We start from the raw sequence: 57680 nt of genomic DNA, 5'->3' as shown, positions 1-57680 counted from the left end.
AAAATTTTCGGTTCCTTTTTTGTTGTGTGATTTTATGCGTTGAATTAATTATAATTGTTTTTTTTTTTTCATATTAAATGTATTTTTTGTCTCGACTTTGTGTTTTGCAGAAATACCGTGTATTTTTTCTATACTCCCACACGCAACGTACATTACGTCACTATCATTCTGTATTAGTTTAATTCCATTGAATAAAAGTTTATTAAAATATAAATTTACTAATGTTTCGTGTACTCTGTTTCACAGTAAACGAGATTTATCCTATTAAAGAAATTAAATATGCGAGCATTATTAATAAAATGTTAGCAGTAAATATAATGTTAAAATATTAAAAAATATATAAAGGTAAATGAGTTTTTTCATTACGTTTTGATTAATTTGATTTCGTATCTTTACATAAATTTAACGTAGTTACGCAAAAACAAACGAAAAATTCAACACTCAAGCATTCTACTCGCATATATCATTTGCTTTAAAATTGTCACAAAACTTTATGTTAACGCATGAAAACTTTACGTAAAGGTTTATAAATTTGTAATCATTGTTATTATAATATTGTTTTAGTTAATTCAATGTTAATTGAATATACCCAATTAAACCAAAAATATATATGAAAAACTTAGATATTTCAATGTCCATATATTTAACTACTTAATATTTAAAATTAATTATTCTCCCGTAAAAGTGGTTAGTGAATGTTGTGAATTAACTATCGTGAACATGGTCTTTGAATAATTTATATTGTATACACCTGTCTACAATGTTTTACATTAATAATGAGAAAATAATCCCAGCTCCTCTTTAGAATAAATTTCACAATATCGTGCAAGTTTATATTAATATAACTTATTGTGAATTTATCATTAATTACATTCCTCGCCAGTGTAATATTTATATTAGGTATAACTTAAGTCGAGAAAGCTGAAATTTGTTGGTACGTATAATTCATCTCATGCTCGACGGTGAATAATAATAGAGGAGGCTGCATGGATAGGATGGATTCATCTACATGACGTGTGTCCAGAAATTCCCATTGGAGCATCGTGGCGCCATAAGCTCTATACCATCCCAAAAGAAAAGCAGCCCAGTCGCGAGACATTTACTCTATATTTACTTTTATTATACTTTCTCATAAGTAAATAATTAAATTTAATTTGTTTTTGTAAAAGTAACTGACAAAAACCTTGACTTTTAGACATTACCAGTACTTTGTATCAAAGTTATTAATAAATATCCTCAGGCAATTTATTGTTGTGAATTGTACTTTTGGTACCTTTCTAGATAATTATCTTAAGCTAAATTTAAATAAATTATTTGTATTAAGAATAAGTTTAACACGGCGACATTTAATATCCTTTTTTGTTACGGTAGTCTAAGCTTAAAAAAAATTATGTTTAAATAAATGGTTAAGATAAAAATCACGGAATATACACTGGCCAAATGAGAGTAAAATTTAAAAACTCAACAGCTTTAGGCACGTACTTTATATAGCACGGGAGTTTAACATAAGCATCTTCGCAACTTCGACCTGATAGTGCAGTCTTTGACGCAAATTACTTAGCAAAGACTTTTAAATTATTATTATTTTAGTTTCTTGGTGTAAATACAATAAAATCATTTTATAGTAATTATTTTATTTTTATTGATTTAACACTAAAATATTAAGTGCTGAGTTTTTTTTAATTTAATCATATTGAGACACAATTACAATATTATATCTGTGAGCTTAAAATATAATCTACTTTTATCAATTTCAATCACTATTGGTCTACATTTTTGAAAGGACCGGCTACATCATAATATTTCATAATCATTACCAGGATGTCTGTATCACGCTTAAGGTCATTGACCAAATGTTAGAAACAAATGAACGTGCAGACGTGCAAAATGTAGATGCATACTTGTACAGTACAACGCTTGTTGGTCATTTGTTTTCTTGAAGTTTTATTGTCTTTATATAAGTATAACAGTTCTCGAAATACCTATACTATATAGAAGTCAGTGGAAGTTATGTTATAATAGGAAGTTAAGAATTTTGATGTTAGGTACTTTTTGATAAAACCCGGAGATTTACTTACTAATAAATTTTTCTACCATAAACTCCAAAATTCGGTTATATGTATTACTATATTAAGGGCGAATGAGTCAATGTAATTGTACCAATTGTCCGTTACTAAAGGAACCACACCACTCAATTGATCATGTGGTCTTCTGCAAAAAAAAGCTAAACTTACTATCATCATTTAGTAACAATAAAGTTAGTTAGTGGATTTAGTTTATATGAGGAATATAGATGATGCAATAAAATTCAATTAAATGAATCGTTAACCGGTAAGTAAAGGTGATCTAAAACTTATTAAAGCACTTATCCAAAACTAGGTCGAACCGGTTGTAAATATCAGTTGTTTTTGTATCCTAACATCTCATTGAGACAGTTTTTAAGATATGTTTTAATATTCGACTTATATATTTAATTCGTAATTAATATACATAAATATAAAGACATTCTGTCGGTTGTGTTTTTACGGAAGATTTTAGTATGGGGAAACAAAAAGGTAACTTATTTAATGTTCCCCCTAAATGTTTGAAAGTGAGGATGCAAAATATTTATAATAAAATTAATAATTAGCCATAGAGGAAGGTACTAAGATTCATGTAACAAGTAATTAGATATAGGTAAGCCGTAGTATCTAAATCGTGGGTGACTCGCAAAATGGAATTAAAATGACGATAAATGATAATTTACCAAAAAACTTGATACTTTTGCATCATGCAACATTAAAGGTACAAAATGTCTTTAAAATTTCGTCTATGATCATGTCAAACTAATGTTAAAATGTGTCATGTATATATTTGAATCAAGACGATATTTTGTTTTCCTCGAATTAATACTTCTTGTTTTTACTCCACGCAAAGATTGGATCACAATTTTGCCGACTAGGAAGTAGCAATGTGGTCAGAGCTTTAGCACTGTTGATTGATAAAGTAAACGAAATGTTATATCAGAAATTCGACACGTCTCTTGAAAAGGTTGGCCACCCATGATCTAAATGGTGAATTTTTTACAATTTTGTTACTAAGATAAATGTATTATTATGTCATTACTCTAATATAATTAAGTACTATTGTTGATTACACACCGAAAATAGCTTTAGATTGGTACATATAAGCCGATCAAATTTATATCATTATAATTTCAATATCATGTAATCTATATCCTAATAGGTAACAAATTTTTATCTTTAGACAATGTTTCTTATATATATTGTAATAACATATTTTCAACAATTTTACTTTATTCTATTTGTTTAAAGATCTCTATTTATTTTGACAAAAATCTCAACATATAAAAAGAAATAATTCTGATATATACAAGTATAGTTAAGTACAATATAAGAAAAAAAAAAACAAATGTTAATACATTGTATTTACACGTATTCACAATACTCGGGTATGTACACATGACTGTTTATCTTGTATGGATGTGTAGATGTATACATGAGTGTGATATGAAATCACTTATTACTTTTTTATATTCACCTATTCCAAATGGGTTTTATGATAAATGGAATGTAATCCAGGGTGGAAAAGTAATTAAGTTCTAGCTTAGCGTGGTATTCAAGTTTAGCTTTTTTGTATAAAGTATTATTTTATAGTGCGTATAAATATCTATACTAATATTTTTAATACGAAAGTAACTCTGTCTGTCTGTTACGCTTTCACGGCCAGTTCGAAATCGAATTTGATAGAATTTGGTATGAAGCAAGCTTGAACCTCGAGGAAAGAAATAGGCTACTTTATCTCTACCTACCGCCTGACGACCAACCACTATAACGCGAGCAAAACCACGAGGCATTGTGATATATGTACAATTATATATAGAATATCTTATTATTTTACCTGTAGCAATTAATTTGAAGTTAAAACTTATATACAAATGAATATTAGAGCAAAAATTTACCTGGTCACATTGCTCACATTTGAGTTCATTTGAGTGATTCAATTACCTACCCGAAGTACAAAACTTGTAATATAAAATCATGCGGGTTCCATTACACAATTTAATTGAAATATTTTTTCATAAAAACATTAAAATATAGGTAGACGTCTTATAATTTTAAAATGCGAAGCAAGTTAACATTCCATTCGGCAAGAGTATCTCATCATTATCAATCATAGTGTAACAACATTTTTAAATAATGAATTAATCGTAATTTATTTTTTCTTATTTAATATCGAATCAATTGTATGTTAAATTACCTATAGGTTTCCAAATCTCAAGTCATGTTTAAAAACGAGATTTTTATAAAATATTCGCAGCCACATTGGACTAAATAATATTGTCAAGATTAAACCATGTTTTACCTATGATCGTTGTCAGAAAATATCAGCTCCGGTTACTTTATAAAAGACCTGCAAAAACTAACGAAGCCAGAAACATTTGCAATTAAAATACATTTTATAAATCAAAGCAATCGAAACAACATAAAACGTAATCAAATAAAGATTCTATTCTTGTTGAAAGTATTAGAGGAGCTTTATTTGATACGAAGATGTTTCATGCACAGCCAGTGAGTAGGCGTTTGGCTCCTTTAGACGCGTTCGGATTAACGGATTGTTGTATCTAGACTACTTAAAATCTGTAATCGTTTGCGTAGCAGCCTTTTAAGCTAATTACAGGCTGCAGATCCTAAGACCATCATTTGAGACCCGCGTCGCGTTTTAGTTAAAAAAAAATTAAGTAGCAGCGCCGAGCTTAGAAGTGGGCAGTACTTAAATATATGAAACATGTAGGTGGACAGATCAGGATTTGAAATATACCTATGTAGTATGACATTAACATCATAATCATTGAAACCATTCTTCATTAGCAATTTGGAAAGGCCAAGCACTTAACTCAGCTTTGTGTATAAAATTTCGGTGGTACTTCTGGAGCTAGAGGGTGAACTTTGAAGGATCGTCCTTATACTAAAAATTAAAGAATTATTTGATGTGTAATTTTCAAGCTACGCCATATAAATTAGGCCGTTATATTCCTTATAAGAAAAGCAGTAACTAAAAGAACCATATATAAAAATCCATCTATAAGTAGGCTGGTCTTCCGATATTCTACCGTACTAACGAAGAATAAAAATTTTGTAATATCAATGACCTCTACCTTCGAATCTTCAATATGCTTTCCTGACATTTTTTAAGGGTAATTAGTACAATAATGTGCAATAAATTATAAAGGTAAGATATACAATATTACGAAAATCTCATTAGTAGGTAACTGCGAAAATATTGTATTCACATAGTTTTAGAAGACTCCACAGACCTTCGTTTCATCCTTCCGTTCGTTAGACATTGCATTTCATCTGAACTTGGTTGTCCACGTTTAACGAATTACCACGTGTAATTCGTTAAACGGCTCTTTTTGTTACTCGTAATCACGCCCATTATCTAACACGATATTTATTCTTGATTGGTTCTTCTGATCTTGACTTGATTAATTGCCGCATCCCAAATTAATGTTTGTTATAATAGTTTCACTTACGAAAACATAGGGCATCTTTTATTGTATTAAATACATCTCATAAGTATGCGTGAAAAAGCGTAGGACGTTCGATATTATGTATTAGCAATTGATATAAGGCTAACTTCATATGGGCGGAGTCGCTTGTCAAGATATGATGTATATATAAACAAATAAATCTATACTTCTATACTTAAAAGTTTAGGACCTACCTGTCCGATTTAATTATTTTTTTTACATTACTTTACTAATTTCTTGAGAAAGATTATATATTCTACAAAAATATGCTACGCCTCCACGGGGAACCGCGTCGAGGAGCTAGTGAATCCATAAAGCTGAAAGTTTCAATGGTTGAACACGTTAGTATTCAGTATGCCCAAATCTGCTAGTATTCACATTACAAACCAAATAAAAAATTCTTAATCACCTATGCGAAATCAATATCGTTTTTTGAAACAAAGAGAGGGAGAATATAATATACGAACATATTACTCTTAAGCCCACTATATAATAGTGATCTAAGAGTAACATGTGCCTCATATTTAAAATACATTTAAAAAAAAAACAAGATTTACACAGTATCACAACATCTATTTTATTTGTCTTTTAATTGACAATACTTATACATTACACATTGAATTAATGAGACCACGCTTGAAATTCGTAACAAACAAAAAAAAATTTTTATAAACACATATACGTCGAATTATGCAAATCCAACTAAACAAAAAACGTTTCTCAGAATTAAATGTTCGATAAATTTTAACCTGACCACAATTTTAGTAACTATGCTCCACTCAAAACAGTATCATTACATCGTACGAATAGGACAAATTATATCTTTTTTTTAAATAGAGCACATATATTAAATAGATATAGCACTCATTTGCACTGCTTTGGTATTAGGTCGATATATTATAGTATTATTCATCTTCGTTCAATATATTTCACACGTTATTCGACTAAATACTAAAATAGTCGGAATAAGATGTACAGATTACTTGAAATTGCGACTATCACATTTGGGGAAGTCCTTTTATGTCATAATTTTATTTTTAAATAAACAGTTCTGTTAATGATGTCTGTTCAGTGTGTTTTTCTGTTGTATAGGGAAAAAGTTTTTAAATTGTTTTTGCAAAATCTACTAGAAATATCGTGTCCGATTTTGTTTTATTCACTTTCAGAATGTGACTATTGTGATTACAAGTGGCTTCCGTAACCGTAGCACCAACAAAGTCGAATATTAAGTATTATAAAATATAAATTAAATGTTATAATAAAAAAAGTGCCAAGACATTTCCTTAATTTTGCCATAAATGTGTATTTTTAACTAAGACCATATATTTCCGAGTGTGACTTCCCCAAATCGGTTTTAATTTGATCAATTGTGACTAAACAAATTGTTCGGAGGAATAATTTATAATTATACATTTACGGTCTTACTTATTAACTTTGTTTAGCGGTCCTTTAGTGAAACATTGTTTTGTCTCTTTCTTTCATCATAGATTCGACATTTGCAAGAAAAAGATAGTATTGTTCAACTAATCAACCCCTAAACAATACAAAAATTTAACGTAATACGTCATTTAAATAAAAATAATACCAAATACAAACAAAAAACATAAACAAAAGTATCCTTACATTTCAACTTTTCCAAATCCTCTTCAAAATTTCTCAATTCTTAAACAAATATTACAAGTAAATCTTAATACAAAGCTTTGATGTGTCACACACAATTTATACTTAGTAAAAAATAAACTCTTAAAATTATAAAGCACCAACATTTCGTGCAATATTGTGCATCACATTTTAATATGCAAAATAAACGATACTCAAGTCTTAAGCTAATTAAAGATATTTTTTAAAATAGTAATCTATGTCAGGTGGTTCAAAATGTGCACGCTAGGTGCACCACGTCACTAGTATTTTTTTTTTTAAATACTTAGGAGGCTAATGTCATATTATAGTGAGCTAATCAAACACATTTTGCAGCATTCACTTAGGCGTCTCCACAGAGGGAACATTAGCAACTTATGTGTTGTCAACACACTTTGCATCAAGTTATTGCAATGAAATTATCAACATTATTTGATACAATGTCGTAAAATTCTTCACGAATCTGCAATGAAGTTGTAAAAACAGAAATTGCCAACTATACCCAGTGGAGACGCGGCACAATGAGCAACTAATAAACTAACTCGTATATTATAATAAAAAGGGGTTTTACTTTTCCGTACTCCCTGTTTCCGTCTAATATTATCCATACCTTATACCACATACCGAGAAAAAATACGTTACACGTGAAAAAAAAATTAATTATTAATTAGTACAACGAATCGTAAAACACATTGAATTGCTTAATTACCGTTTCCTACTACACACGACATTTAAAAACTAACCTACCCATATTTGTTCATACTTTTTGGCACATGATATAAAAATCTCATATTATCATAGATATGTCGTTATACTGATTTGATCATGTATTTCAATTTCATAATCATATTTAATTTAAATATGAAATATTGGCATGCCAAGAAATATCAACAAGTCTAAAAATCTTCAGAATATATTCTAATTTACAACATTTAAACAACGTTCAAGCAGTGGGGACAGCGGCTACATGATATATAGCTTAACTAGGAAACATTCAAAAATATCCATTCAAGAGTCCCGCTTCATGTTGCAATTTTTTTAAATACCAATTCCCAAATTCGTATAACCATTTAGGGAAACATCGCGCGACCTCGCTCCTCACAGAAACGTAACTGACAATGATTACTATTGACATGAGACAATTATAAGTCACTATATCTCTTCCGTGTTCGCTGCTTATCGGAGAACGACATTAATTTTAAACGTGACCTCGATAAACAGCCAAAACGCGAAACCAGTCAGCGACGTCCGCCCTCCCAATAGTTATATCTATAGGGAAGATTTATTCATAGTTATAAAAATGATTTTGATATATCGAATAAGTTTTGTTAGTAACAATGTTGAGATGAAAATAATATTCTTATAAATTAACTGAATCATATAATGAGACAGCGTTTTAATTTAATAATTTACCCTGAATCCTAATTAAATATACCAATTTTTTTTAAAAATTGTATAAAATTAATGTCTTTGTATATAAACCCGTATAAATTGTCAATAATCAAGTAGTATAGTTGGCCGAATAAGCCATCTTTGCCAAAAATCTAAAAAAATATCAAACATTTCTTTTGGACCGCTCTTTAAATCAAAACCTTTTAGTCAGCTGTTAACATTTTGATACCAGCAACGAACATTACGCTAACTTGAATCTTGATCTATTAAAAACTTTTTTTATTATTTCTCAAAATTAAGCGACGTATTATTTTCAACCACGATTTAAATATAACAAATGTATTTATCAAGTTACAAAAACCTATTTAATATCCTCTAGAGTAAATATTGTTTGGTGTATTCAAAAACAACAATAATATTTACTCATATCAATACATAAGGTAATATTCATTACTTGTATCGATTTATAGATAATGTAAAGAACCTAGGTGCACGAGGGAACCAATTGCATTCCATTTTTTAAATTTGCCATACCCTTTACAATTCACTTTTACTTTCGTCCATAACACTAAAGATTGTCACTTAACTATAGAAGGACACTTCGCAAAATCAACTACGAAACACGTAAGACCGGTTTCTGAAAGACTTAGGCTATGTTTACGCATAAAATTCACGTTAAGTCGAATACAATACGACGGATCGCGTATATCGATCGACACGTAATTAACTCAGATTCGAGTTAAAATCCACGTGTAACTTTTCGAATAAAGTTAGTGGTGTAAGAGATTGCTGGAAACATTAGAAGTGAGAATTTAGACTTAAGGTTTGAAAACCCATAAATGTGAAAATAAAAAAAAAAAATTCAATATTAATATTATTAAATATCCCGATTTCACTTTTAGTACTATTGAGGAATACTGTACATATGTCCGAAAAACTAAAGACGCAACCACCATGCCGAGAATTCTTCGACAAATAACGTGACGGAATACGGAAATAGTTTATAAAAAGGGAATATTTAATAATTAGAATATTATAAAAATTTACAGTTAATTTAGTAGCAAAATTACAAGATAATTAAAATTTAATTAATTATTAGTCCTGTGTGGACATTTGCGTACATATATATGAGCCAATAAAAACCTCTTAATGGTCTGTTATATGGTATATGGTAACAACACAAGCTCAAATTACATTACGGAGTTTTAAGAACGGTTTATGAGAACAAAATATTGTTCGAAGACAGGAATTTTTACCATAAACGCGTAAACAACTTTACAATACTGACAATGGTTTTATTTAAAATTCCTAATAGATGATCATGTATTTAGCTGACATTTATAAAGATTAATAGATAGTTCATATGAAGAATAGTTCAAGAAAGGTAGAAAATTAGAGACAGACCTGTGGAAGTAACACGTGGAATATTCAAATCTTTAAATCCGAGCACGCATCACTCAAATATACAAACCGATGTATATTTAATCAGCGATTAATCGGTACGAATTTTATACTTCAGTCTTTCAAAAATCGGCCGATCTATATCTAATCTACGACATCAATCATATTGAATTCAAGATTTAATTATAACTAGAAAGCACATAAAAGCAATGTTACCATTGAAGCCTTATTCTAATTGACAATAGAGTCGAAACAATGTACGCATGTAATGTACGCATTACTATTTTACCGTGTCACGTTCTTCTGTATAACTTTCGCAATTGATATAAATCGCATGGTTATTTTCCTGAACACACGTATCGTCCATTAAATTTAATGCGTCAAGTAAACTTGCCTATTGACATTTTTCAATTGACACAAATGTATATTTATTCATTTTAATATCGTCTTTAGATTCGAGTTCATAATATATATTCCATTCCACGTGGTTTATCGTAGCGAATAACCACCTGTTCAGAAGATATTAGTGTCTGGACATTATGAAGTCCCTTTTTCAATTATATCAGCAATTTCATTAAAAGCGATACTAAATCCATGGACAATATATTTTCTTAAGTAAAGTTTTCATTTTAAATATATTATCAGTAGTAATATATTATCGATAGACACTGTATCGTCCATAAGTATAGGAATTCTTAATGTAGAAATACTTTTAGTAATGAAATCTATCTACAAAAGTTATAAATATATTTATTTTTAATAGTGTAAGAGAGAAAAAAATTACGTGGATCTTTTTATCTGCTAAACTTATATAAGAAATAGAAAAAATGTGAATTTATTTGAATATAGGACGAACCTAAAATATCACTTATTATAGAATCTATTTACAGAATAAGGACGTAAGTTTAAAGGCTGATATTATTTGAGGTATGTTAATTGTAAATAAAAATAATTAATATTCTCTACAGTGGGTATATGACCGAAAATATAATTTTCATAAAATATTGTAAGCGTGTACTGTAGTTTGTATGCGAAACTTTGTACTTATGTTTCTCAAAGTATCAATTAAATTGAAAATGTATTGAGATATTTGTCTATTTATTATACATAAATATATGACGAAAATTAGACAAAACCGTGTTTTAATTGAGCGTATGCAAGCTAAAATTAACTTCAAACTTCCTGATAAGTAAATTAAGACCCTGTTTGAATTACATACTAATTAAGCTTTAAACGCGAATCAATAAAATTAACAAAATAGAAACTTGCGCTATATAAAAAAACGAAATCGGACTTGTACATTTTTAATGAGCATTCTAAAATGCATTAAATATGCACTGCAACTCGATACAGTTCCGCTTCACCGTGAACCCAGGGCTACGAACCTGAAGTCCCTGCCTAATGGGAGCCTAGAAATTCTGAAAACTAATGTCATTTGCTTTTATTAACTTTCAAAACTGGACGCCCCAATGACACTGAACCGAGGAACACGAACACGAGTATGGCTACTTATCGTTTCGACAATTATTTTGCAAAAACGCTCGCAACAAAAATATTTCTAAGAAAAATTATATTTAAAGACAATTTAGTATCTAACCTATGTTATGTATTACCATGACGTTTAAAACAAACTAACTGCGCAGTAAGCAAATTTTAGTACTACATCCACCAATAGAATCGCTTCACACTTACATTAGAGCAATTTCATTGGTTGAAATTTCTCACGTCAAAACTTACATTGAAACATTATTATTGGTTGATGTTCGTGTCCTATACGTTCAAGACTTTATTATCTCATTGGTTGATATATTTAACGCCATCTTTGTGCGAGAATCTAGTGAGAAACGTTAGCGAGATTTTTTAGAAAAGTTAGTTTTTGTCTATATACATAAAGTTTAAATCAACTTGTAGTTGGCAAGTTCAACGTTTGTATGCATTGCTGTGCGTATACGAAAACATTAGATATATTGAATCGATCGTGTAACTTAACTTATAATTATTTATTATTATTATATTATTACGATAAATATTGAAAAAAATTATACATCTCATTTACATTCAATTGATATGATATCTTCTTGTTGGAATTCGTAGAATGTATGGTTAATTTACAAAACATACGTTATGTACTTATTCGTATAAATTCGTTAAATAGTTATTAGTTTGTTTTTTAAAATAAATTTAACCGGTAAATAAATTGAGCAAAATAATTATTTATATATTATATACAGAAGATGTACCGAACCTTGTTACGATTTTGCATCTGTGACAAAGTATTAATAGTGAATATCTATAAGAAATGTGAATATTTTAATTTAACTTACACAGTAAAAATATTTCTAATTTATTATTTACAATACTACGTTATAATGAATGAAATATTAAATTAATTTTAATTCTAAAATTTTTAATCTTCAAGGTTATTAATTTTTCGACTCGTTTACTAAAATGATCATTTTATTTTAAGAATACTGCGTTTAAGTTCGTATAATTTAATTTAAAACATTAATATTTCTGTTATTCAAAATGAAGATCAATCGTAATAACTTCGCTTAGTCAGTCTCAAGATTTGTTTATCTCTAGGACCTTGTCCGTGACGATCGTAATAAATTTCCAAAAATAGATTGTGCTAATTATAGCAAATCCGTATACCATTTACTTTTGTTCAAGTAAAGGGTAATATTGAACGTTTATAACAATTTTTAATCACATATCGTGTACAATCACATCGTCCTATTAAAGATTAAATATAAGATTTCCAATCCTGGCGAAAACACCTTGTAACGTTGAAAAACGTAAGTGTAAATTGTTAAAAATTTTACAATAATTATTAATAAATGGTATGGCATTTATATACAATGATCTATTCATAAAACATTATATAACAAAATAATAAAAATAGTAGCGATTCAACGAAACATTTTAAGGTTTCCTTAAATATAATCTTATAAAGAAATTAACAATTTTAAATCGAATTCAATTAAACTTAATAAAAACAAATGAAATCCACATGAAGATCCTTATAGACTAACTCCTAGCAACACTTAGACTTGAAATTATAACTAAAGTCACATCAATAGTTCCGTAACAGCAGAATTTGAACGCGACACCAAACGTAACCCGCACAATTGCCGTAGATAAGTTTTTGGAAGGACTGCTTCGTTCTTTGGACGTTACCTTAAATCCACAGTATAATTTGAACATCCACACTATCCTAAATATATAAAATGACTGTAAAAAAACATGGTCGCCCGCGGCCCCGAGTACGAGTCAATATAGACCGCTTTGTAGGCCGGGAACACGGGCCATGGGTACATGGGATAGTGTATATAAACTGGATTGTACGGGTAATATTGGACTTGAGGAGGCGTCTCGTATTGTCAAATATCTTGTTGAAATCGTCCGTCTCTAGACGATTTCAACTGATCCTAAGCTATTTGGTAGGATAGCTTGTCTTCCGCGCAGACCTTGGCAGTGAGCAACCCGGGATTGCGTTCGTAAAAGCTGCAAATAAAAAAAAGCAAATATAATAAGCTGACATTTTCGTACTACGGTTAGTTTTATTATAATTCATTCGCGATCGATTTGTTAAACAACATTTGATTAAAATGTCACTGATTGTGTTTAATCAATATATTTATACACCAACTAACACTGATACGGTGGAATAAATTCTAAAACATTTTCCTTAAAAGTGATCTTTGCCCAGCCATGGGAGTTGGGAGATTTAACTTTTATATTCAAATGCTTGAGAGTCGATCACAACTGTAATAGATTCGTGATATTTTATAAAATCGAAACGACTGACAAGGTGACTTGAAATTAAAATATAATATTTTTCAATGCTATATGAAATCAATGGTAAATGAAAATTTATATTACATTATTATTTATGAACATACAATCTCTTTTATTTAGCATTTTCATATTCTATTATTATAACTTTTGAAAATATTCAATTGATTTTACCATTACCATATATGTATGTATGTACCAGTAAAAACATAAATACCTAAATACGTCATCAATAAGTTTACAGGTATATTTGGTAACAAATCTTGGGTATAACCCTGTGGCATGCATGAGTGACTTTATAATCGTCGTAACATATAAATGTATAATTTAAAATATCGTTGTTGCCGTTTAAATCACCGAAGCAAAGCTGTTTTGAAAGAAAGATCGATAGAACACTACTAACACTTAAGTTCAGCAAACAGCGCCTAGAAACTTCTTAATATATTCATAGCTACTGCTCAAGGTTAAGTTGGATTGTCTACTTTATATCGATTTTTTACACAAAAACTAAAAAAAAATATTCGCCACAGCTAATAATATTAGTTACACTTATAAGTTATAAAAATAAGAATTTATATATAATCTGTTACTGCTAAAGACTGGGCCGACTAACATTACAAGTACACAAGTATATGTTTGTTATTACTAACCGATTGAACATATCTTAATAATATTAAAAATAGACGTAACCTGGAACTTATACACGATGCAATAAAATAGCATATAATTTGCACGATTCCCTAGAAAATTAATATGACAAGGAGATGTGCGCACGGGGAAAGGGCTTTATAGATTAACGCTACGACTCTTAGAAGCAGAGCAGTAACGACAAACGTAATTCAATATCGCAAAGTGTATAAATATAATTAAAATTTAACGCAAGCGAAATAGGAGAGCACAACCGGTTTATTTATAAAATGTTAAGTAATCAAATTTCATACATAAATTAATAAAATCCAAATTAGCATTTATTACTAAATAAAAAACATATAAAAGAAGTTTTGTGTGCAAAATACATAAAATTAGTGAGTTCATCGAACATCACACTTTTGGAATGAAACGATGGTCTGGCTATTTCTTTTTTATGTTGAAAATCGTAAGCAATTAAAGAAAAATACAAAAAACCCGCTGAGATTTTGTTGCCGACTTTTCTCAGGTTAATTTATTTGTCAAGCCGGTCCTAGTAAATGACTTGGACCAGAAATAGGTAAATGTAATTATTTAAATCAATACTGCACTGAATGATTTGAAGTTTATAATAATAATATCTTAAATACAATAGTTCCTTACAAAAAAATCAGTTGTAAATAATATTAAATTATATTACCTGACGTGAATGTGTAATAAGAGGCTACTTGAATAAAAAATATTGTTATCATATGATAAAAATCAACAGTTGATAATAACTCAATAAGCTGCTGTTTCACACAATTACTTATTATATAAATAAATAAAGCTATGAGTCATGATATAGACTAAAAAGAATGAATATCATCCATGTCATATAAATTTGATTATTTGTCATATTTGGCAAATATGATTAAATTCTGATAAATAGTGTTCAATGGTTGATATTGGTTAAGGCAATAAAATAATATATAGGTCGGTTGTTTTTTCAACAGTTTCGGTTATCGGCTAGAATTTTTATCGAAAATTACCTGAGACTCCTTTGAGCATAGTTCGCTTTCTCAATAAATAGAGAATAATCCAATAATTACGAAATGTTATTGTATTATGTTGATTCATTCGTTACCAAGTCACAGTGATGCTTATATAGATATATATATTTTTTATAACATATAAGGTAATACGATGGTAAGTGGTCGCCACCGACCGTTGAAGTTCGCGCTGTAACCTCATTCCTTTTCAGATTCCTTACATTTTTACTCAGTGGCGTTAATTTAAATTGATAAAAAACCAAAGACTTGTATATATATTTTTTTGTTAGATTGGAGATTTGGCATTAAGTAGAATTGTTTATTTTTTCGTGACTCTTTGATTCTACACTTTTGGATTTTAATTTTTTTGTACGGTTAACTGCTTATATCAACTTTAATTTTACTCCCAATGTGTCCGTTAGGATGACTATTCCGCCGACTTTGAAAACGCCATTTTATCACGAATCCATAATCAATACCACAGATTATTCAATATACCGAAGAATAATATCGCGTCAATCAATGTCAAAGTTGTTTATTTCTATTTAATCTTGCTGTGATTGGAATAGGCTATAGATTTGTACATAAAAGCTGTAGCATTATGTTACAAGTTTATATTTAGCATATAAAGCATAGTAGCACACGTGCAAGTAAAAGCTAGCTTATCTAGATATTAATAAATGTACATATAAATTAATTTTAAAGAAATTCTGATTATATACAATGTATTATTGATAATAAATAAAAAAAAAAACACTTTAAATTTTAACTGTCAAAATAGTTGGTCACAAAGGTTTCTGTGTTGTCAACAGAAATTTAGTGACTTCAGAAAAAGTAACAAACACGCGATCTTTAAAATTAAAAAGGGTCTTAAACTTTTCGGTAAAGATTTCGGATGATTATTAATAATATAAATAATTAAAAAAGTTCGTTTTATTTATAAAGAAATCTTAAACATTCTAAACTTACCTCAATCCTCGTTCTTGAAGCCTCTTCATGACAGCTGGCTTAACTCGGGGTTTCCCGTTGCTGTGCAGTCCACGTCCGGTTATGAAGAACAGGGTGTGCGACCTAATGCCAGTTCTGGCTTGCGTTTCTCTCAGTTTCTGGATATGTGTGTCAAGGAACAAATCGAGGGATTCCTTTGCTTCCCCAACTCTAAGGTAATGTAGGTCGATCGTGGCATTATCGGCGCAGTTTAATGCGTTCAACTAGAAAATAAAAATAAAATGTCAAAATAACGTTTTAATAAGTTTCAAGGCAAATAAATACTATCATTCTTCCCATAGTTTAATATACAGGGAATCTATACAGAGTTGCAACACTTCAATCAAAGGCCAAAAATAAATAATTTCGTAAAAAACCTAATAACGTCATACTGGACATAAAATATTTTCCTTGTTAGGTTATGGATTTTAACAGAGTTTTATGCGCTCACGAAAAAAAACATATTTTTAATAATACTACTGGTATGGTATATAATCCATATAATATCCAATAGATATATAATATATCTATTATATATCTATTGGATTTATTAATCTAACGTTAATAATTTTTACTTTGACTATCGATCTGTAAGTATATAATTACTATTATTATGTGTGTGAAGATCTATACTCTATTCCAAGGGGAATAGGAAAGAACCAAAACAAACCGTACTTTTCAATATCACGAGTGTTTTGTTGATAAGTCCTCTTTATGTTTAACTACAAACAGTTCTTGATTAATATAACAATGTTTCACTTAACTACGTACATCCACTTAAATTTGACTTTCAAAGTAACGAAAACAGTTTTGCCTACATTCAAAACGCCATTTTTCGATGAACGAACAATTAAAATGGAGGCCTCATTAAGGATGTTCGCTAACCGAATGGAGAATGAATAAATTTATACAGATAAAAAATATATTATTTTAGTTTTAACATACAGTTTAGATTTTTTGTAAATATATATTTATTTAATTGGTTATAATATGCATTATAATATAATAAAAAAAGTTACATATTGTTCGATAAAAATGTTATTATTTTATATAGTAAGGTATAGACAAAAAATTTAAAAGAATTAATTTATTTTACAGAAATAAAAAATCTTGAAATATAGATCAGTTTTATGCAAAGCAACACTTAATTTATAGTTTTGAAAATAATACAAAAGTAAGATATTATTCGGAATTATCAAAAGTTTTTTTCTTACGCCCTGGCTTTGTTTAAGCGAACTGTAATTGTAACCGATTTAGTATTTACGACCTTTTGCTTTTGCCTACTGACTTTTGATTTGCCATCAACACGGCCTACGCTGATTGAACATTACTTTTTCGGTTTGAAGATTAAGATAAGATGTTATTTTTAATTTTTTTTTTTTTTTTTTCAAATAATTTAATGCTTATTTCACGGTCAAAGTCGTTTTAGATATAAGATGAAGTAAGAGTTTCTTTGAAAGATATATAAAATTTTATTTATTCAAAACCTTAGTATTATACAATACGTCATGTCTTGAAAATGCCACTTCATTATTGAAACATACAATATTTCTTTTTATTAATGATGGAATAAAAATCTATTCATATAAATGAAATTGTGAGTGTGTTTCTATGACTTATCACTGAAAATAGCTACGTCTTATAAGTTAATAAGGCTGTTTGCGAAATACCACGATCCAAATCAAAACTAACGACCTAATTTTTATTTAAGCCTAAAAATGCTGCTATCTAAAAATTTTAATATGTACCTTTCTTGCAATTTATATAAAATTTATTTAAAAAAATACGTAAAACCAATAAAATATATCGTTCCTTAGCATTCTTTACCCATTCACTCAATAATTTTCTCCTCACTAGTGTAACTAAAATGTCATGTCAATTCAAGGTCAAAGTTGTTTATTTATCTTTTCTCCTATTCCCATTGGAATAGAGTACACGTATATGAATGTTAAAGAGTTCTTTTTTTCTTTTTGTTATCTCGCACAAAAAAAGTACCTTGATATGGAAAAATCATACAATAATATATTTTTAAAACATAGGCTATATAGTATGTACATATATCGTAAATATATTTAGAAATATAGTTTACTACGTCAATGTAGCCGGTAAATAAATTTTCCGGACAATTTATAAGCAAAAGTATAAGTATAGTATAATAATAAAAATATTATGAATAAAGATTTGTTTGTTTGCAATACACAAATTCTGAATCCGTTGAACCGATTATCCAGCAACAACATTTTTTTTTTTTCAGTAACAATAAGTCTCTTACAGTTGCAAACTGAAATAACTGCGGATAAATCCGCAGACACAGCTAGTTATAATATATTTATAGTGAGTATTATGTTTGTATGTACATTTAAAAAAATATATAAATGAGCTAAACCTTTATTGTAAAACACGAGTAAAACTAGACGGTTTTCTAGTATAACATACCTGCATAAGTGTGGCAGCTGCCAAACTGTTGGCTTGTTCATATTTCTTAGTGTGATAAGACGCGTAGTCTGAGTAAAATGTCGCTACTTGAGTCATTCCTCTTCGTATGTAATCTTGAGCCTTTTGAGAGTTTCTAGAAATTAAATGATATGATAATAAATCGACACGTATTGTTATCTAACTTATATTATACATGCGGAAGTTATCCATTGATCTTTTTGAGTGTTACCAGTAAAAAAGACTACACATTTCCCACAACTATGTAACAAAAAAAAAAACAACCATATGTTTTTTAAATAAGAAAGCTGATAATTTAGCCGCCTGGTGATAAGTGGTTACAAACAACCATAGATATTTAATTGTAAGAAATATTAACCATCCTCTTCCCTCCCTTCCATCGTAAATGTGCCATCAACCTTGAGAACTAAGATGTTATTTGACCTTGTCTATAGTTACACTGGCTCACTAGCTGATCAATTCTAATAATTATTGTTTAGCGGTTCAGTATATGAGTGGACGATACTTACCCTGATGGGTTTGATAAAATGCCCCGCTACCAAGTAAATTATACAATATTATAATTAACAAGAAATGTACGAGAAAACCACTTACAAGTTTCGTCTTGACAAATGATTTTCAGCCTGGTCGCGATACATCTGCACCGTTTCCATATCAACCTTCTCCGGAGTCGGTAGCAATGGCCATTCGACTTTTGAAAGTTCCTGAAATATAAGAAGAATCTAGAAAACGGTCGTGAAGTACCAAATATGATAGAAGAACGGTTATGGGATACACGCATCAAGTTTGCAAGTCTCTAAGCAATCTCTTCGATACTAAGAATATAAATATAGAAAATTCAAATCGACTTTTTTACGATCGATTTAACGCTCTCATGTAACACTTAATCGCAGATAACTTTAGACATAGTTATAAAGACAATTCGCAGAAAACTCTTAATGATACTGAGGCGTGAAACACAATACTATTTAATTAGACGATCGTAAACTGACTTTGAGCCGAGATGGCCCAGTGGTTAGAACGCGTGCATCTTAACCGATGATTTCGGGTTCAAACCCAGGCAGGCACCACTGAATTTACATGTGCTTAATTTGTTTATAATTCATCTCGTGCTCGGCGGTGAAGGAAAACATCGTGAGGAAACCTGCATGTGTCTAATTTCAACGAAATTCTGCCACATGTGTATTCCACCAACCCGCATTGGAGCAGCGTGGTGGAATTTGCTCCATACCTTCTCCTCAACGGGAGAGGAGGCCTTAGCCCAGCAGTGGGAAATTTACAGGCTGATTATGTTTATTATTATGTAAACTGACTTTGTATGCTTGATTTTTTAAGTGTCATTGTTAAAAATTGTGATTTGTTTTTCCAAATTAATTCATTTCGGTTGCAGATGGATAAAATGAAATATAACTGTAATTTTTAAGTTGCATTTTTAGTTATAATAGTTATCATTCGAAGAGTGAAAATATTTCACTAGTATAGACGAAACCATAGAAATATATTCTACGATAGACAAGAACGTTAATGTAAACACAATGTGTTCAAATACTGGTAAGAATAAGTAGAGCGATGAATCTTCATGATGTTATATAATTAAACTATTAAAATATACTATATCGCTCGAATAGGTTTCTCACTACCAGAACGCCGGGAATTTCATGGAGCTTACGCTTTTCCTTGACAGTATGTCCCTATAGATTTGACAGAACGTAGAATGACGTCGCCTTTAAAAAAAATGTATCCTATATTTAATCACTACAATAAGAAGTAGTTTAACTTACTTGACTACTGAATTTTTATTTAAAACCAGGTTTATACTTTAAATCAGATTTTTGAATAAATGGCAAATTCATACTAATATGAGCTGAACAGTCTGCAATTATTTCAAACATTGAATTCAATAAGCAATAAATTAAATTAAATCCGATACATGATTAACAAAATAGAAATAAGTTCTTTTATATTTCGTTTAAAATAAGTCTATAATAAGAAGTCCTTACCTTTTTCTCTTTATCGAGAATTTTCTCTTGCCTCTCTATTTCCTTCTCCATGACAAATTTGCTGACGCCATTTTTATCGTCAAGTATATTAGCCCGACCCGTTGAAATCAAGAGTACCTGAAGTATGACAGTATTGTAAAATAATATGGTTAAATTATTTTTATTATTTAAATTTAAATAGCTTATGCTTTTACTAATAAAATATCAATTTATATATTAAATAGATAATAAATAGGAAATACCTCAACAGTTGCTTGAAAATTGTTGTCATGTGCCATGAGCAACTCAGACAAGATATCTTTGGAAATCTCCGGAAACAAGTTATACAACTTATCTCTTGAAAGTTTGGCTGCTAAATCAGCAGGTTCCCGGTTACGCCATTCTTCTACATCTTTATAATACAACGTAAGTGCTAAATCCATGTCCATAATTTCTTTAAAATCCGGGAAATCAGGTTCTCTTCCGTCTCTTAATAATTCCTCTTCTTTTAATAATAATAATCTAAAATGTAAAAATTAAAACCATTAATTTTACCTATTGAATATGTAAAAAGCAATTTCTTTTTAAATTATAAATGACACACTAAATTAAAACAAATATAAAACCTCGCAGTTTCTTCATCCTGTTTAATCATTAAATTTGTTTGTTTATAACATTGTTCCAATTGATACATTAGGGACTCCATCCATAAAGCGTTGATCTCATTCAAGAGCGACGTACGTATACTAATCCTAGGCTCTATTGAAGGTGGATATTGCATATCAGCCCGCCCAAAAATCGCATCTATCTGTTTAACGAACAAATGTCCGATGTTGATATTTACTATCTTATCAAGTTCATCTTCAGTTGTCGAATCGCCGTCGCTTGCTTCGCTATCATCATTTTTAGAAGTACAAACAATATTGTCATTGTTTACATTTTCTTCTGATAGTCCCGATGTACCCGGAATATTACTTTCGTCAACGAGATCCTCCGTATTATCCGAAGCACTTACATTTTCTTCTTTATTTTCCTCTGTAATACATTCACCCCGCCGAATTTTCCTGATTTTTAAACATTGTTGTGAGTAATGATTGTCTGGTATTACAACGTTTTCTTCTATTTGTCGTTTCAATTGTATATATGCCTCTGACATTGCAATTTCTCTTTTACCTTTTTTTGTATAAATAGGTGACAAAGCCTGAACTACATTTTGCTCTGGTTCAATTGGTGATGAGGGCTCATTCTGATCGGGTAAAATATCGTATGCGGCTAAACATGTGCAGAGATCTTCATTTTCTTCTTCTACTTCTGTGTCAGAAACGTCGTTTGTATCACGTGTACCTAATTTTTGATTATCCACACCATCAAGAACAATATCGACTGCCCAATTAACATCACCGTTACAATTATCAAAAATATGTCTTAAATCGGATCTTGGAATATTTTTAAACAATTTCCGAAACAAATTAAAATGTTTCTCTTCATTTCCGCACCGTGGCATATAATTTAAAATTTGATTATTAGTGGTAGAAGTGCTTTTATGTAGCATCCATTTATCAGGAATCTTAGTGTTTTTCAATTCCACGTAAGATTCATTGATATCTCTCGATGTGGCTGTTATTATTTTAAGAGGATTTTTTAAAACTGAAATTTCAGTATCGCCTAATTCAATGCACGTTGAACTTGACTTTTTCTCTACAATTACCTTTGGCACTTCTGGTAAACGGCTACTTTCACCCCAAGATGGTAAAAACATCGACATTTTACTCCAATCCTGACATTCTCCCACCGATGCTAACAAGTTCTCTTTTTTCGATGATTTTGGTAACTCTTTTCTTTGAGGTCTCGCTTCAGCCGATTGAAGACATTCACTTTCTTTTACTATATTATTTGAGTTGTCGTTCCAGTCTTCGCCATTCTCCCATTCTTCTTCTATTTTTTCTATTTCTTCTAGCGATATTTTCATTTCAGTCAAATTCGTATTTTCCAACGAATTTTTTGCATCTTTAATCTCACTACTTTGAAAATTTGACTCCTTAAACAAGTTTTCATCAGACATTTTAGAAGATGAAGGTTGTCCAATAAAATCTTGATTATCTGAAATTTGATCAGATTCCTGGCTTTTATTATCCATATTTTTTGTAGGGATATTTTTATCATTTTCAACAGGAACAGTCGTTTCGTTTTCTCGAACAATAGGAGGTACAAGTCTTAAAACGGGAGGTCTCATAGTAGATTCATAATAATATCCAAAATATCTTATTAAAAAGGCACCAGTCACACCATTTTGGTAGGTGTCAAGTTTTCTTTGGATAGTATGAATTGGAACATTATGAAGTGTATGTCTCAGAAGTTGCTTTGGATTTCTTGCCCAGGGTGTATTTGGTTCAACTACTTCAACTATATAACCATTCTTAATGCCTTCATATACATAAGCTTTCATTTCCCAGAGTTCCACATTAGTATTATCAATAATTACTGGACTGACTCCTTGAATCATACTATTTCTTGCCATTCTTTCGTTTCGTTCATGAAATTCTGAAAGCCTGCTTTTGTCAAACACATACAAATTATTCTGCATAAAATAATCATCTGTACTGAAAATGTGAGTGGAATAGTTTCGTTCACTCGGAACCGGGTAAATAGCATCAATAAGTTTCTTTGCAAGGTATGTCTTTCCACTACCCGATAATCCACGCATAACAATCAAAACACGTACACCGTCTTTGTGGTATGATAAAATTTGTTTCAACTGTTCTGTCCAAAAATTTTGAGAAGTTGTAATTTTTCTTTTTGGATCTCGTTGCGAAGATTGGGCTGGCTGTTGAGGCTGAACTTGTTGGCATTGTTTTCTTGATGCACCAGCATAGGAGGTCACACATTTTGTTTCTTTTGGAATATCCACTGTAGAACTTGTACTTGGAGTCTTGGGTATAGTTTCAGAACCCATGTTGTATGAATTAACATTTTGTTGACTTGTATTAATTTGATTTGCACAAACATTTTCTGTTAAAACATGTTCTTTTGTGTCTGTCCAACTCGATGACTCCAAATTACTATCCATCATATTTATAATAGCATTTGCAGACTGTTCAACTGTTGAAAAATAAAATTATTTTTATTGAAGTTTTATTTTAATTGTTTTATGGTTATATTGGTTATCTGAAATTGAATATTAAAAATAGTTAATAAAATAAAAAGTTAAGGAATAAAAAATATATTTTCAAGGGAATAATAAATGGGATAGGCCATTGTTTTGAATACTTATTATAGGGAAAGTGAAGTATACAACAACAACCAATAATTACAAATATTTATCTAATTAATAATGAAGGTATTGCACAGAATTACAGGAGTCTACTTGAATTATATGAATAAATATAAATATTATGATGTATGAATACTACTTAGGAACATATTAAATATTCAATAATTAATGATTTTAATACACCACAACATTCTATAATAGATACAATAAATTAATAGATATTCAGTTTGTATATTCAATTATAAAACTAGTGCTTATAGTGTTCGCCTTACTCGTATTTAGCCATAATTGGCTCCAATTTATTTCTATTTATCACAAGAATGGATAACAAAAAAAAGGAATGTTCATTTTTTAATTATTCATTTAATACTGGCTATACAACTACAAAATAATTCTACAGAGAATTGACAATTAAAAACACAAAATTAGAGTAATTTCATTATTTATCACAAAAACTAACAACTTAGTGTATAATAAATAATTGTAAACTAATTTTGTACAACAAAAATAAAGATATGTCTCAAACCTGTTTTAAATCAGAAAGGATTGAACATTCCTTCTTTTAAAGTTTAAATAAGCTATCATCTTGTTAAAACATTTAAATTTAAACTCTGTTCACACAGTTATCTTAAAAGTGATCAGTCTCAATGACACTTCAATTAAGATTGTAATTGAATTATTAATAATTTAAAAAAAACTATTGTTTTTTTAAAATTATTCTATTATAAAAAACTAAATGATTTATCAAGTACTATAAAAAACTCAATAAAAGATAAGTATACTTCATATGTTTCACATTTGAACTTAAATAAAACACAAACTTATATCCCATGAGTGTAGTATAGACTACATGCACACAAAAAACAAACTGAAAGTCAGCTTGCAATCGATGCAACGCACCCCCAAATCAATCAATACAGCCTTCATCCGGAACAAAATGTTATTAAAGGATTATGAACCTTCCTATCAAAGGTATTCAGTCTTTTACAGACAGAGCATAGAGTTTAATTTGTTGTACCTAGATAATATTACTATACATAGCATACTATAGACATCTACAAACTCTAGGAAATAATGGCGCGCAATACATATTGTGTACATGAATATAGACATGCATGTGTGGAAAATCAATAAACAAGATGCATTGAATGAATAAGTATACTTTACACGAAATATTTATACTTACGATCGCCTCCGCAATCTTCAACAATCGCAAACAGACAATCTCTGCTAAACGCATTACCAAATGTGTTCAAAAGAGTCTCAATAATATTATCATAATTTATGTCTTGATCTTGGTATTCCATGATTTTAGAGTACACTGCATGAAATTTACTATTTAACTGACTTTTACCAATGAACACATTCAACTAAATAGTTATTGATGATCCAAACAATACAAACAACACTAATTAGTATATTACGAATATCATAATCTTGTTGTTTTTATTTTAAAAGGTTGTTAATTGATATCATAATATAAAAACAGGGAAAGCACAGACTGGGAACCGAAATGAGTGAAGACAGTGTTACCGTTCTATATAACATTTCTCAGTTTCCGATTTTTTTATTATATAATATTTACATTAACAAGTAACTTAATACCGAAACATAATTTTATATGCATGGGGGAAATATATAATTATGTTTTGATTTTGAGCTACAAATAATATATGTAATTATAGTTCAGGCAGTGTATTTTTTATGACATCATTAATTGAAAGAAATATAACATAAATATAACAATGAAAGATTTTATTAGATTTTTTAAAACTTAAGCAACGTATCATTTAGTAATACGAACAGTGTACCAAGTGTTGGAGTAATCATTGGTTGACAGGTTGAGGCGGCAGGCTAGGCTCAAGCCTAGTTTTGAAGTTTGACGTTTCTTCAGACTCCAACTCCTGTCGGCAACTCGACAGTCTCTAAAGTTTAAGAGCCAAGACTTCAAGTACAAAGATATAAGATTCAAAAAGAAAGAGTTGGGATTTTAGGAGATAATTTTAATTAGTCTACTATTACCCTAATGACTTGTCATCCTTAATGCAGTGCAACTAAAAATGATTTTATGATTTTCTTTAAAATCACTTAATAATATCTAGCACAAAAATAAATATTCTAAGTATTTTGCTTTACAAATAAAAAATGGGTGATAACTTTCAAAACAATAAAACAATGGCTCCGGTAATGATGGATTACGAGTTTAAAATAAAAACACAAAATGAACGATCGAAAGTGGAAGATTTGTTTGACTACGAAGGGTGTAAGGTTGGACGAGGCACTTACGGCCATGTATATAAAGCCAGAAGGAAAGACGGTTCTGATACTAAAGATTACGCGTTAAAGCAGATAGAAGGAACAGGACTTTCAATGTCGGCTTGTAGGGAAATTGCGGTATATAGGTTCTGTTATATTTATTAATTTTAAGTAAAAACTATTTTTGATATAACGGCTAACATACTCATATTAAATTGTTAATACATTCAATAATATATATATATATATATATATAAATGTACAGTAGATCAAAATCAAATTCAATTAAAATGTCTCATAAATATTTATATTTACAGCTTCTCCGTGAATTGAAACATCCAAATGTAATTAATCTTATAAGAGTATTCCTTTCCCACACTGATCGTAAGGTTTGGTTATTATTTGATTATGCTGAGCATGACCTGTGGCATATAATAAAGTTCCATAGAGCAGCCAAAGCTAATAAAAAATCTGTAATGGTTCCTAAAGGGATGGTAAAAAGTTTGTTATATCAAATATTAGATGGAATACATTATTTACATTCAAACTGGGTTTTACATAGAGATTTGGTAAGTAATCTTATTTATATTTATTATTTTAAATTACAGTGCTGTAAAAAAATTTAAGTACAAGAACAATGTAATAATTGAAAAAACTAAAACACATTAGTATGTTTGCCAATTTTCATGTTCATTTTTTATTTTATCTTAGAAACATGTCACAACACAAACAAATAAACACATGTACACTGTGTCTTATTTTGTTCTTTTTCTATACAAATTCATCTTTACATTGCCATACAAATGAGAATTTGCCCATCCTAAATAAAATATTTTATAAAGTATAGAAAACATAAATATATAGTTAATATAAAAAAGTAATTAATTATTATTGTAATTACACAAAATGATGTTAAATGACTAATCAATGTCTTAGTAATGTAGTTTGATTTTATTTATAATGTAATCAGTTTTAAAATAGAAATATTTACAATCAAGAATAAAATATCAATTTCCAGAAACCAGCCAACATACTTGTAATGGGCGAAGGGCCGGAAAGAGGTAGAGTGAAGATTGCTGATATGGGTTTTGCAAGGCTGTTCAATGCCCCATTGAAACCTTTAGCTGATTTGGATCCAGTAGTAGTCACATTTTGGTATAGAGCTCCGGAATTGTTATTAGGAGCAAGACATTACACAAAAGCTATTGGTATTCATTTTTATCATTCAATATATTAATTATTATATACTATATTCCAAAATCAATAAATAGAGACCTTAGGTTTACATATTCCATATGATTTGCTAGAATATACACTATGAACAGTTCTTAATGAATATATATTTATTTATAATACAATTCTGTTCCACTTAACTACTTATATTTACTTTTATTTTACTTTCAAGGTTCCAATAACAAATATTCCAATAGCAGATATTCAAAGTGTCATTTCTTCCTCAATTCTAAATGTTCCACAGATCATTTATATCTCAACCAAATATGACATGTTAATTGAACAAAAAAGTTGTTTTCAACATTTATGCCTGCCATTGGATTCAACTTAACATATGAAATTATCCCTATTATAAGGCTAAGCACAAAATGAGGTTGATTAAGTACATATCATAATGATTTTCCATTAAATAATGACATTTTTATAGGTTTTTAATGGATATTATTATTTACTTTTTTATGAAGTTCTATTTCATAATTATGCATATGAATTAAGTATTGTGTTTAATTCTATGACTAAAGTTATTATATACACTTTGGTAGCAGTGATAAGGGAACTAATAGATAGCTTAAAGCTAAGCTCCTTATTTTTTGCTATTATGTGTTCATTTTGAGTGTTATTTAAGCTTTTCTATCCCTTGTTCCTAGTACATTTTTAACATATACAAATAACATAATACATTAATTATTGTAGATATTTGGGCAATTGGGTGTATATTTGCTGAATTATTAACATCTGAACCAATATTCCATTGTCGTCAAGAGGATATAAAAACCAGTAATCCTTATCATCACGATCAGCTTGACAGAATTTTCAATGTAATGGGTTTCCCTCAAGAGAAAGATTGGGAGGATATAAGAAAAATGCCTGAGCATGCAACACTGGTAAAGGATTTCAAAAGATCTAAGTAAGTTAGTAAATTTAAAAAATTCAATGTCATGTCAAAAAACACGAAATAATGGTGTTACTAATCTTCTTTATATTCTTCCTAGTAAAGTGAGAGTGTTAGCACCACCAATTCCTATACTTTGGGCTGTTATTGCTTTGAACTCTCTATACTTATAATACAAAAATTTACATCTTCAATATTATTATAACCTATAATTTTTTAAATGCAGTTTTACGCTAAAATTTAAGTTTATCCAATATGTTTTTATTACTAATGTATTTTAAGCTATATTCATTTAACACACATATTCAAACTAAGTATATTTTACATAATATAATATTAATTTCTTAATTGTGTGAAAATGAATATATTACCAACTTTACCATTAACAAACTTTATATATGGGTTACAGTTATCAAAATTGTTCATTAAGTAAATACATGGATCGACACAAAATAAAGCCAGACAGTAAAGCATTCAGTCTTTTGCAAAGACTCCTACTTATGGATCCTAATAGAAGAATAACTTCGGAACAAGCAATGCAAGATCCTTACTTTTCTGAAGATCCTTTACCAACACAGGTATAATTGTTTAGTAAAAGTAATCACTATGAAGTAATGGTCTCCTTTCATGATGAGGAAAAGTTTTGCTTTTAAATTGTGCTTTATTAGATCTTGCAGAATTGTATATGACATTTGTAGTTTTCCCCACAATGTTTTTTCTTAACTGTTGAGCACAAAATAAATTATATGAATATAAATAAAGAGCATGAATGTTTATTAGTGCATAAACAAGCAAAAATAAACAAATACCTTCTTTACTTCAAAATGTAATTATAATCATTGATCATGACAATTTTAAAATAACATTTTTTTTTTTTTTAATTTTAGGATGTTTTTGCTGGCTGTCCTATACCATACCCAAAGCGAGAGTTCTTGACTGACGATGACCAAGAAGACAAGGGAGAGTCGAAAGCACGACAGAATCAACAACAACAACAGCCTAATGTGAGAAACAAACAATGTTATTTTATTTTTTCAATGGAGTGTATTATGCATATTATTTTAAAACATTTCAGAATTTTATGTAACTAATCTACTGACACTAAAAAATGATATTAATTTTAAATCATAAATCTGTAGGTGACTAACTTGCCGATGTGGTTCTTTATGCAACAATTTAAATAAAAAAGTCACAGCTTTAGATCTGAGAAACAGACAAAGATTAAGGTCTATAATAAACAACGTATTTTAAGATAAGATAAGATTAAGATATATGAGAATTATAAAAAAATCAGCTCAGACAAGAGTAGGGATCGGTGGCTAGAAGAGGCATGAAGGCACAAAAGAGTCGCTCTTAAGGCGCGACAATTGATGTGTATCACTTTAATATATTTCAAAAACAAATAAACAAAACTTATTCTATTAATAATAATTATTATATTATTAATAGAATAAGAAAAATATGTCTTCAGTTACTCATTATCAATTCTTGATCTAAATTTCCGCCCTCTCAAGGTTTTAAATTCAAAAAAACAATTAGTTAATATAATTAATTCAAGGAAAAAGTGCAGTATTCACATATTGACTACAGATAGTATCAACTAATAAACTAGTTTTATATAACGAGTTGCATTGTAACGGCTGTTCAAATATAGATTGCTTAACTTTGTCCCAAAAGTCAAATATTAATTTTATAATCGAATCTTTATAAATTTTATAATATATTAAACAAGCATTAAATAGAATAAGAACGTTAACGCTGGTATAGTGATGAAATATAAAGTGTCAATAAATTATATATAACTGTGCTTAGTAAAATAGCCCACGAAAACAACGTCACATCTACTTATCGGCGGTGAAATAGGGATGTAATTAATGTATAATATTTCTTACAGAGTTAATAAACATTTACCACCAGGTGGCCGAGGTGCATGTCCCCCTACCAATTTCATAAAAAAATGCACAACAGAATTAACGTTGCTATATATACTGTATAACAGTTTATAGAATTTTAGTCCAATTCCAATTTAATTTTGGAAGTCTGTTATAATTAAATAATTTAAATATGTGTGTTAAAAATCTCTTCTAAGACATATTGTGCTCAGTTTGTTATGCTATTTTGTATTTTTAATAAAATAATAATAATATTATTTTCAGACCCAACAGAACCAAGTTCAAGCGAACAATCATGACCATGCAGCTAATAACGCTAAAAGAATGAGGATGTCAGGTAGGTAGTCTTATTGAGTAATACATATTGAGATAAAAAAGGATTGAATAAATACTCATTGGTTTATTTCTCAAAGGTCAAAACCAAGGAAATACTGGAGGTGGTGGAGGACAACAGGAGTTCCATCAACAACAACAAATGATGTTTGGTGGGCAACAACAAGGCGGTGGTTCGCAACAACAGAACAATTTTCAACAAAGATTTTAATTTTTTCGGTTGATTTTTTTCTCTCAGTGATAGTTCAAAGTTAGCTAAAATTTTTCATTTCATTTTAAATGCTGTATGTTAAAAAATTCACCTTTTACGTTTACAATGGAATTATCCAAGAAAGACAAGGTAACCCAATACAATAAGTCGGTCTTAATCGAAGATTTCATAGTACATTTTTGGTTCAAATCAGGAAGACATCATACAAACTCTACTGAGTTTTCACTCGAGCTAATGAAAATTTGCCACAGAGTGAAGTAGCGTGGTCTAAAAAGTTCCCAAACTTTTTGAGAAGCGAGGAGGCTTTTGCCTAGCAGTGGCAAATTGACGCCCGTTTACTTCAAAATATCATTGTTAATTTTTAATCTAAAGATACGTACGATATTATACACGAATTTTGAACAGTATTATTTTATTTTATAAAGACAGAAAAATAAATTTGTAAGCTTCATATAATGTTTGTAGTTTATGATTGTGATGTTCTCCTGACCGATTTCATCCACAATGGCCAATCTCAAAAGGGAGACTAAACTGTGAGTGATATCATGATGCTCAATACAAATGTGCGCCAACACAAGTATATTCTTCATTCCCTCCTAACTAGATGGATCGGGAATTCGCCACGGCCGGAAATAGTTCAGAAGCAGGACCAATTGCTTACCGTGCATTCCAAGGCACGGAAGACAAATTCCAAACTCTTAGCTTCTACTGAGAATTTCTCACCAGAATGACACAATAATCTTTTAAAAGATCGTGATCTACTGCCTTATAAAATAACCACATTTTCGTTTTCCTTTTTACCGCCCGGGTAACTGGGTTAAGGGGGGGTTTCTTATTCACTAAAACCACTGCGATGGCCGGCTTCGGCACGGATCAGAGACGCTGTTGAATTGAGACGATATAACACATACGCGGTCCCCTCCCCGGATAAACTAGCCGCAAGTTCAACTAGTCAGACAAAGATGTTAATAACATGCCATGGCCTTAATGATCATTGAAAACGGTGAAATATTTTTTTAATATATGGAAATCTCATTAATGCTTGAATCAGACTGAAATGTGTTATGTAAGATTTGTAAATACTATGTTTACATATAGGCTACATATAGAAGAAAAAAAACAATCAATAAACAATATTTTTTTAATTTGAATAGTTTTTCATTTTCTCTGTCACACGTTAATTAAAAAGTTATCATAGAAAATATAACTTAATATTAATAAAACCAATAACTTACTATATGGACGGATAGTTTAAGTACTTTTAAGTTGTAACATATTGATGTTAGTAATACTATAGAATTCTTAACAAATAATTAAAATTCATAAATTGATTGATCAGTCAAAAGTAGCACGAACGCTTATAAGCATAATATTATAATAAAAAAATAATTTGTGCAGAATAAACTTCAATTTTTCTTCTTGATTCTTTATAAAGTACAGTTAACACAAACATTTATAAAATGAGAATATAACATAGTATATTGTTTTATATTTAACCCATTCAATGCAATAACATCATTCACGTTCCAAGTACGCTGTGTTTTAAACGCAGACGCTAATAAGCGTCAGCCGGATTGAATGGGTTAACGTATACATGCTGTCTATAAACACGACTAGTTTATGTGTGATGTTTGACTAATCTCAGTAATTACTTAAGATATAATGTGTCTTATTTTAACGCGTTAAAGGCGAAAATTCCATAATAGTTTCTGGAGCATTATGTTGTATTGTGTATTGGGCTTTGTTTAACTCTTCTCTGTTTAATTTGTTCTTGTCCACGGGTCGTATACGGGTACGCAACCTCCCACATCGGCCTTCAGTCACTTTTTCGTAGACTTCTGAAATATTTATAATAGATATATTAATTTTATAAGCAGTCAGAGAGAGCAGACTAGAACCACCTCAGGTCAGGTGGCCATGCGATGGATACCTATAAGAATATATATTAAGATTTTTTTTGTTGGTGGTAAGCCAACAGCAACATCCCCAAAGAAGATTGATAATTTTGACATAAAATTAGGCGATCAGTAGCAAGACTGGCAAAACATATAATGTAGAGTCAATAAATCCTATAAGAACTACTTAGTAAGTATCGTCTGGTGTCAAAATACGCGTTTTATATGAACCGAGATATGGCGACCTTGGCCACATGACCGAGATTGTAGGTTCACACCCAGGAAAAAACCATTAAGTGTTCATGAGTTTAATTCTTACTTATCATCTTGGCAGTGCGGGAAAACATCGTGGGGAAAAGTTAATGCTTAGGATGAAAATCAGTTACATATGTATTCATCGAACCGCATTGAAGTGGTTTGATGGAATAAAGTTAAAAACTTTCTCATCGAGAGGCGATTGATAACTTTCCTAAGCAGTGGTTCATCCGCAGGCTGTTACTACTTCTACCGAAAATCGACTAATTTTTTTTCGTACGTGGGTACCTATCAAAAATTATATTAAAATATTATAAAAAGGACACCTTTCGATGCTGACGTACGTAGATTACATTAAACAAGTACAAGTATACTCCATTTCCTTCAATCTCATTTTGTCTTCTCTACCTAACATGAAATTGGCGAAATAATCTGTGCCCTATCGGCACAACTAAAAGTCATTAAACTAAGAATTTAATTGATTATACTCCATTTCCACCATTGTCTATATTATTGTTTTAATTCCTTACTAATAAATGGGTTAAATTTTTTATGTAATGCTTAACTGAAAAAAAAACTACTGAACCAATATTTATAAAATTTATACCAGAAGATGCAGCGCGTTTCGGAGAAGGTTTTAGTAATTAATAATATTATGTAAGTCGTAGTTTCACACGCTTTAAATTTAGACTCGATGTGATCAGCGTGAATTCGTTGCTCTTTTATATATATACATACACAACAGTCCATGTATATATGTATATATATACATGTACTTATTTTCTTTAAATTGTTCATTAAATCAATTAGTTAATATAAATAATTCAAGGAGAAAGTGCACTATTCACATATTGACTTCAGATAGTATCAACTAATAAACTAGTTTTATAATATAACAAGTTGCATTTTAACCTAATTGTACCAACAACGGGTTATTGCAGTTTAATAAAGTAGATAAATAATTACGTACCATGACTGACATCTACTATTTTTTTTTTTTAAGAAATAATGTATTTCATTTACAGGGAAGTTTTGTCTATGCTTTTCTATTATTTCAATTACAAGAAGTTAATTTTATGTGCCTGCTAGGAATTACTTCTACTACCTAAATTTTAGACGATGACACCAAAAATAAATGTTGGTATTTTTTTTTATTGACGACTTCTTCATTAAGCTTAAAATGTTGTCTGTCTGTATTCTTCTTCATATTTAATGTAATATACTTACGGTCCTTCCTAAATGAGTTATGACACGCCATGTGACACAGCGACGCAAAGCCCTTCAGCCTATCTGGATTAATTGGAAACACTCCAATAGGGCTGCTACAAATCGGCTCCTTTTTGCCATCACACGATCTTAAGCATATTTCATAATCGTTTGACTTTTTGTTTGATTTTCTTCGTCTTGTCGTAGTTGGTTTTTTCGTTGTTGTTGTTGGATTAATGCGAATATTTGTTAAAGAGCCCTTGGGCGCTTTTAAGCGAACTGTCAAAAAAGGATTACCGCTTCCGGTTCCTGGCCGTACGGTCTGAGGAGTTATAGTCGAACTTCCAACAACTGTGTTGGACACTGTTGTTGTGTTGCAACCAGTATTAATTATTGGGAAATTTGGATAAACAATGTTTCTTATATCCCATCTTCCGGGAACGAAACTTGGTGATACCACAGTAGGCACTAAAGGAATCGTTTGTTGCGGTAGATTTCTTGGCAAAATTGTTGTTTCTTGCATGTTTGTTGTTTGAGTTGAAGTTTGTGGTGGCACAGTTGTTGACCGAGTTCGCATTGATGTGGTAGGAGTTTCTGTTGTGGTAGATTGAGTTACAGTCGACGTAGGTGGAGAAGTGTTGATTGGTTGAGGAAATAATTGACTGGTTTGTTGTCTTGGATCAAAAATCAACAAAAAGCTGGAGAGTTCATTTTTTGGGTCAGTGACTGCTTGAGTAATTATTTGTGGTGGTTGAGGACCTGGTACTCCCACAATTTGAAACGGTATTCTTTGCGCCTGGTCTTGTTGCGTTGAACTGTCACTGTTACTAAATGTGGTCGTTGCAGGAGTAGTACTTGTCGTGGTTGTAACAGGTGGCGTGATTCGAGTGTTTGTCTGTGTTGATATCGTCGGAATTTTCGGTGAAAAATTTAAATCAGTCGTAAATATCTCAGTAATAGGTTTTGGTGTGTAGCTTGGGTCGTTTATAAGATTTGCAGCGTACCACTCTGTATTTGATATTTCTGCTCGACATAGTTGTAACACTGAAAATAAAAAAAACAGCTTAAAATATTTAAATTTTACTTGTGAAGTGGTTAATTTTGTATATTATGCCAAGCCAATTCATATTTAACTCGAATGAAATGTTGACGTTTTGTATGAACTTAGTTCGGCTTTCTTAGCAATCCCTGGATAATGCGCGCAAATAAATTCCTCAGTACTTCTTTCGTTCTATCATTAATTTTATCGTCCAGCATAACTAACTAGAAGTGTTAGTCCTTAAAAAATGGTTTATACATGAAACAGTAGGGCGTGCTTGATTTCTCTTATTTGCCCATCACATCTTGCAGCGGAACTTAAACAGGTTTGCAAGGTCCGCTTTTTGCAATCGGTCTCCCTAAGGTCAAGTCCCTCGGCCGGTGACAGGAATATTCTGGGCTTTCATTGATAAATCCAAATAATTATTTCATGAACAAAATCATAATAATTTGGCACGGTTTTTGCGTTTATGATACAATATATTATTTATCATGTTAAGTACACGTTTTATTCATTAAATAAAAATGGTATGACAAATACCTAATCCTTTTTTTTTATACAACATATTATGTTAACAATAGGTACTATCTAATAGTAGGGTCTAATTTATAACCGTGAATAATAACATTAAATAAATAAAAATACCATATATTATATAAAGACAAATATATACAAGGTTTTTGTTTAATTTTCTACATGAAACGCGAACTGACTTTTTTTAAATAGGTAGTAATTGTGTTGCTGCCTGTATGCTATTGTGCCTTTATTCCAATTTAAATTTACAATAAAAAAAAAGTTGGAACAGATATTAAAAATTTGTTATGTTATTAAATGTTTAAATAAGTAAAGTCTATCCCTTAAATCACAAGGGAAATGTAGATCAATGACTCGAATCTTTTTAAGTCATTTTATGTTATGAACTGGTTTTCGCCTGCGGTTTCACTCGAGTTTCAGGGATTGGAAAAAAAAAAATCTTTATCCTTACTTGGATTTTAAGCTTGCACGCACTAAATTTTATGAAATTCAGTTCAGTGGTATAGCTGTTAAAGAGCAACAGAAAGACAGACCTAGACATTTATTTATATCATATTAGCATAGATTAATATAGATTACGACAACTACTCAGCAATGAATTGCTGTCATGACCGATTTCGGTTACGGTGGCCAATCTTAACGACTAGACAACTTCGTAGGAAATTTTATTGTACATTTAGTGTGTGTGGGTGTGTGTATGAGTGTGTTTGCGTGTGTGTGCATAACATCAGTGCACTCTATTATTTTACTCTGATGGAACGACTACCTGACGCGATCGGAGGGAGTACAAGCGCGGGACAAACGGCTTGACGTGCTTTTCGAGATACGGAACTATAAACAGTGCAGACTTGATAAACCTCGAGTTGTTACTGGGAATATTACTAAATATTAACACGAAGGTTTATTTTTTATATAAGTACGATACTCAATCAGTCGATACACTATACAATTTTATAGACAGCGAATTGATTTAATCATTTCTAGAGAGAATCGGTGTTTGTGATTATATGAACAATTAATAATTTACCTTCAGAAAATGAATATAAAAGAAAAAATAAAGACAATAGAGTCTATTTTAGAGAGACTATTTTTATAATGAAGAAAATGTTTACGATATAAGTATTTTACATAAATATTTTTATGCACCAACCTAAACTATTTCTCAGTAAGAACAAAACTATAAAATAAAGTACCGTGCGAGAAATAATGAATAAATAATAATGAACTATAAAAACTATTACTCGACACTCTATATGGAATAGTAAATATTTTATCAAAACGTAAAATTGATAAAACATACCTAAAGTTAAATGTGATAGAGTTTATTTTAAAACGTTCACGTTGAGTGACTGTGAATGGTTAGTGCGTTAATCAAAATGCAAGAATGTCAACTATTTGTTTAGCAAGATAATACATGTTCAATGATCACATGTTGTATTGTTTTTTAACTTCATTATTTTCTAGTAAATATACGCATTGATTCTTTGTGGCTGCTATAATATAATTTAATGTTTTACGCTACATTATTTTTAATTTATTTTAAACAGGTGAGCGAATTGTACGGTAACCGTAAGTGCTTTGGGCGTATACATTAGTCTTGTAAGTTCTTACGCCGTAAATCTTTACTAAGACGTTAAGCATTTTGTGTCCGTAATTATCTTGGTTGGCTTATTGACTCATTGCTAGCTTCTAGCTACTAGCTTACCTATAATGACACAGAGCCTAGTCTTGCACAAATTCATAAATCAATATCGGATATGTCATAGGATAACCAAAAAAATAAGTAATAAAACACTGATATTTTAGTTGTTCCAACAGCTGGTTCCTAATTAGGGGATTTCACGTCAAAACAATGTTATGTAACTAACAAGCAAATAATTGCATTCACATTAACATATTTAATTGGTTTATCGCTTTTGTTAATAGTTTGTTGCATTTTCTACAAATACCGACCTGTGTAAAATCCGTGCCTATGTAAATTGTTGTAGTTAACGGATTTTCACATAACGGAGAAACAAAGTATGCAATTTTTTTTTCAATGTCGATGTGTAATTAAGCAATTACATTATATTGTAATAATGTGTAGGTATTAGATATTTTTGTTATCATTTTGGTTCATACAATTAGTTACAATCAAACTAAAAGCGATCATTTTCGATTGTTTGATTGGTAAAATTTTGCTTAATAATGTATCCTAACTCGAATAGATGAAAAATAAGAAGTACAATCCTGTAAATTAATATAAGTAATAAATTGAATTCTAATTAACTATTGCACAATATTTAAATATTAGTGGGTATCGATGACATTCTGTAACACTACAAAATTTACTCGCACAACAATTTTGCGATAAAAATTTAAAAACATCAGCGTGTTTAAATGAAGAGAAAAGATAAGACCATTTATAATTATAAATACCAAAAATAATAAACCAAGTCCCAGAAGACCCGCGTTCCAAAAAAAAATTATCTATTGTCGGACTTAAATTCAAAAAGATATATCTATTGTAATCCATTATTTTAATATAATTCAATCAAAATCAAAATAATTTTATTCAAGTATCCCATACTAGTCCATTCGCCAACAATTTTAAGACATTATTAATTAGATCTACATATAACACCAGCCTTCGGATCGTTATCGATCACCAAACATAATAGTTGAAATAGATTTTTAAAAATAAAACAATGTTTATTAGACACTTTTTATCAATTTGGGTATTCACCATTAGTCAAAGATAAGTTAAAAATATCATTAATATACTCGTATATAATAGATATGGCGGTTGGTCAGTCTTAGTATACGCCTACTAAGAATGATTGCGGGTGTTAAACCTGGTCTGCTAGGCTTATTTATACCAATAGAAAGCAAACAGTTATGAAGATCTTTCAAATTAACTTTAATGCAGAAAAGAGATAGGGTGTCGTAGAATACTAATAATGGGGTAATAGTAAGAGATTAACAATTACTTATTCGTAAAATTTAATTTAAACGAAATTAAATGGAATGAAACCTATTTCATCATCAATTTAGTTTAAATTACGGATGTCGTGTTGAATTTGAATGTAGATATATAACGACATAACTATTCTATTGTGTATTTTTGTATTTATATGTATGTATATTCCTTTAATAAATTTGTGCAATTTAAATGTGTTAAGAAGTAGAGGAATGTCTCTTTATTGGCGGACGTTGTTAACTACACCACCGTTTTACACTACAGCAGTTATTATCGTTCACATTTTGTTAATGATACAATATGATGCTTAAAGAAATTATTATTATAACTATGGTGGTGATGTCCTCCTGACCGATTACGGCTTCCAGTCGACCTTCTAACTGCATAGAATATAGTATAGCGCACAAGTGTGCATAAATACAAATGCATCCTCTATTTTTTAACACTCATAAACCGATGGGACGGCAAATCACGAGCGCAGACTTCAGCCAACGGCTTCAAGTGCTTTCCGAGGCACGGGAATATAAAACTACCAAATTTTAGGGTGTCCACTAAAACTTGCCCAGGTGCACGCTCGCGTGTTTGACGAATATTTTATGGAGCACTAAATTCCGCGGGCGCTTGTGCGGGGTTTCACACGCGCGTTGGTTGGCTTGTTCCTCCAAATCTGTTCAGTCCCGCCGCGAAATTGGGTCCCAGGCCCGAGTCGAGAGCGTGAGTTTTATTCCTCAGACTTAGGGTAGGCCGTACTCTAAGTCTAGAACCGAGAATTTGTGGCCAGAATAACTTTTTAGGTATTGGCCTGATCTCGGGCTCCAGCCTCTTAAGCTAGCCTCTAAACAATCGAATTACTACAATATTTTTTTATAGTGTTATTGATGAATGAAAATACTGATACAAATTTGTTGACTTCTGCGAGTTTAACATGAATACTAAGAATACAACAACAAAATCTGTTTACATCACAAACTAGTCCTGTGAGTATTGTAATTTGATCGATGATAATAGTTACAGTTTGGCGATACTGCGATATTTATCCATTTTAATTACGACGTAACAACATTTAACAGTTTCACTATACATTTGTTTCAAAATTTGTCGGTATTTTGTAATGATTTTCAGATGATTATTAATAAATGATTGAATTAAACTTTTACATTATTCTTGATTCCAGTCCAAGCTTGTTTTCATCAAATATATTTTATTGTACTATACTCAATTCCAACTATAACAGGAAATTACTAATAAACAAAAACAAGCAAATTGACGCAATATAATTGGTCGAGAGCTTGATAAATTTATGATATTCACTATGGATTTGCGAAAAAATGGCGTTTGGAATTTGGGAAGTAAAATGAAAGTGGAAATAAGTGGTTAGGTAGTGCACAATATAGCTGAGTTATTAGCAAATCGAATGATGTATTTTTCCTACTTCGATTGGAATAGGCTATACTTAAATTTTGGTAGTCTTCTCCCAAGTTTTTAAATTTCAAACCACTGGTTTCTTTTATTTTGATCTTTAAATTAATGTTGATGAAAATGAAGTTAAATGTGCTTCTAGAGCTTTCTTAATTAGAAAAATTGAAATACGTAATTTGATTTTAAGAAATAAAATACAATCTTCATTCGACCCTCATCAATGACTAATGCATTTTCTATTTAATTGTAGGTTAATTCGTAACAGAACTGGGCTATATAAATCAAGTTGATTACAAACGATTCAAATAGTATTTTTTGTAGAAGAATTTACTTATTTATGTTACGACATGTCGGAAAACGTAAAAACAAGTTAATGCAACGCCTTTATTGAAAACCTTTACTGATTGCGCACGCAAATTAGTACAATATTTTGACAGTGATTTATTGACTTTATTTTTGAATCGTTCTTTTAACAGTTTTTTTTTTAATTATTTGGTATTTAATTATTGTAACGAATTATTGAGTACACATACAGATAGCTTATAATTATTTTACGTCACCTAAACGAAATAACTACCTCAGGATTTTTGTTGAGGTAGCTGCAAACAAGTGAAGGCCTCAACATACGTGATCGAAAAATCATTGTTTCCTAATAAATACTTAGTACAAACCTATATGTAAATGATTATCTTTTTTATGATTGAAATAATTGTTAGAGTTACATTTATATTTTACTAGCGACCTGCCCAGGCTTCGAACGGGCACGCACGCATGCTGATACTAAATAGGTATGTATATTACAGTACCTATGTTTTCCAGTCATTAGATAATACAAATCGCTATGTCCCTGCTTAAATCTGTAATATCTTCGAAAATATTCATTTAAATTACATGCTGTAAAGAGCTATATTGATACTAAATTCACAATGTATTTAGGGTACTTAATTGGATATTGTGGGTTATCCCTAAGAGATAGACATATACCATTGCGGACTTTTTTATAGACCTTTTTAGTACAATACTGTAGTACATTATTTTGATCTATCTTGTAGGGTTCGCCAGCGTTTGCATTGTAAGCGCAAAAAGATGTGTTTAGTTACGACATCACATTAGAAACCTTTATAATTATCAGTGTTACTCTACAATATTGCACATGTATCATATATATAAACCTTCCTTGAATTACTCTTTTTATTAAAAAACTGCATCAAAATCGGTTATGTAATTTTAAAGACCAAAACATACACATGGACAGACAGACCGCGGTAAGCAACTTTGTTTTATACTATGCAATGATGAAGTTTCTTGTATTTTGTAATTCAAATGAAACATAAATAAATATTTTTGTACTTCTTTCTAGGTTTCTTACAAGATAATTATATAAAAAAAATCCAAACTTATTGTCCTATTAATGTTTTAAGAGAATCAAATTTAATGAAAATGATTATACAGTATTCGTTACGATCAATATGTATGATTTTTTATAAAAATGACCATTGAATATAATGTCACCTCACCTTACTTTAAAGCTTATAAATTAAATATTGTAATCTTAAATCTCGTATAAAAATCCCAAATAATGAAACAAGTAAATACTAAAATGTAAACTAATATGTTTAACGCAGTCACGCTATAAGACGTAAACTAGTTTTATAGGAGCAAAACAGTAAACAATTTCACTTGAATATTAAACACGCGCAAAAGGTTGTAATTATTGATAGGTTACAAATATCGAGACGTCCTTTGTAGAACCGTGGACACTGAACTAACCTACAAATAACTTTAACGCCATTCAACAACAAACTTGTCAATCTGTTCCCAATCCCTTTACCCATGGCATGTACCTATATTGAATAGGTGAAAGTTACACAAACGTTCCATAGGACACATACCGGGTTTCAATGGTCGTGTTATTCGGTTCAATGAATAATGTTGGAACGGTATTTTGTGTCACTATTGGTAATGTTCCATTATAGTCTCTATTATAAGTGAAATAAGATACGTGATTATAAGGAGAAACAGACTCACGTGTTAAAACGACGAGTGCAAATGCGTCCTCCATACCGGCTGGTCACAGACAGTCTGCGCTGGAACCATACTAAGTTAACCAGACGACCAGTGTAGTAAAACGAGTAGCAGTTTTCAAATATGTTCTCGGCTCGTTTAACTTCGTACTGACTAATGTGATTCATTACTGTGTTATTATTATAATGGATATTATTGAACTTTAATCTTTTAACGAAGTCGATGATTTACTAAATTAGAGCAAATGAAAAAGTAAATTTATTATTATTATTTGAACAAATCTTAACAAATTAACATTTTCGATTTGGATAGTTTTATAACAGAAATGTAATATTATACTTTGTTTCTTTGAAACAAAATACAATAGTTAGGGCACAGAATAATATTTATGGATATTGTATAACTATCATAAACTGGTGCCTGGTAAAGACAAGCAGGCACAATAAAATAATACAAAATACAAATTAAAGATACGGACAACATTTCTGTGAAGACATAAATGAATATTGTAAGGCATAAGTACTTGATTATTGAAAACTTTCGTAAATTTTAATATAATATTAGTGTTCTATGTATTATTATACTGAGTTAAGATTTGTTTGTTAGTATTTTTCGGTTTTTCGGATTAATTTAAAAATATAGTAACAAAAATTTAACAAAAAGAAAATTGTCTTGTGTTTGTAAGAAATGATAAAAGCAAAACTCTAAAACTTCCCACAGCTGGGCTGCTGTAATGCTATCAAATGCGAGTTAGTGAATAAATGGAATTCTATCAGACACATGCAGCTTCCATTAAATTAAAGTGCTAAATAAAATACAATTTAAATCCTATAATTAAATTAACACATAATACTTAACACATAAATAATAAAGTCTAATATTTTTAATTTAAAATAATATATAAGAATTGATTAATTATATAATTAGTGAGGCTTAAGCAATAAATCAGCCGAAATGGGATACCTCATCTCAATCCCTAAGTGTTGTACAACCAGTCCGCCAACCTATTTCAAATAAAAATACACACGTGGCAGAAGTTTATTAGCTATATTTTTTCTTTACCCACTAGCACTAGGTCATTTTGAATTGGCTTTTTAGGGGCATTTATGGTATTCATCAACTATCAACGAAGCCACCAGGCGTGTATTGGTAACCTTAAACAAGCGTTTATTTATTTATTTATTTGTTTAATTTACGAGTCTCCAACAAAAGATACACACTAAATACATATTCTTAAAATTAAACAATATAAGGGTTACAAGTTGTATGCTCCTTCAATTATAGAGACCACAGCATACTTAGTGCATAAGGTTAAGTAAAAAAAATAATTAAAAACAATTAAGATAAAAAGTGTAAAAATTATACATAGCAGTAAAAATCAAATATAAATTAGTAACTTAAAATTAAGAATAAGTTTATTAATAAAACATTTTTTTTGTGTTAGGTTAAAAGTTTAGTACAGTACAGCAGCGTTATGACCTAAGATTGTTTGAAATGTAGAAAATAAGTTATATGCTTTTATACGGGGCATGCGAGAAGGAGTAACAAAAAGTTCCTATTGTTTTACAGTGTTAAGCTATCAAACCTATCTATAAAAATAAAATTACCTGACAGATAAAGCTTAGTGATAATATTCTTTTTGTACGATAGAAATGTTTTATGTGGTTATTGTTAAGAAAAAACTATTAAACATTACATAAAGCATAACAAATATGTTAATTTATACTAACAAATATATTTACAAAAAAAATAAAAGTGTTATCAAATTGTGTCGCTATCGCTACTGTAATATTAAGTACCTTAATTATAATTACATTTACTTTTAATACTTCCGTCGACCAGGTAATTATTTTATCATATAAACAAATAAATGATTTGTTTATTATATTTATACGTTTATATATAATATTATCCTTCAGTAGGCGTTGCGCATGCCTTAATATCTTCCAAAAAATTAGAGTTCTGATTTAAAGCTTTAGTATATTTAATTACATTACATTTTAAATCTTAAATTGCTGCTGTGCTTGCAGTATTGGTACCGTTGGTACAAGGCGAGGCAGCAATACATCGTGCAATGCATTGTCTACACAGAGTCGACCAATTACATTTGCTCGTCTCCCTTTCCTAAAATAAAATTATTAAAACATAAATAGTATTAGTAAATGTTTACTTTTCAGCGTCCTTTGATAAGATTAAAATATGTACCAAAATCTGGAGGAGCAATTAAAGCTGAAGAGCTCAAGCATCATGTAAGTTAAGTAACCTGTTTAGGCAATTATTGTAATATCTGGACCTTACGTTCGTGTTATATTACGTTCTTATAACATTTCAAATTAAACATTCCTGCTTTGTTGATTTTTACCGTTGAAAGACCGAGTCGATAAAAAAATACAAATCACTCATAGAGTTAAAGAGTTCATTCATATTTAAATCTTTGTGTATGAAATGTTTTCACATATGATCAATTGTTTTGATGAATGAATTGAATTTATGATTTTTTTATGTGACGCAGGTGTTTATATATCAATTATATGACCAGAAGAAATTACTGTATCGTGCTTTTTGTGCTGGTAGTATTATATCAACGGAGAGAGTTCTTACGTCGACGCACTGTTTCCTCACGAATAGAAAAAGGTTTGTTATAATGAATCAAAACAGTGATTTTAAGAAATTTGTCTTATTTTCATGAATGCATAATTTTTGTATATTTAAAGAAAGAAACGCAATTTTGATCGCATAAGAATTGGAGCAGGTATTTTGGATACTCTTGTTAAAAAAATAGTGTTCGACGATAAACAACAATGGCGGAAAATTGAACATTTATATACTCAAAGATTTTATAGATTTCCGGCTTATAACTTGGCGATTGTGGTAATTTATACATTTATTTATGTAGTTTAGCCCAATTTGGGATAGAATGGTTTATTTTTTATTTTTATTAGATAAATATATTTATGGAGAACTTGTCATCATCATCATCACCATTATACGCTTGCTCTTCACATATATTTGAGATCAGGGTTATTTCGGTGGTTGCTCAATAGTATTGTTATCTTCGGTTATGACACCTACGAGTTGGGAACATCCAGAGATTATCGGACTTAACCTTATTATCTTCCTGTTAAATAAAAGATACGAAATTTAATCAACTTCCTTGATTGGCTGAGGACTGCTGATTGATTGATTTGATATCTCAGATTTTTTATGTAAATGTTACAACGATCACCATGACTCATAATTATCGTGCTGATGTTATGAGGTGTTTTAAATAAAACGATAATAATAATTTTATAGGCAATTTTAAAACATCAATTTATAGATATTGTATTCGGAATTTGAATGCAATTATATCTGCTTTATTATTTTGACTCATTGTTTGAACAGAATAAGGTACATCTGCTGCGGTCATGGGTGATTGTTAAATTTTCATGATTGTTTTTAAAATCTCGAAATTGTACGAAAATATAGCCATATAAAATATTTTACCGTTTTTCTTACATTATAGAAAGTTAACAATGATTGGGTCTTTAACGAATTTGTTAACAAAATTCCTTATACAAAGTGGAACCAAGACTTTGATGGTGTTTGTGTCGGAACTGGAGTAAGGACAATAAAGGTATAATCATGTTCTTTTTATTTATATATTTTTGTTTGGTTTATCTGATAGTAAGTGGCCATCTTTAAGTAAATACATTTGGCATTGTGCGGAGAGTAAACTATTCCTTGCATTTATCACCTTGATAACTATAGTTTAGTGATTTGTGTGTTGCTGTGGTTAAAGAATTGATCTTTATAAAAATACAGATGAGATGGTACCTACACAGAATTACTTGGACGAATCGTCTCCTTAAATATTGAGAATATTATGTTTTTGTATTTTCAATAATTTTTCTATTTTTAGAGTTGGTCGAAGAACAAACATCTCTTTGCGGTGAATTTTCATTTGGTCGCCAGAAGAACTTGCGAGCAAAATTTACTTAGAAGTTGCTTGTTATATTATTGTACAGAATATGATATAAAAAAGTTATCTTCCACTGTAAGATTAACACGCTATTCTAGTCATTATCATCATACCGTATACCATTTGAATATATTTCCCTTCCGTCCATCTCTATGTTTAGTCATATTGTCATTTAGTTCTTCTTTGCATATCTCTCATAATTTATCCTCAACATTAGAATTTAAAAATTCTACAAAACAAAACCTAGTATCAAAATAGCGTATCACCTTTATTCGAATTTAAACATTATATTAATGAAATCCAAATTAACAGAACAGGATTGCTGTCGTCAAATCTTAGCTGATTCATATCAAGTGGATAAAAATTAAGTATTATGCATTGTAATAAACATTTGATAAAGATAATATATGTTGTTATCAGGAAATAGAAGGGGGTGGTTTAGTTTGTTATGATACTGGGGATCCTGCTGAAGGAATTAAAAACGGAGTTCTGATTGGAGTTACTTCACTCATCAACGTTGGCCTGCCATCTTTACACAACCGAGTTGGCTTATACCATAAATGGGTTACGGACGGCAGTACACAGTGTCATGAAAATATTTGTTTTCAATTACTTTTTCCGCTGCTAATTATATTTTGTATTAATGAATAGTAAATAAAACGAAATGAAAATAGCCAAAATTGTGTATATTGTAGCTAGAAAGATGATCGCGTGTTTCTCGTTACGTGGACTTTTGTTTCGTTCTATATATGATCGAAATGACGAAACTCTTGTGAAGAAACTTCCGACGTGATACCGATGTCCACTGACTATGCCAACGAGAACACCTTTTCCTGGTTGCTCGTTTGGATCTCCTGTGTTCATGCACACTAAAGGTCCGCCTGAATCACCCTGGAAAAAACAATATTTGTGTGTTTTTAGTTATATAACAATTTTTAAAAATATCCCGACTGTTTTCATTTACAGTCATCCTGAAGAGAATTGCATCCTAGCCAATTGCACGGGATAGATTAAACTCAATATTTCACTCAAATATATACCTACATGCATTCTCGTAAAAAAATCTGATACAAAAACCGAATATTTTTTTTACTGGCCACCCCGAATCCAGGTCCTCGGTCATCTTATTTAGCCTATCCAATCTATATTATATACGATAGGCAAAGTCGTTATAAAAAATCGACACTTCCTCTTACAAAGAAGAATGTATCAGATATTATTTTTTAAACAATTTGTACAAACTAGTTAGGTATAGGATATTTTATTCGAATGTCTAATTTCATACTCAATGTCTGTCTAATGTTATTCAATATTTTCACTGACTGATTCGACTTGTCCAATAATATAATATATTTTATTTTAAGTGGCCTATAACACCTATATATCTATAAAATGATCGCTTTTTGATTAAGAAATAAGAAATTTGTTTCATTATATTTAGCGTATTTCGAAGAAGGTATACCTAAACTTATAACATATAATATAACTCGATGTATATAAATATTAACGTTGCCACAGAAACATGTATTTGTGTGAGGTCTTTTTTTTTAAAGTTATGTGGTACCGGTATATATATAAGGTAACGGTACCTTTCCTACATCAGTGAATTTACTAGAGGTACATATAAATCTTCGCATGTTTCTTCGATGCATCTGATTGCATCTAACCATAGGGATAAGAGTCAAATCAGCCAGCAGAAGTTTGTCGGATGACGCCTGTAAGTGAATACAATATAATATCATATATAATTCAAGTGTGCATTTAGATACTATACGATTGATATGAGGAAATATTATGATAACTCATCATACAGATTTTTATAATATTATCTATCAACATTCATTTTTCAAAACTTAACGATACTTACTAAATAATCTTTAAGATATAAATATCCCTTTAAGTTCAAATGAGAGCTAATCTATATCTATTTATCTTATAAATTGCTGGTTGTCGTCCGTGGCTTCGATCGTGTTTTAGGGGTTAGCACGAAAAAGTAGCCTATATCCTTCCTCGGATTTCAAGCTTAATCCATAGCAAATTTTTTAAAATTTTATTCATTGGCTTGGCCGTGAAAGAGCAACAGTCAGACAGACAGAGTTACTTTCGTATTTATAATATATAATAATAGAAGAAGATAGATAATAGATTGCAATTGTATTTTAAAGTTTTATTTCTATATTAGCTGAGAAATAGCAGGTGATAGGTAATTACATATTCCAGTTTCACTTATACTAGTGGTTCTTATAATTTCTGGAGGAATTCTTGGCATTTTTCCGAAAAACTGAGTCCTCATAATTATTAGTGAACGCGTCTAAATATAAACCAGAAACCGGATTATATAATAATAATGTATTTGCTATGTGTATGTATTTAATATATCATTTAATCCAACCACAAGAGGACAAAAGCCAAACAACATTTCATATTGAATTGACGTGATATAATTGGTCGAGAACTCGAATAATTTATGATATTATTCATATATTTGGGTTTTGAACGTTGACGAAGATGATATCGAAACTTTGGAAGTAAACTTAGTAGTTAAATGGAAAGCAAGAACTGTAAGCAAGGCACAATATAAGTGAGCTGGTAGTAATTCGCATGGTATAAGCAAGTCTAAGGTTTGTTTATGTTCATTCTTCAATTGGAATAGGCTATAGATGGATACCAATATATTAAAATTTATTGAAAACCTTATTTGAAATTCGGCCATATCCAGACACTAAGCATTTTCCGTGATAGTCTGTCAAACGAATTGCATGCGGAACATAGTTGACGTAGGAGTTGTACACAAATGGTTTAAATAAGAACTGAAATGGAAGAAAGTGTGGCGTTAAATGTAATTAATTCTAGAAGAAAAAACAAACGCAATAGCAAAATATTTCCCATTTTATATTTTAACTCAATCAATTTCTATCACTAGTTAGGTATCGAACATTTTTGTACATATATGTAGATAGTGCTACTTTTCAAAGGTGAAGGTGACGGCTAAAAAACATGGAGGAAGCCTGCTAGTGTCTGATGATTGTACTGGAGCAGCGTGGTAGTTGCACACCTTCTCCTTAAGAGGATAGGTTTTTTTTTCCTTTGCCTTAACTGTTATTTTATTTTGTGTTGTTCATTATAAGGATAAGAATTAAAATTATTAACCTAAGTCCTAGATTAAGAATCGAAGGGAATAATTTATTCAGTGAATTTTTTCACACAGTTCTACATTGTTTATGGTAGAGGTTTATATAATTGTACAATTTTTGTCATTGTACTTTGTCTGTTATTACTTCAATATAATATTATGTAAATATTTACAACAATAGCGATGTCGTCTTTTGGGAAGGCGTATGTCGGAGGATAAACGACGTGTTTCATTTTTCTCCATTGTCCATTGGCTTCGCTGTCAAATTCCTGATAGTAGCCACGATTTCTTAAGTTCCCAGCTACTGCGTATTTATGGGACAACGTTTTCGGAGTCCTAAAAGATATTACATTACTATTTAAATTATTTCAATCATTTCAAAATATATCCGAAATTTTTATTGCGCTTTTTTTAATCGAATGAATAAATGTCTTAATTCAATATGCTTGTTACTCTTCAATCATCGTTATCATCATTTGGCCCTTCTTCAGATCATCATTACTTCTGGCTGGCAAGCATCCTACGCTCGTCTCCACTATAGAACTTGAATCAGCCATATGTTCGTAAACATATGTTACAGCCAACTGCCACTTCAATCTGCTTATTTTGCAAGCTACTTCGGTAGTTCCGGTTTATTCCAGCTTAAACTTATTTCTAATTATACCTTTTAAAAGTATTCCGAGCCTATGCTCGGAATACTCAGCTATATGGCTGAACATGCAGAAAATATTTTGCAAACAATATTGTCTTTAAATACCGAACACATTTTCAATTACTAAACATACCATAATTAATTAAATACAATTCATTCAATTAATATTTTAGTTGGAAACCCAGTAACGAATGTTATGCTAACCATCATTTCTACGTGTCTATGCAACAATTATGACTATTATAGGTTACATGTGAATGCAATATAAAACAATAATTAGTAGAGCGAAAAGGGAAGCATTTAAGCGAATCTTTTTATTAACTATTTGAGTAGTCTTAAGTATAAATAGAATATCTTGAAAGCGTAACGTCTGAAAATGGTCGTTTACATAATAATATAAACTCTAAGTTAATACATTGCATTTATAATAATGATTTTAATAATTTAAAATAATGTGTTGTTTTATGATTTAAATAATTAATATGTAATTGTGATTTTCTGCTGAACCGTCTGGGGTCACCTATTCTACCAACAAATATCAATAATTTGTATTGCTGTGTTTCCGATTTAAAAATTGAATGATTTATTGTCAGACTTATAGAGTACTTTCGATATAAGGAGTTGTTTGTACTTTTTAGAGTACCAATTTAAAATAAACTAGGGTTTAAGGTAAAAATCATTTACCCTTTGCTTGCCTGCCATACTAAAATAAATATATTAAAAAAAATGTCGGAAATACCCGCCGCCACCGCACAGTTTCTGACAAGCGTTTGGGTTTTCAGAGAAACAGTGGGCTGCCGAGAGAAGTTTCGTTGGTCCGATAATTGTACCTCCACAGAATGTAGTATATATTCGTGACCGTTTGATCAATGTCTTAAACGCTACCTAATAAAATAGAACAACAATAATTTATTAACTATAATTTTTACCTTTTGCTAACTTTTTCTTTTTTTATTAACAGCATTATTTAATTAAATTTATAGGGAAAGCCAAAATGTTTTAACTTTATCGTAGACAATTTTCATATAAATTTAGACCTTCAGTAGTCTAGAAAGTTAGAAAGGTCGAACCTGATAGGGCACATCACCGAGCTTGCCCGGCTTTCCGTTTACAACACGAGGCACGTACTCATCGTTATAAACTGTGTTATTCTTCGCTTGTAGTAAGGAAACACCAAATATATATAGAAAAATAAACACAGTTTTAGGAAACATTAATTTTATGATTTTAAATGACATTTATGTATTTTGACATGCATTGGCCTGAAAGAAAATTTATACTGTATGACAAAGAGTATAGAATCACTACATTTCTATATGATAGATGATCACAGCTGATGTCATTTAAGGAACCAATTAAAAAGACCGCGTTTGACATGCCTTCTCGCGCGTTAATTATTTCCGTCTCCACTTGGACACTGTACAGCAGAATACAAAAAAATAATTATGAATGAAATATTGATACCTAGAAGCTCAATATTATAAGTCAAAGTTACAAGTACTCGGAAAGAAGGAGTCAGTGATAAAGGAATCCTTAATTAAATACAAACCCTGATATCAACAAAACGACAAAGTTCTGTGAACCAGCCATTAACCAAGAGATCATTTAAAATATTTTAGGTACCTAAATAATGGTATTTTTTGAGGATTCAATATCCTTATCCATAATATGGTCAACTTTCATACAAAATTTATTGCAATATACAATTGTTCGAGCACGAAGGAGTGAGTCGGCAACATAAATTTTAAACTTATAGCACAAACATACATGAAATCATAAACAGCTACCACATTTTTCGCGAATGGGTGCCCCCCAAATAATTGTTCAATTTTAATTAAATAAAAACTATTTAATGGTTACTGTTTATCAGAGAAAATAGAATTTCCAAGTTTTTTTTATTCAATTTTGACAGTTTAATACCAATATATAAACATTAACCATACCGACAGTTATTTTATTATCTTTGACATCTAGATTTATTATTAATCTACCGTGAGGTATCTTTATCGTAAATTTAAAATTTATGAAATGTTTTTCATACGTAGTTATATTTCTCGTGATTGCACACAAGTTAATCTACAATGGATGTATTCAGCTAATACCCTACGATGACGACTCATCTCAAGATTTATTTAATTTTAGTGTATGAATCGTTAATATTTTTCCATCCGAGTAGAATAGAGTGACTCTATCACAACCCATGCACGCAATAGGTAGGGAAAACCCTCATCTAGAGAATTGTTTTAGTAAACGCATTCAGGAAAATTGCACCCAACAAAAGCCTTCCCAAAAAGGACCAAGAAAGTGATCAAACGTATAAGTCTGTTAATCAACATGCAACCAAAATGGTAGACCTCATAATATGAGTTAAGGGTGAAGAATTAATTTATGTCGATTATGTTAATATAAAAGCTTAGTAATAAATATTTTTTTAGGAATTACTAATAGAAAACAAAAAGTACGAAGCGTTTGTTGACATTTGTACCCTCAAAATTTTAGGTGGTTCTAAAGCGAAAATTACTCAAGTCCCCTATCAAGTTAGTAAAGTTATATCAACAATTATTTTATAATAAGGTGCAAACTCTGTAAGTCTACCCAAAACTATACCTACCATAGGTTGCTTTAAGGAGAAAATTTCTTGGAGGCTATATTTGGTCGTCGTTCTGTGGAGGGTCTTTGGTAACCAGGAAATATGTGATTACAGCAGCACATTGCCTTATTGATTCAAAGTAAGTAACTTTAGTATGCTCTACTCCCTCATCTTTAGAACATCTCAGGACATACTAGACTACTCCTATAAGTATGGCTGCAGTTGCCGAAATCGGTCAGGATGACAAACTAAAATCAAGAATATTGATAATAAGTCATACTTGATGAAACTTTATAATTTAAGGTTGGGAAAGTTAAAGAAACTAAGCAATATTAGAGTTGTTGCTGGAACAACAAAGACAACGGTGAGCATTTTGTCACTGGCTGAGGAGCATTGGCGAAGGATAAAACATTTCTATAAGCACGAGAATTATAATGAGACTAATTTAGAGCATGACTTTGGTGTGATAGAGGTAAGTCCACCCTCAGTCCAATTTAATAAAGAAAGTTATTTCATATCTGTTAATACTTCAATGTCTTTATAGGTAAATTATGCATTTATTACCTCTAGTAGAGTCAAACCAATTCGCTTACACTCTTTGAACAATAATGAAACTGTAAATGATGGACAACAATGTCTTGTATCAGGTTATGGACTCAAAGAAAAGGTTAGTTTATAATATTCTCACACTTGCAATACGAATTAGAATTATAATTGCAGTCCATTACCAAAAATTTGACATCTTACTCGGTTCTCGCTATACTGTTAACGCTGAAAGTGCCGGACTGTATCGACCGACCGGTCATCGTGCCACTGGGTCTTTGCGCGATGTTAATGTCAGCGCAGGTGCGACGCGGAGTTGATACGTCTTGCGTTACTGACGGCAATTCCTCTCGATTATATATTAATGAACCTCTGACTCGAGTTAAAAAAAAATTCGAGGCACCTTTGTCTTTTCGAAAATAAAGTGTGTTTGGGCTCTTATTCTATTATAATAAATAATAAGTTAAATTCAATTATTATGGATTAAATTCGAAGAAAACAAAATAAATATAAGATTTAATAATTTGAATTAAAGATTTTGAAAAGTAACTTTAAGCTTTTATATTATTTTGAGCACGATTGTTTTTTGCAGAATAAAACATCTTTCTCTTTGCAAATGGTTTGTGTTCCAATAATAAGCATTTCTGATTGTAAAATGTTCTATCAGGAAAAATATTTGCACTCATCGAGTTTATGCGCGGGAACAACAGGGAAAGATAGTTGTCAGGTCTGAATTTTATTACACAAATGTCTTACAACTAACTTTGTATAGTGCCTGTCATTTTTATATAGCAATAATATTTACACGCTTGCTGTAAAAATTAAAGATTCCATTATGGATTTTATGTACATTTTATTGAAATACAAAATCAATATACTCGTTTATCCTTTTGGTCCACATAGAAAAACACGATTAAAAATTTTAGGGCGATTCTGGAGGACCTCTCGTTTGTAATGGCGTTTTGGTCGGAGTCGTTGCTTGGGGTGCAATATGTGGTGTACAACCAGGTGTATACACAAGAATTTCATCGTACACTTCCGACGAGCATGTACCATTCGAAAAGAATGCCTTCACAAAACATTCCAAGTATTTCGCTCCATCAATAATTGAATTTAATATTTTATGGTTTTTTTATTTTATAATGAAGATATAGTATTTTGACGTTATCTTTAATTATCTATGACATATATACTGACTGCTACAAATTAAATTCCTCTCATTATTTAACAAAGAACCTGAAAAACACCCCACTACTGAGCAAAGGGCTCTTCTCCTCTTGAGTTTTGAAGTTTATTCTACCAATGCGACTTCTCACATTTCTTTCCAAACACACAAATACTCATAAATAATACTAAAAAATGTAGGATAATTATCGAGGTACACTTAGGTAAATACATTTCTTTAACATATGAGTACATATGTACATCAAAATTAATTAATCTTTATTACTAATATATAATGAGATATTCGAAAAATGAACTGACACCGGGTGGGGTTTGAACCCACGAACTAAGTGATCCGTGCCGATACTCTTACTAACTGAGGAATCTACCGTGTCCCATGGAGTCATATATATATACAGTTTTTTTTGGTTTTTATTATTTTCATGTTTTATTTGTTATCATACCATTTAATATATTATTTTATATTTACTTATTCGGATTTCGTAAATTGACCATTCAAAGAAAATGCACTGTTAGTCATTTATATCTGTACTTTGCGTTTTCCTACGTTCTGCCTATGTTTTACTTTAAAATTGTACGTATAAAATTCTGTACTTTGTTTTATTTTGTTTCGTTTGTTTTTAATGTGTCTATTTGTATTATAAATTAAGCCTGTCCGCTCCCTGAAACGACACTGAGTCCTAAACCGCAAGAAATAAGAGTCGCGCAGGCTTAGTCTTGTTCTTGCTCAAATCTTGCATGGTCAGTCTTTTTGTCCAAGACCGACTTTGGGTAACACTAGCTCGCGCAAAGTCCTAAAAACGTATAAATAGAATTATAAATATACATCAAAGTATTATTTATTCATACCTACATAATGATCATGTTATGTTCCGCTACAAGTTTTTTGTAGATAGCTTGTATTGATATTCATATTGACTCCTGTTCATTTTTTTTTATTTATAAAACAACACAAATTTTAATACAGTTTTTTGTAAGGCCATCTAGTAGTTTATATCGGAACTATTTGCTATTCAAATTGAACTAAGCTTTGTAATAAGTTTCAAAAATAATCAAAAGGTGGCGCTAGTATTTAATAATTAAAACTGTCGGTATATGTCTCTACACATTTCAAGAAATTCGCTAGATAGCGCTGACAATGACTTCAAGGTTTTTTTTCTTTTCCTATACGGAAGTTGGACGGGCAAATCGGCCACCTGATGATAAGTGTTAACCAATGGCCAGTGTCAGTCGTGCTGTAAGAATTTTTAAGTAAATCAAAATATTATATATGGGTATGTAGCCTGCTGGCTTCGTGATTTGTCCTGGTATGGACCAGGTATGCACCAGGTGCATCAATAGTTTCGATCTAGAAGACATCGAAGGATAAGATGACCGGATTTGGTCTACCTTGGAGTCGACAACCATTTCAATATACCTGCATCTCAGACATAACCTAAGTGGTCTTACTTAAAATCCTGAACTTCTAGATCAAATCTAAGATCCCGTCACCGAAAGCTACTTGTAATTTATGGCTTCGTTAATAAGAGTAAAGCCGTACCAAGATTGATCTGGCTTCTTGTAATTAGATCTATCAAATTAAAATGACGGCCGGAGTAAGGATACTCATCTAATCTAATCTGATAATCTCTGTGTTAATAATTGCAGATACCGCTTGCTTAATACTCCGAACCGATTAAACTTTCAAGTATACTGGCTTGGTCACTGTCTGGAGATAATGCATGAAAATTTTCAAAAGACAGTATTTACCTTGGTAGTATTTACTTACCATTAAAACTACGTTATATGTAATTGCGATAAATTTGTATATGTAGGGCGATTATATAAATCAAAAATCAAAAATTTGAATTCCACTTTTGTTTCAAGAAAATGATTTAAGCAATAATAATTCATGTTAAATGATATTACTACAAGTTACAACAACCTTTTTGTTGCTAATGATAAAAATCTTAAACACTTTTGCACGTCTATCTAATTTCCTTACTTAAACGTAACTTAGCGTTAGTTTTAAGGCGATCTCAGACAGCTTGCATTAAACATCAGCTGTTACGTCTGTTCCTCGGTCCCTGACGGAGCGGTCGTGAAGGCGAGCGCCGGAACTCACTTCATAAATTATAACTTCCTCTAGTTTAGAGTACGACGGATGACGGGTATCACATTAGGCGAAATTACGTTAAATATGAATTCTTGTTGTAATCATTTGCTATGGATTCTGTTGTAAATAATTGTATTTTTATGTTTTTGTTTTTTTAATAATACGATTGATAGATTTGAAGTGATATCATATTTTCGCAATATTTTTTATGACTGGCAGATAAGTTAGATATACATAAGCGGTAATGCTTATGACTTAAAAACTATGTTTTTACAGTTATTCAATAATGTTTCTAGAGACACAGAATGTATAAGACAGCAATCTTGGGAACTAGCTATTAATATGCTAATATTAATTTAATTTAGGTATCGTTACTTCATTTTTATTTAATTCGAGGAGGTATGTAAATGCACCACCGGAGCACCTCCGTTGTCTCTATAATATTAGTACACCAAAAAAAAAAAACAAGCTGTCAAATAGATGCTAACCGTGGGATTTAAGAGATTAAATCATCTGTTCACTTATTAGAAAACCTTGTTAGTAATTGGTACCTAAGTGACAAAGACTAGTAACTTAATATAATTTGATTTAATAAATATTTTACAAAGTAATCGATGAGGGCTTAAAATAAAATGAAAAAGATTATGGCCCCGTGTGGTTCAGCTCAGCCGAAATCTCAGAGTATTGTCTTGAGATTCGTATTTAATTAGCGCGACCTCAAGCTCTGCCCGGATATTAATCTACGCATTGCTAATAACCTACTCACATATTCGCACCTGTAAAGATTAATTATCTTAGACGGAATATCGAGGGATAATATTATATTGTATACAACAATTATTTTATTATTTTCAAATCACATTGACAATCAACGTCAAACAATGAGGTATTACTGGCATCATTAGCAATTGTTTCATATCAAAGTGAAGTAAAATATGAACTTTGATAATACTAAAAAATTTTTACTTAAAATATACCTACTATTAATAAATGGATCATGTCCTGTAATTACAAATTAACAACAATTATAATTTGTGTTCTAATAATATCATCTATATAAATATATCGTTTTCCGATAGATATTTTTGTATGGTGCTTTTTTACCACCGTTACTAAATGTAATGTTGGATAATATTCTATGTGTTACGTCATTCCGATTAAACTACTCAAACTATCATAAATTAACATTGAGATAGTCTGGTGTTTGAATAAAACCTTAAATAATTTGGTTGTGTAAATATAATTTATCTATACTGAAAAAAAA

General features: G+C 30.4%; 5 protein-coding genes across 5 annotated transcripts; 2 read left to right on the top strand and 3 right to left on the bottom strand.

Annotated features, from left to right (window-relative positions):
• Nucleotides 1-12261: 12261 nt before the first annotated feature.
• LOC113402530 (uncharacterized) lies at nucleotides 12262-25617 on the bottom strand. Its single transcript, XM_064216185.1, has 8 exons — nucleotides 25295-25617; nucleotides 21464-23936; nucleotides 21101-21359; nucleotides 20859-20975; nucleotides 19453-19562; nucleotides 18841-18973; nucleotides 16387-16628; nucleotides 12262-13468 (listed from the first exon to the last, which is right to left on the bottom strand). Exons 1-8 carry the CDS (start codon nucleotides 25413-25415, stop codon nucleotides 13393-13395), a joined length of 3531 nt encoding a protein of 1176 aa, XP_064072255.1. The 5' UTR covers nucleotides 25416-25617; the 3' UTR covers nucleotides 12262-13392.
• Nucleotides 25618-26066: 449 nt separating this feature from the next.
• On the top strand, nucleotides 26067-32076 carry LOC113402485 (cyclin-dependent kinase 8). The gene is made up of 8 exons (XM_026642753.2): nucleotides 26067-26502; nucleotides 26682-26933; nucleotides 27383-27572; nucleotides 28291-28504; nucleotides 28899-29067; nucleotides 29377-29493; nucleotides 30646-30718; nucleotides 30795-32076. Exons 1-8 carry the CDS (start codon nucleotides 26254-26256, stop codon nucleotides 30923-30925), a joined length of 1395 nt encoding a protein of 464 aa, XP_026498538.1. The 5' UTR covers nucleotides 26067-26253; the 3' UTR covers nucleotides 30926-32076.
• On the bottom strand, nucleotides 32053-42424 carry LOC113402486 (mucin-2-like). Its single transcript, XM_026642754.2, has 3 exons — nucleotides 42261-42424; nucleotides 34303-35325; nucleotides 32053-32763 (listed from the first exon to the last, which is right to left on the bottom strand). Exons 1-3 carry the CDS (start codon nucleotides 42292-42294, stop codon nucleotides 32600-32602), a joined length of 1221 nt encoding a protein of 406 aa, XP_026498539.2. The 5' UTR covers nucleotides 42295-42424; the 3' UTR covers nucleotides 32053-32599.
• A 2012-nt stretch (nucleotides 42425-44436) lies between these two features.
• Nucleotides 44437-46557, top strand: LOC135193510 (uncharacterized). Its single transcript, XM_064216307.1, has 5 exons — nucleotides 44437-44506; nucleotides 44972-45128; nucleotides 45763-45873; nucleotides 46159-46293; nucleotides 46531-46557. The coding sequence occupies exons 1-5, from the start codon at nucleotides 44457-44459 to the stop codon at nucleotides 46555-46557; spliced, it is 480 nt and encodes a 159-aa protein (XP_064072377.1). The 5' UTR covers nucleotides 44437-44456.
• Nucleotides 46558-46833: 276 nt separating this feature from the next.
• LOC113402529 (transmembrane protease serine 9-like) lies at nucleotides 46834-51217 on the bottom strand. Its single transcript, XM_026642811.2, has 6 exons — nucleotides 51074-51217; nucleotides 50743-50888; nucleotides 49525-49687; nucleotides 48912-49028; nucleotides 47808-47933; nucleotides 46834-47109 (listed from the first exon to the last, which is right to left on the bottom strand). Exons 1-6 carry the CDS (start codon nucleotides 51215-51217, stop codon nucleotides 46843-46845), a joined length of 963 nt encoding a protein of 320 aa, XP_026498596.2. The 3' UTR covers nucleotides 46834-46842.
• Between the last annotated feature and the right edge of the window lie 6463 nt (nucleotides 51218-57680).

Source organism: Vanessa tameamea, chromosome 11 (genome assembly GCF_037043105.1).
Source record: "Vanessa tameamea isolate UH-Manoa-2023 chromosome 11, ilVanTame1 primary haplotype, whole genome shotgun sequence".
Classification (NCBI taxonomy): Eukaryota; Metazoa; Arthropoda; class Insecta; order Lepidoptera; family Nymphalidae; genus Vanessa; species Vanessa tameamea.
Note: the sequence above shows the minus strand (reverse complement) of the source record. Positions and strands in the feature narration are given on the sequence as shown.

Excerpts from the sequence above, each read along its gene's own strand:
- LOC135193510 (XM_064216307.1), top strand. The coding sequence starts at position 44,457 with ATGTACCAAAATCTGGAGGAGCAATTAAAGCTGAAGAGCTCAAGCATC. Across the intron at positions 45,129-45,762 it reads CTTATAACTTGGCGATTGTG|AAAGTTAACAATGATTGGGT; the intron begins GTAATTTATACA and ends CTTACATTATAG. Across the intron at positions 45,874-46,158 it reads CTGGAGTAAGGACAATAAAG|AGTTGGTCGAAGAACAAACA; the intron begins GTATAATCATGT and ends TTCTATTTTTAG.
- LOC113402485 (XM_026642753.2), top strand. The coding sequence starts at position 26,254 with ATGGGTGATAACTTTCAAAACAATAAAACAATGGCTCCGGTAATGATG. Across the intron at positions 27,573-28,290 it reads ACATTACACAAAAGCTATTG|ATATTTGGGCAATTGGGTGT; the intron begins GTATTCATTTTT and ends TAATTATTGTAG. Across the intron at positions 29,068-29,376 it reads AAGATCCTTTACCAACACAG|GATGTTTTTGCTGGCTGTCC; the intron begins GTATAATTGTTT and ends TTTTAATTTTAG.
- LOC113402530 (XM_064216185.1), bottom strand. The coding sequence starts at position 25,415 with ATGGAATACCAAGATCAAGACATAAATTATGATAATATTATTGAGACT. Across the intron at positions 20,976-21,100 it reads ATTTTCAAGCAACTGTTGAG|GTACTCTTGATTTCAACGGG; the intron begins GTATTTCCTATT and ends GTCATACTTCAG. Across the intron at positions 13,469-16,386 it reads CTTCAAGAACGAGGATTGAG|CTTTTACGAACGCAATCCCG; the intron begins GTAAGTTTAGAA and ends TTTTATTTGCAG.
- LOC113402529 (XM_026642811.2), bottom strand. The coding sequence starts at position 51,217 with ATGTTTCCTAAAACTGTGTTTATTTTTCTATATATATTTGGTGTTTCC. Across the intron at positions 49,688-50,742 it reads AAACTGTGCGGTGGCGGCGG|GACTCCGAAAACGTTGTCCC; the intron begins GTATTTCCGACA and ends AATATCTTTTAG. Across the intron at positions 47,934-48,911 it reads ATGGCCGAATTTCAAATAAG|GCGTCATCCGACAAACTTCT; the intron begins GTTTTCAATAAA and ends ATTCACTTACAG.
- LOC113402486 (XM_026642754.2), bottom strand. The coding sequence starts at position 42,294 with ATGGAGGACGCATTTGCACTCGTCGTTTTAACAC. Across the intron at positions 35,326-42,260 it reads TGCACTCGTCGTTTTAACAC|TGTTACAACTATGTCGAGCA; the intron begins GTGAGTCTGTTT and ends TTTTATTTTCAG. Across the intron at positions 32,764-34,302 it reads TAACTCATTTAGGAAGGACC|AAGTCTACGAAAAAGTGACT; the intron begins GTAAGTATATTA and ends TAAATATTTCAG.